Genomic DNA, 53,711 nt, shown 5'->3' with positions numbered 1-53,711 from the left:
CAAAACGGTGCTTTACTCACCTGTTCTGGCTCTGGCCCAACCCATCGGTTTGTAGGACCTATCAGATGGTCTAGAATGGATTTCCATTCTAGAATTCATCGGGGGGTTACTCAGATCCAGATTCATTGCGGAGAAAAAACTAGCGTCAGTGGGCGTGGTGTAGCGTTTGGCTGGAGCAAGGAGTTTGGGTAGCCAGGCAAGTAACCTGTAAGGTGTACGGGGATTATTTAGACCTGCAGACAGGTCTCAGGTCTCATGGCATCCACTTTGTTCATCTTTTTTTTAACGCAAAACCAAAAGGAACACAACAAGAGCTGATAATGATAGTGAACAGACATGAACTATATGCCTGTAGTGTTAGAGTCCTGATACATATTGAGCCAAAGCGTCCCAGTTTCTGTGCCGAGAGCACCTTCTCGGCACAATCAGGTAGCACAATCAGGATTCCCCAGATTAGAAAATGACAGCACACAGTAGGGTGGTGGAGACGCTGGTGATGATGCTGACCATCATAGAGGGTAGCGGGAGATGGGCACGGCTTCTTGACGGTTGGATGAAAGGGGGTCAGCGTTACCGCTGTAGCTGGAGGACATGGAAGCTGTAGGGAGATATCAACGATGGGGAAACTCCGATCAGTGCGCTTTGGCACTCATACAAGATAACTATCGGACACACAATTGTACCAAAAATAACCACTAAAGAACAGTATTTCTTAACTGTTTTTTATCCAGGACCAGCAGGCTATGGTTGCTTATTTGAAACTCATGGAAAACAGAAAGGATAATGCCGGACACTGCTGCTCATGCTCCCAGGTGATGTTTATTTATAACAACGTTTCGACCCTTAGGTCTTCATCAGACATTCATATCCCAGGTGGGGGTGGAAGGTCCTATATATTAGGGGCATTACTTAGTGACATCACTTCCTGAAACAGGAGGTAAGAATGTATAACCTAGTTTCACAGTACTAACATTCAATGTATCAAAATTTATGATCATACACAATGAATGTGATCAATATTTACAGTAATATACATACACATACAGTAATCAATTAGAATTTTTTTTAAACACAATTTGGACATTTTGAAACTATAAAAACAGTATCAAGTCAAACTGCTCTTTAACTTAAGGCCAAGAGGAGACAGTGTGTTGGGCCTGGGGATCCAGAAAGATTCCCTTTGAAGAAGTTTCGCCTTAATGTCCCTTTCCCCTGCGGGACATCTTGATCATTTCTATTCCAATGTATCTCAGAGTACTAATGGGATGTCCAGCTTGTACAAAATGAACAGCAAGCAGATGTTTTGTCCCACCTGTCCTTATATTGCTCTGGTGCTCACTGATCCGTGTCTTAAGCCTTCTACGGGTTTTAAGGCTTCTACGGGCTTTCCCTATGTAGGACAGACCACAAGGACATTTCAACATGAAAATAACATTGGTGGACACGCAGGTAATCGGGCCTTTAATAATACATATTTGTCCAGTGTGGGGGGTGGGTTAATGAGTTGCATTTATACGTGAAGCTGCTGTCATGACGTTGCCCTCTTTGGGTTTTCTATGCCCCATCCCCCTACCTCTGTCTCCCACACCCAGGCTCTGTGAGAGCGGTCGTAAATGTAATTTCTTTGTAACGATACCTACTGTTTTGTATGCTTTCTGTGAATTACTTAGTTTAGTAAATAAATGATTTTAAGACAATTGATGTATGGATGACTTAGTGAAGACTGGGTTCGTGCAGATAACCAACAATTTACGACGTTTGGAATGAGACTGACGAGGTAAATAATAAGTCATTAAAATCAGAAGGCTCATAGATCAGATATTATGATATCTGGAAAGTTATATTAGGAAAATTATGAATATTTTCCTTGGTGCCCCGACCTTCTAGTTAATTACAGTTACATGATTAATCAGCTTAATCGCGTAATAATAATTACAGAGTTATTTGATAAACATGTCTTCAGTTTAATGATGCCAAAGACACTACATTATTGGAGCCCCCGTGCGAGGAATCTAAGATAGAATTGGACTTCGCTGTGGAATTCTATATATCAATTGTGCAAACAGAATTGTACAAACAGGCTGCTATCTACACAAAGTGGTTGTGTGTGTTCCCATTGGGAGAAGCTATTTTGAGAGCCCCCGGTCGTATGTCGATAGCAATGAGGGATAAATTCCAGATTTAGTCCGTTAGGCCAAACGGTACTATTTCTGTCGGTCAATATTAACTTCTAGAGTAAGGTTAGAAATTATCAGCCGAACTAGTCTATTCGCCTACCGCACTAAGACAGTGGGCAGACCATATGCGTATCTGTATTTAAGTACCGTGTCGCTCCGGTCAACATAAACGCTAGCAAAGTAGGCCGAATGGGTTAAGGTGAGACGTCACTAGAAAACCCACCCTTTCCATTGTGAGAGGACCCTATTTTGGGGCTTGGAAGTGATATTTCTGAACAAAATAGGATGACGCTTTCATTTTTATTCAGCCTATATAAAATTGAAAAGCAGATTACATAATATACCAAGTTTATTATATACATTATGGGAATTGTAGACAGGAATTATTGGTGTGTGTGTGCTCTGGAGAAATGCCTCCGTGTTGTGACCACGGCGCATTTCGTTGTTTGCCGCGAGTTCCGGTTAAAACATCGACAAATATCGCCGAAAAGGGTTTGAACATAATACGTTATGAGTAAAACATTTCCCTTGCCAAGGGAATCCTATGTTATGCCTGAAGAATGCAAAAAGTAGGATTAGCTTGCTCGAGACACAAAGCTAACAAAAGGGAAAACAGCCATTTTGTTTTGTGCCACATTGTAATTCCTCCGCCTTGCGGAACGGAAGTCCTGGCCTGAGTACTTATGTTTCATTTCAGCGTGGGCAATCAAGGACCTCTGAAGTGTCACCAGTACTTTCCTTCAAGAAGAATTAGTCAGGTGACACTCAAGTCGTTACTTATGGTATCCAGACGGATATCAATGTCTTATTCAATTGAACTAATAAGTGAAATTGCCAGATTTACATTCTCAAGTGAATCTTTTAAATAATATCCAAATTGATGAGTTTTCTAAATGAGACATTGTAATCTTTTTTCCACATTAACCTAGATTAATAAACCTCTCAGGTTAATTAAAGTTCAAATCCCAAATAGCCTATACAGGTTTGATGTATCATTGAAATTGATCAATCAGTAAAATTTGGTTTTTGCAAAACCATTCAGTAATCCAGTACTGACAGAAGTCCCGCCCCAGCGGGAATCCCATGTGGCTTTGGCCCAAGGGAGAAGTGTACCCTAGTGGTGAAAGTTCCCAACATTTGACCTACGGTTTACACTTATGATATCCAATCAATGGAGATTGTATGGATTATCGTCTCAATCAATTTAATAAGTTAAATTGTCGAACGTACCTTTCTAGGTTCTTCCAATTAAATGAGACAACTTAAACTTTGTATATTAACCTGGATGAAGCAACCTCTCAGGTAATTCAAGTTTAATACCCAGATAGCCTACCCAGGTAGGACTAATCATTGGCATTGATTAGTTAATTCAATTTGCTTTTGCAAATTCATTCATGTCCATCTTCCACATTACTGGTACAGTACTGATGGTTCGTCAACATCTATAAGTAGATTGAACTTGTCTTTGCAGCCTCCAATGAATTCCAAACCCAAACTTTGGAAAATTAGGAAAAACATTTTTCCTCTAAATTTTTCTAATAATGTGCAAGCTATCAAAGGAGGTGGTCACCACTCCTCCGCTAATTAGTGAACCTCCACCCATAAAAGGATTGATCTCTGACCTTAGCAGCGATACCAACCCTAATAATGCCATTAGTGGGAAAGCAGACAAAGCTTTCCAAAATCAACCATCGGGCGCAGGCCTCGTAAAGGTTCTCTCCAGACTAGCTCTGATGTCTTGCCATCCGAGATTGGCATCTGTCCAATACCACAGTGCACAGCTGAAGCACGAGCAGGTAACGGTAGACATAAAGGGACAGGTGGAGAGAACCGGGAAACCAATGACAAATGCAGAAAAGGGAAAAATTCTGCTAGCTATGGAACTGCGCTTGAAAACGGAACAATTAAATGTAATTGCAAAAACGTATGACGATGAACAAGCACAAGCTCGTCAACAAAATCATCTTCTACAGGAACAAAATCATATGCTACAGGAACAACTCGATTTAGCCAAAACTAAATACGATGATGTCCACGCCAAACTAGATAAATCTGAAGAGTTATCTACAAACAGGAGCGCTCAACTTGATAACCTGCATGCAGTTTTGTTGAACGTTACTCAAAGTAACACGGTTCTACTCGAAGCGCTGCAGACCAAAGACGATCAGTTAATGAACACAATGACAAAGTTAGATGACAAATCAGCAGAACTCATTGAAGTCGCTGACCAAATGAATGATGAGAGAACTCAGGTGATGAAGACGGAAATATTGATTTCTAAGCAAGCGGAGGAAATCTCATCACTGAATCTCTCGCTCCGTACTCAAGACCTCTATCTGCAAACCATGACAGATAAGTTTGAGACCGAAAGGAGCAGGTGTGACACTCACGTGTCCAAAATCGGTACTCTAAGCGCTCAAGTGGACTCTGCAATGCAGCAGAATACCACCCTTAGGTACCATCTGGAGGAAATCCAGAATGGTCACGCTCTACAGCGCGACTACCCATCCAAGCAACCGGAGCCCTGTACTCACAGGAGTGAAGACAATAGGTTTCAGACCTTGCCTCCCTCATGTGTCCCTCAGTCTTCTGCTCTTGGCCCTTCGGCACTGAGTAATATGGCGCCTCTTGGCCAACAACAACAAGCCTTGGCTTCTCCTCTTGGCCTTTCGGCCCCAATTTCTCCACAGGAGGAAGTCAACCCTCTCTGCCCGCTTGGCGCGGAATACCTTGACAAACTCGTCAAGAATTTACCCACCTTTGACCCCGTTCCAGGTCAGCCAAACGATACTGAGACGTTCCTAGCTGACATAGAGGACGCGTTGGATGGCTACCCGAACGCTACGGGTTCTGACAGGGTTTACCTGTTGAAGCGAACGTCGAATAGACACGTGACAAGGTTAATTCGTCTACAACAGCAACACGTGCTAAATGACTACGCTAAACTTGCCACAGCTTTGAAATTAGAATTCAGTGGTTCTGCGACTCGCAAACACGATAGCTCACTGGCTAACACCGTCAAACAAGCTCGGAACGAACACCCACAAGCTTATAACATAGGCTTCGTTCAGCTTACTTTGGCCTACTCTCTGAAACAGGAATGGAAAAGCTGTTACCATTCAAACAAATGTTTCTGTCGAACATGTATCCCACCTTCATTACCTACTTGGGCCCTGCCGCCCACGTTGGCTTGCTTATCTTACAACTCAGAGAGCTTGCAAGCACAGCTTTTGAGGCATCAAAAGTTCACAACGCTAAGAGCCCTGACCACTCGGTATTGAAGTTTGACCAGGAGCACTCACTCCAGTTAGAGGGTGCATTATCAGGTATTGGAGCGTTGAGAGATGATGCACAACAACAGTTTCTACCACGAAACCATGATTCCAATAACCTCCGCGTTCGAAATAACTGTAAAGTACGTAGCCATCAACATGACTACCGCTACAATCGACCTGTTCGCTACGTTCCTGCACCCAACCCACAAAAAGTGTCAGAGTACAAGGGTAACAAAGGGTTGAAGGATGATCAAAACGTAGACCAATGTTCTCCAGAAGTTCCACTACGGGAAGAACTTAAGCGAGAACAATTTGAGAAAAGGGTAAAAGATAAATCACAAGGACTAGACGGGGAATTACCGGACACCAGGTCCGCAGAAATTAACACCCATAACAAGGACGTTAAAGTTCAAATTTCTCCCGCTTTCATTCAAGACCCTATCCAGGGCCCGCTTGATCAAGAAACAAGCCCCCGGGCTTTGTCTATAGACTCTGATACAAAAGTTGCGAAGAAAAAGGTAAAACGCTTCGTTAAAGCCAAGCCCACTCAAAATCCGAAAACTCAATCTGCTTCCACCTTGAACAGAAATGGCACATTACGTCGTTGCAAACGGCCACTCCACTTTGTGGGGAATATGTCCACTAACCACGAATCTAAACGGCCATACCTGGAAACAGGCCTGGAGGACTGCTTAACTTGTCATGCGCTAATGGGTTCGGGTGCGACAATATCACTCATCTCTCAAACATTGTTTGATGATCTCAAAAGGGCTTTGAAGCCAACTAAACGTTGGTTAAAAGTGGAAAGATGCGACACTACACTTCGAGGGGTCACTCAGACTACCTTGCCCCTCACATTGAGAGTCATGCTGAAACTACACTTCCAGGACGTATCGCCCGTTCAGCCTGTGTATGTTACCAGCCTCGAAACTGTACCCCTGCTACTTGGAGCAGACTTGATGGATCGGTTACCGTAATTTCCGGACTATTAAGCGCACCTGAATATAAGCCGCACCCACTAAATTAAAAAAATATATATTATTTTGAACATAAATAAGCCGCACATGTCTATAAGCCGCAGGTGCCTACCGGTACATTGAAACAAATTAACTTTACTCAGGTTTTAACGAAACACGGCTTGTAACAAAAATAAATAGGCTTTAACGAAACACGGCTTGTAAAAAAAAAAAAGGCTTTAACATCTGCCTAAATTACTGCTCAGATCTTTCAGTCTGGACGACGGGTCCGGAACGGCGACCCCAAATCCGGACACCCACGGCCTATCCTTGTGGCGGCATGTCCCCTGTCAGAGAGCCTACCAAGGTAAACCACCAGAGGGGGGGACCGCAATGGCGATCACCAACCAGGACATCCCCTGGCCCTTCCTGGGGTACATAGCCTCTTCCAGGGAACCTACCAAGGTACACCACTAGAGGGGACCGCAACGGCGATCACCAACTGGACATCAACTGCCCATCCTTGTGGTGGACTGCTCCGCTTTCAGAGAGCCTACCAAGTTCAACCACCAGAGGGGACTGCAACGATGATCTACAAACGGGACATCACGTGGTCATGATTTTATGTTGATTTGTAACTTCCAGGATAAACAAGATCCAAACCACCAGGGGGGTATGTCATGACGTTGCCCTCTTTGAGTACAGCGAGCACAGTTGACCCCCTCCCCCTCTACCATCCCCCTACTTCTGCACCATCTCCCTCTATCTCCTACACCCAGGCTGCTGTGGTCAGAAGGTGGTCGTAAATTCCAAAGGGAATGTCCTGCCTCATGGCCCCAGTTTTGAGACAGAGTGAGGTTTCATAGAGAGACAAAGGAATTCTTCCACCTCACAGGACGGGGGAACCGAACGACATTTATGTTCTGGAGAAGGTATAAAAGATCGGTGAAGAATCCAGCTACGAACTGGTCCGTTTGGTATAATTTTATGAAACTCATGAGAGACAATACAGCCATATTACCATAATAATGTTTATATAATAGCCTCAGCTATGGGACTTACATCTAAATGGTTGTATCAACTGAATGAATAAGGATAAAGCTATTTGGAATATGTTGAGATGCTATGTACTGATGTTAATGTGAGAGAATTGTATTTCTGTTCAAAGTCTTAACTAAGTCATCGGCACGCCCCCAGGGACACAGACAGGACCTGGCGTCATGTGACAGACTTTTCTACGTTCAGTATATAAAACCCCACCCAGGTTTTCTTTCTTAAGAGCAGCTTACCTAGAGAAGAGAGGGCCAAGGTTTGACCATGCATTCCTCTACTGAACTTTAACCTGTTGAGGACAGACGTTTCGCTAGCAGAACCCCGTTCCGCCTGCGGAACCCCTAGCCAACAGCCAATGGCATCGCACGGCGCGAAATACAAAAGCAACTAAAATACCACAATTCAATTTTCTCAAACAATCAACTATTTTACACCATTTTAAAGATAAGAGGTAGAGAATCCCAGTGGAGAGAGGGGAACCGGCCAGGCAGAGACAGCAAGGGCGGTTCGTTGCTCCAGTGCCTTTCCGTTCACCTTCACACTCCTGGGCCAGACTACACTCCATCATAGGACCTACTGAAGAGATGAGTCTTCAATAAAGACTTAAAGGTTGAGACCGAGTCTGCATCTCTCACATGGGTAGGCAGACCATCCCATAAAAATTGAGCTCTATAGGAGAAAGCCCTGCCTCCAGCTGTTTGCTTAGAAATTCTAGGGACAGTAAGGAAGCCTGCATCTTGTGACCGTAGCGTACGTGTAGGTATGTACGGCAGGGCCAACTTGGAAAGATAGGTAGGAGCAAGCCCATGTAATGCGTTGTAGGTTAGCAGTAAAACCTTGAAATCAGCCCTTGCCTTAACAGGAAGCCAGTGTAGAGAGGCTAGCACTGGAGTAATATGATAATTTTTGGGGGTTCTAGTCAAGATTCTAGCAGCCATGTTTAGCACTAACTGAAGTTTATTTAGTGCTTTATCCAGGTAGCCAGAAAGTAGAGCATTGCAGTAGTCTAACCTAGAAGTGACAAAATCATGGATTAATTTTTCTCCATTATTTTTGGACAGAAAGTTTCAGATTTTTGCAATGTTACGTAGATGGAAAAAAGCTGTCCTTGAAACAGTCTTGATATGTTCGTCAAAAGAGGGATCAGGCTCCAGAGTAACGCCGAGGTCCTTCACAGTTTTATTTGAGACGACTGTACAACCATCAAGATTAATTGTCAGATTCAACAGAAGATCTCTTTGTTTCTTGGGACCTAGAACAAGCATCTCTGTTTTGTCCGAGTTTAAAATCTTGGGTGCAATGATCACGTTCCCGCACCGACTGACTGTGTGGAGGCTCATTGATTTAACGTTACGTTAGCCAACATGCTACACTGGCAAAGTTATGAATGATATAGCTGTCGGCTATATTAGCCACGACTTACTGTTCTTTGTGCAGCTTCAAATGTCAAACAAAGTTGGAAGTTGTTGCGCCTCCGTCTGTCATTTTCTTCCCGCATGTTTTGCAAGTTGCAATCCGTTTTTGTTGATACAGTGTAGTCTTTGTATCCGAAAATAATAATTTAGGGTATCATCTTTCCAAGGGCTCCATCTGAATTCACTCGCCGATGTTCCTCTGCACTGCCACACTCAATTTTTTCTCAGCTGGTACAATTTGATTGGCTGCTGTCCGATTCAAACTGTAATCCGTTAAATTAAGAGTTGATGCGCAGCACACTTTTTTTAATAGCATAATTTTTTATATTTGGGCTTGGGGAGGGTATCAAGTCATTTCGAGTCAAAAGGCGCAAGTCCAAGTTAAGTCACGAGTCATTGCTGTTAAAGTCAAAGTCGAGTTGCAAGTCATCATATTTGTGACTCAAGTCCACACCCCTGCAACATACACTAAGTGTTACTTTCTTAGCTACAGTATACATATCTCCCTGGCATATTACATAATTTATGCAGTAGCATACAATACATTTTTGGACTCACTGTTGCTGTGCTGTGTTGTGCTCTGCTCACGTGAACAGGAAGGTGGTGCGGCGGTCCTTCTTGTGGGCAAATTCTGTCATGAAACTTTGTCATCTAAGTCTGATATTATCTGGATTTATGGTGCTTTCTCTGAAAACTCTGAAAAAAAGATGGTTGAATCATGACGTCAGTGATCTTCAGGTCAGAGTTCTAGAAACTGGGGCGACAGGTAGCCTAGTGGTTAGAGCGTTGGACTATAGGTTGTTAACAAGACATTTGTGGAGTGGTAGAAAAACAAGTTTTAATGTCTCCAACCTAAGTGTATGTAAACTTCCGACTTCAACTGCATGTTTTGTTTTTTTGCTAAAAAGGTGGTGCTCACCGCTGTTGCATTCACATAACTAGAGGCATGTTAAAGCATATCAAAGTTATATCAAGTTGCGTTCATGTCAACCCTCTTTCAGATATTGTTTTTTCTCAATGTTAATAAAACTTAGCCCATATCTCTATCTCATATCTCTTCCCTCTAGTGCAAGGATCATCAACTAGATTCAGATTGAGTGGATGGTCGGGGGGCCGGAACATAATTACAAATCATTTGTAGACTGCAAATTGACCGCAAGAAGCCCAAACAGATATGTTTGACGAAAACATAATAATTTCAAACCTTGTTTACATATGTATATGATCACATCTCTCTATGTGTGGGAATACTTGGGAACATATTTACAAAATTAAAATCATTTGGTGCTGATTTCCTGGTGCTTTTACAGCCCTGGTATTTAATGTCCAACAATGAAAATAAAAAAAATAAAATAAAGTTTATATATATTTTTGGGCGGTCAGAAAACTTGGGGGGCAAAATAAAACCACCGGCCCGTGGGCCGCCAGTTGGGGAACCCTGTTCTAATGGACATGTTGTCTTCTGTTCAGTGTCGCATCTCTGACTTGGATTCAATCAAACCAGGGTTGTATTCACAAGGAACGAAATGATAGCAGATTGACCAAAATGTGGAGGGACCACCTGAACTTGTCCAATAAGACAATTTCAGGAGACTGAAAAGATTTGGCATGGGTCCCCAGATCCTCAAAAAGTTCTTCAGCTGCACCATCGAGAGCATCCTGACCGGTTGCATCACCGCCTGGTATGGCAACTGCTCGGCATCTGACCGTAAGGCACTACAGAGGGTAGTGTGAACGGTCCAGTACATCACTGGGGCCAAGCTTTCTGCCATCCAGGACCTATATAATAGGCGGTGTCAGAGGAAAGCCCATAACATTGTCAGAGACTCCAGTCACTCAAGTTATAGACTGTTTTCTCTGCTACCGCACGGCAAGCAGTACCAGAGCACCAAAGCACCAAGTCTTGGACCAAAAGGCTCCTCAACAACGTCTACCCCCAAGCCATTAGACTGCTGAACAATTCATAAAATTTGCCACCGGACAATTTACATTGACTCCCCCCTCCCCCCTTTTGTACACTGCTGCTACTCAATGTTTGTTTGTTACCTATGCATAGTTACTTCGCCCCCACCTACATGTACAGATGACCTCAACTAGACTGTACCCTTACACACTGACACTGACACGGTACTGGTACCCCCTGTATATAGCCTCGTTATTCTTATTGTGTTACTTTTTATTTTAGCCTACTTGGTAAATATTTTCTTCTTCTTGAACTGCACAGTTAGTTAAGGGCTTGTAAGTAAGCGTTTCACGGTAAAGTCTGCACTTGTTGTATTCGGCGCATGTGGCAAATAAAGTTTGATTTGATATTTGTTTTCAGTTGAAAATAGTTTTGCTACTGTGTGCATTAATGAATGCAACCCTGTACTGTTCCTGGGCAAAAAGGAACAGTCTTCAGGTACTGTAACTACTTATATAATACATAATGATGGATAAAAAATATATATTTGTGCAGTAATTACATACATTTTCCTCACAAAGGGTTTACCGCTTTTGGTTCCTTAAAACTTATTTAAACAGTTTAGATCTTGGAACATAAAAAAAATTCAGATTAGCCACCCAATCAATTATGATTTGTATTTGTTTATAGATTGTAGTATTTAAAAACAACAATTAAAATCTTCATCCTATTTACAAAACCTGAACAGTGTCAAGGTGTGGGATTTGAAAAGGAATTTCACAGTGCAAAAAAACATCATACAAAAGATGATTCACATTTTTGGGGGGGACAAAGGAGAAAAGCTTTCATCTCAATTATCGCATTAATAACAAACAAAGTCACATATAAAAACATACAAAATGTAGCAACAAAAATGTCTGTTATACGGGTTAAAGTGCGGAGTAGGCCTCAAGCATGCAAGCATCTATGTGCAGAAAACAGGAAGTTGCCTTTTTTTCCAACAAATCACTTGATATACACTTCATACTGTCACGCCCTGACCTTAGAGTTCCTTTTTATGTCTCTATTGTGGTTTGGTCAGGGCGTGAGTTGGGGTGGGCATTCTATGTTCCCTATCTATGTTTTGTATTTCTGTGTTTTGGCCTGGTATGGCTCTCAATCAGGGACAGCTGTACATCGTTGTCGCTGATTGGGAGCCATACTTAGGTAGCCCTTTTTCCACCTGTCTGTGTGGGAAGTTGTTTTTGCATTGCTGTGAGTAGCCTGCGAAACTGTTCGTTCATTGTGTTGCTTCTTGTTTTTGTTTTTGCTGGTTCACTGTTTATATTAAAGTATGATGAACCCAACCCACGCTGCGCCTTGGTCTCATTCCAACAACGGACGTTACAGAACTTCCCACCACAAGTGGACCAAGCAGCGTGGAAAAGAGGACTGGACATGGGAGGACATCCTGGATGGCAAGGGATCCTACACTTGGGAAGAGATCCTGGCCGGAAGGGATCGCCTCCCATGGGAACAGGTGGAGGCACTCAGAAGAGTGGAGGCAGCAGGAGAAAAGGACCAACGGCAACGGTATAAGGGAACACGGCTGGCAAGGAAGCCCGAGAGGCAGCCCCCCCAAAAAAATTGGGCGGGGCACACGGGGAGTGTGGTAGAGTCAGGTTGGAGACCTGAGCCAGCTCCCCATGCTTACCGTGGCATGCGTTGTACTGGTCAGACACTGTGTTATGCGGTGGAGCGCACGGTGTCTCCAGTGCGCGGTCACAGCCCGGGACGTTACATCCCAGCTCCCCGCAAGTGCCGTGCTAGAGTGGGCATCCAGCCAGGAAGGAGTATGCCTGCGCAGCACATCTGGCCACCAGTGCGTCTCCTAGGCCCAGGCTACCCTGCGCCTGCTCTACGCACGGCAGCCATCAGTCCTCAGCACAGCCCAGTTCGCCCTGTGCCAGCACTACACCCGTGCAGGGCTACAGTTACAACCCAGCCACGACGGGTTGTGCAGGCTGTGCACTCCAGACCTCCAGTACATCTTCGAGATCCGGTCTATCCTGTGCTTGCTCCCAGAGCCAGGCCTCCTGCATGTCTCCCCAGTCTGGTGAGTCCTGTGCCTGCTCCCAGAGCCAGGCCTCCTGCATGTCTCCCCAGCCTGGTAAATCCTGTGCCTGCGCCCAGAGCCAGGCCTACTGCAAGTCCCGCCAGTCCGGAGCCACCAGAGCCGCCCGCCAGTCCGGAGCCGCCAGAGCCGCCCGCCAGTCCGGCGCAGCCAGAGCCGCCCGCCAGTCCGGCGCAGCCAGAGCCGCCCGCCAGTCCGGCGCAGCCAGAGCCGCCCGCCAGTCCGGCGCAGCCAGAGCCGCCCGCCTGTCCGGCGCAGCCAGAGCCGCCCGCCTGTCCGGCGCAGCCAGAGCCGCCCTCCAGTCCGGAGCTCCCAGAGTCGCCCTCCAGTCCGGAGCTCCCAGAGTCGCCCTCCAGTCTGGGATCCACAGCGAGGGTCCTCAGTCCGGGGTCGGCGGTGAGGGACCCCGATTTAGAGGCGCCACCAAAGTGGGGTGAGCCAGTGGTGGAGTGGGGTCTGCGTCTCGCCCCTGAGCCGCCACCGCGGATAGATGCCCACCCGAACCCTCCGCTATAGGTTTAGGTTTTGTGGCCGGAGTCCACACCTTTGTGGGTACTGTCACGCCCTGACCTTAGAGTTCCTTTTTATGTCTCTATTGTGGTTTGGTCAGGGCGTGAGTTGGGGTGGGCATTCTATGTTCCCTATCTATGTTTTGTATTTCTGTGTTTTGGCCTGGTATGGCTCTCAATCAGGGACAGCTATACATCGTTGTCGCTGATTGGGAGCCATACTTAAGTAGCCCTTTTTCCACCTGTCTGTGTGGGAAGTTGTTTTTGCATTGCTGTGAGTAGTCTGCGAAACTGTTCGTTCGTTGTGTTGCTTCTTGTTTTTGCTGGTTCACCATTTATATTAAAATATGATGAACCCAACCCACGCTGCGCCTTGGTCTCCTTCCAACAATGGACGGTACACATACAGAGAAGAAATAACACATTTCGTTGAACTGCGAATTTCTCAGTCTATATGACAGCAGTAAAACATCATGGGAACTGAAACAGTCATTATATAACTGCAACATTAAGACAATAGCAGCCTCTTTCATAACATAAAACAATTGTGGCATTTTCAAAAGTATCATAAACAACCACCAGGTAAACATTTCTATGTTCAACTTGAAACTGAAACCAATTCTCTCAGATGAACAATTGACTCTTGTTTTTCAGGTTTACAGTTGCGTTTCATTGCACTGCCTTCATGGAGGCGAACCCTGGGCAAGAAATAAATATAGATCTGAATTTTCCACCACCAGATAGCGCAAGACAAGAAGAAAGGAGAAAGAGGAAGACCAAAAACATAATCATCTGTGGTAGGAGCAACAGGCTTTTGGTTATCAGAGTGGGTGTTGTAGTCTTGCGAAACCCTCTTTCAGAAGGGAAACCAGTTTTACTACATGTTTTCAGAAAAGTGCTGTGTTCAAATTGAATGTTCGCACAACCTTAGTATAGAACAGTGTGTAAAGTTATAGTAATTAGATGGTATGGTGTTACAGTATAGTAATAACAACCACTATGGTAGAATCTACAGTATAGGAAACGTGGAATGTTAAACCATGCACCTTGTAGTATAGTGTGTACAGTGATTAGATTACCTGGTATTACAGTATACCAATGTTCTGCAGTGGTAGAATCTAGAGCATTGTGACACCATGGCAACCCTGTATAGAAACATTGATATATAGGGCAGTTACATATCATCTGTAATCAACCACAGACCTTAAAGGTTGCCATCATCAGTAGATTATGAAGAAACAAATGCCTCAATCAGAATGACCTGAATGCCAAAGTGACTGTCATCGGACACTTAACAGGAAACAGTCCATCAAAAGATAGTGACAAGCCCCTTATTGATCGTCAAGGAAACAATCCCTTCCAGAGACTGCCGGTTAACGAATCATTTACTAGAGACTGGAATGCTGGTCCTGTGGACTGTCACAGTTTAGACCTGGAGAGAGGGAGAGTGAGAGTGAGAAATAGAAAGAGAGGTTGAGAGAAAGAGAAAGTTAGAGAAAGAGAGAGAGAGAAAGAGCATAATGTCACACAATAATAGAAAGTAAAAACAGGAGAGACTCTTCACTAATCATTACAAGGAGCACAAGCAGCATGTAAACTACAAGATAACCACAAGGTTAACTACAGGACAATCAATCATTTAAAAAAACATGTCCCCTATGAAGCTATAATGCTGAATAGAAAGAGAGCCATCATAAATACAGTAGATGTAGATAATATTTTAGATATAGTCACTATAGATGTACAATAGAGATAGACATGTTAGATGTAGATACAACATACAGTGAGGATAACTTTTCCTTCTGCCTCATCATTGTGATGCCTGTCTGTTGGGTGGCCACTGTGATCTATAACCAACAAGGACAAGTCAGAAGCTGATCTGTGACATATTGTGGAGGAATGTCATCTAACATTTAAATCTCCAGAGGAACATTGCCTCCTTCAAAGTTCAGTGAAATTAACAGTCGGGCAGAAACAGAAAAGTTAGTCAAGATAGCAAATCTTCCCTCAGTGAAGACAGGCCCATATTTCACCCAGCATTATATAATAGTATGACCCAAATACATAATCTCCCTTCAACACAGCCATGCAGCTAAACTACCGAAATTACAACAAGGGTGAGTCAATTCTTAAGATTTCCCCATTGGAACAATGCAAAATTGTCACCAACTAGTAAACACCAACTAGTAAACAATTAGTAATCATCCGGTCTCCATTTTATACTCCACTTGTGACAGATGAAACACTTCCCTTTGACCTACATTCAATCACCCTAATAGTCATGTTTAATAGGAAAGCTAAGACAGATACTGTGTGTACTGCATATCAGACATATTTCCCTCTGAAGCTACACTAAAGAGGAACTGATAGAGGATGTGGTTAGTAAGGAGATTTGGAAGGGTGAGAACAGACAGACGTGTTCTGGGTGAGTGGCCCGTTTCACTGTCCAAAATGGCTAGTTTCACAAACCAAAAGCATGTGAATGCTAGCCTGGTAAAATATCTGTTTGTACTACTCTTACCAACTCCATAGCTCATTGTCAAGACAAAAATGTTAGTCATGACAATGAGTGACAAGGATTTGGCATGATAGCCCAAACAGACTGGCACTCAGGCTATATGAATGCATTATGGAGTGTTGTTGTAATCACTTGTTGAGTTATAATTTTGATCAAATATGATGCTGGTCATTATAAAGTATATGTATTGCTTGTACAGTGTATTCTGTGAACTGTCTAGGAAAAATGGGAAACCATAAACCCAAAGTGACAAATTCAAATCAAATGTTTTAATAAATACTGAATATTGATGTAACGGGCGTCGTAAGGATTAGACCAAGGTGCAGAGGGAACGTGTATACTCATCTTCTTTATTAAATCAAAAGAAGGAAAAACAAAAACACGTATACAAAACAACAAACAACACTAAACAGTTCTGTCAGGTGCACAGACACAAAACAGGAAACAACTACCCACAAATCCCATAGAAAAAACACCCCTCCTAAATAAGACCTTCAATTAGAAGCAACTAGGAGCAGCTGCTTCCAATTGAAGGTCAACCCCATTAACTAAACATAGAACTAGACATACTAGAAATAAACTAACAAGAACCTAGACCAACAAACCCCGAACCACATAAAACAAACACCCCCTGCCACGTCCTGACCAAAGTACAATAACAAATAACCCCTTTACTGGTCAGGACGTGGCAATTGAAGGACATACTCATTAATGGCAAGGTGGACTGCCTTCGAGCACCTGTGAAAAAAATTACACAAAACCTACTATTACAATAAATCCTAAAACAAACTATACTGAACAAAAATATGAATGCAACATGTAAAGTGTTGGTCCCATGTTTCATGAGCTGAAAAAAAAGATCCCAGAAATGTTCCATATGCACAAAAAGCTTATTTCTCTCAAATTTTGCACACAAATTTGTTTACAAGCCTGTTAGTGAGCATTTCTCCTTTGCAAAAATAATCCATCCACCTGAGAAGTGTGGCATATCAAGAAGCTGATTAAACAACATCATCAATACACAGGTGCATCTTGTGCTGGGGACAATAAAAGGCCAGTCTAAAATGCGCAGTTTTGTCACACATCACAATGCCATAGATGTCTCTAGTTTTGAGTGAGTGTGCATTTGGCATGTTGACTGCAGGAATTTCCGTTAGAGCTTGTTGCCAGAGAATTTAATGTTCACTTCTCTACCATAACCTGCCTCCAACGTCGTTTTAGAGAATTTGGCAGTACGTCCAACCGGCCTCACAACCGCAGACCACATGTAACCACACCAGCCCAGGACCTCCACCTCAGGCTTCTTCACCTGCAGGATCATCTGAGACCAACCAACCAGACAGCTGATGAAACTGAAGAGTATTTCTGTCTGTAATAAAAAAACGAATTCTGCTAAACTGGTCCTGGCTCCCCAGTGGGTGGTCCTATGCCCTCCCAGGCCCACCTATGGCTGCTCCCCTGCCCAGTCAAGTGAAATCCGTAGATTAGCGCCTAATTTATTTATTTCAGTTGACTGATTTCCTTATATGAACTGTAACTCAGTAAAATTGTTGAAATTGTTGCATGTTGCGTTTGTACTTTTGTACAGTATACATAAAAAATCTAATCAGTACATGAAATGCAATGTTGATGAACAATAAATAGCCTACTAGTGCATTTCATGCTTAATCCATTAATATTGACTTGGATTGAGCATCAAATACACTGTTTTTCATGGTTAGTATAAGCCTTTACCACAGATGGCTGAAAGCCACTGATCATATAGTAAAGATGTCTTCTGATGTTTATCTACCGTACTTGACAACTGGCTAAGTATTTTCACTAGGTTGTTTGACTACTGAGGTACTTGGCAGTGCAACTTTAAGGTAAACATCCCCATTCAGAGCCAAAATGGGTGGCTGCCAACTGCCAAAGCATCCATTCCCACTGCACAGGTTATTCAGCACAAACTAGCATGCCAAGCAGAGATCCATGGTACTCAACAAACCTTCATACAATGATATCTGTTCATGGAGGAGTTACACACACACACACAGAGAGAGATCACACATATCAGCCAGGCCCACGTAACACACAGTCTAAGAGAGCTGTCATCAGTCTGTAATGTATGAGTATGACAATTAATGTGCTTACATTGGACGGAGCGCCTCTTAAATAGCAGCACAATGACCAGAGATCCTATGACCCCAACTAGGGCAAGCCACTGGGAGGTGGAATCAGAAGCAAAATCATATTTTTGGGGGAAAATAAACAATTTACAAATGAAATAGGAAATGCACATGTTTTAAATACACGTAGTGCTACTCTATCTGTCACCAGATATAGATGCACAAAGTCCATAATGGAGAAAAAATAAAATCAGATTGATTATTTTTGCAAATCTAATCCAGTAGACCTGGATTCAGTCAACCAAAGATCAATGTTTTTTCAACTAAATAGAAGTTCCAATATTTTTCTAAAATATCAAATCCAGAGGAAAAGGTTAGCTATGACTGGTCAAAGTCAGTATCAGGTCATTTCACTTGTTCCAACTTAATTTCCAGCAGAGTAATTTTTTGGATTATTTTGATATCTTAAAAATAAACACACAGACTAGAGCTCTTTTCTAATCTAAATATAATCTTAATTTACTTCCCATTGCTAAGACTAATTCGTTTTCACATCAGATGGATCATTTTTATTTGGAAATTCCCAGCCAGGCAGGTCAGAAAAAAACATTCAAAATGGCTGCCAGAGGTAAGAAACAACTGCAGAGACAGAATGTTCTGGTAAGAAGGTATTATGACTGCACTGAATCGTGATAAGAGGGAGCATTAGAGACAGATTGGAGACTATGAGCTCTAATTTGCAACTAGCGCAGGTAGTTACAACTCCACTATCATTATTTCCCCCTCTATAGACCTATTGGATCAGATCAACCTAGTAATTTCCTATAGGCTCATCAGATGACAATCAGACTGGGTTAAGCAAACATTGAAGAGCTTCTGTCTTCATGTTGAAACATGCATGGAATGTTTCTTACCCAAACCAACACAAGCATTTTCCTTTTTTCCAGTTTCAAGGAAGATGTTCAGTCAGATTGAGGAGCATGTTACGGTCTGACCTACTCCACTCCTCAGTGACATGTTGTTCTCTCATTATAAGGCTGACTTTTATTGTGCTCACACATGATAAAGACGTCATGAAAAGGCCTATACTAATAAAAGAAGACTAGATTGAGGCTGAATTGTTTACAATGATCAGGATCAGGATGAGGGAATACGGGAGACTGGCAGGTTTTGGATTTTGCCCTGCTTTCAAAAAGGATGACATCACCAACATCATTCATGTATACCGACCACGATGGCAGAACGTACCTGCTGAACATACAAACGGGATCTCAAACGATGCCTTCCTCTCCTGGACTCCATTGGTGTTGTGCACTGTGCATGAGTAGTTTGTGGAACCACTGTATGTAGCCTTCAGAACTGTTAGTTTACTGGAGAGGCTAAACGGTTTGTCGTCTGTCTTTTTGGCCAGAAGTTCAGCATTGGCTGTGCAGTTTGTGCCAAACTGGTAAAACCACTGGATCAACCCTTTCTGTTGCCCGCCTGTAGAGTTGCAGAAAATGGTCACATCTGTGTTCTGTTTTGATGCAGTTCTCAGGAATGGGACTCATGGTTGGTGGTTTGTACATAGCTGGAAGAGAGAGAGAGGAAGATAAATTATATTACATACATGTGGGTGCAGTTCGCAAAAACGTCAATGAGTAAACATCGTTAAGACAGACTTTGCACCTTTTCAACATCCATCCGAGGGTTATAACTTGGAATGAGATTACTGGAGGAGTGATTTTTAATAAACTAGAATGACCTTTCTTCTACCTCTAACACTCGTTCTAATTTAGTCTGATTACACTAGGCCTATTGTGTAAACACTGATTGCATGACATGGGTAGAATAACATTATGGTGGCTAGTTGTGGACATTCCCACTGGTAATACTCTGTGTCATTCTGAAACAGAAAGTAACTCTGGCTCCTGCTGTGCTGTACTGTCCAATCCCACACACGAAAAAGATCTGAACTCCCCCTGAACATATTCCAGAATAAACATCCTTATCAACTTTGTATCAAAAATGTATGGAAGTGCATGTGTGTGTGTGTGACAATGGAAGTTGAATAGAACTTAATTTAAACACATTTCAGCATGTGGGCATCATAACACCCTGATGAAGGCTATGAGCTGAGACACATTGAAAAAGTTGTTGTATTCTATTCTTCTATTGTATTCTATTCTTCTATGAACCTGTGTTGAAAGGTGCTTATCTTTTTATTATCACACTTGGTTGAACTATAGACAGTACAGGACTCACCTGTGACACTGAGGCTGGTTGTAGCTTTATCATCACCACGGTCTGTTCCCACCATGCATTCATACACCCCCTTGTCGGCCATCTTGGTATTAGTCAACAACAAGGACACATTCATATTATTCTTGTTCCAGGATGGCTCAGCAAATTCAAACCCAGGGATTAGGTTAAATGTATCTTGATGGTATTCCAACAAAAGAGTATCAACTTCCACATTCTTCCAGGTCACGGTCGAGATGGTCACGTTCTGAACAGCTTTGACGTTACACTGCAGCAATGACTGCTGACCATAAACCCCATGGTATTCTTCTTTACACTCCACTTTGACAAATTCTGTGAGTAAAATATCATGACAGAGAAAAAGATGACATAAATACAGAAGATAATTACTTTTAGTAAAAATAATATACAGTTCTCCCAAAACACAAAGTTAACAATCTGCTGAAAACAATACATCTATTTTTGTATATAACATTTTATAACCATTATCATGGCACAACTTACTCTCAGAGGAATTTCCAGCTCTGATACAGGCAAAATGAATTGCAAAAAACAGGAAGCTGGTAGCTAAAGTCATCTTTGGATTCCTGAGTAGGAAGAGAGAAATGTATAATGACAACACTTGTCACAGCAGTATGAGGTAAGTCTATAGACTGCGTGAGGTAGGTCTATAGACTGCCTATCACTCATTAGGCCATAATCTATATCACATGACTGGGAATACAGATGCATCTGTTGGTCACAGACACCTTTAAAAATAAAAGAGCCTCACAGTATTTATGTGCATTCAAATTGCCATCGATAAAATGCAATTGTGTTCATTGTCCACAGCTTATACCATCCCAGCCCATACCATAACCCCACCGCCACCATTGGGAACTCTGATCACAACTTTGACTCAGCAAACCGCTTGCCCACACGAAGCAATACACTTGTCTGCGGTTGTGAGGCCGGTTGGACTTACTGCCAAATTCCCTAAAAGGACGTTGGAGGTGGCTTATGGTATAGAAATAAACATTACAATTTCTGATAACAGCTCTGGTGGACTTTCCTGCAGGTGTAGCGTGGTTCATTCTGCGTTGTGTACTTTTAATCAGGACACTGCCACAACTGGAATTATGATGGTTGAATCATGTTTATTGGTCCTGCACACGAAGAGACAACACACAATAGGTTAGCCCTCGGTGCAGTCACAGCTCTCGGGCACCTTGCTAGCTGAAGGTCCGGCAAAAGAGCGGGAACTGCATACATACATTCAGTGCCCATCAGCACACTATACAATACAGTTAAAATTATATACAACATATTCGGAACAAAATAAAGGACATACCTGCACACGAAGAGACAACACACAATAGGTTAGCCCTCGGTGCAGTCACAGCTCTCGGGCACCTGCGTGACCACATAGCAACTCACTCAAACACGGTCCCAAATACTCCCGAGTTACAATAGGTACCCTAATTAGCGAGCTGGTGAAAGTTAACATAAATCTTTATAATTGTTCACATTGTAACAAACCCTATAATTGCGTAACAGCACTTTATGTAACTTTACCACAGTTTTATATTGCCAAATTACGGCGCCAAGGACAACATACCTTGCTAGCTGAAGGTCCGGCAAAAGAGAACGATAACAGGGTCCGCAAGTACGGATAACCCGCGATGGACCAAACCAAAATATACAAACTTTTACAATTAGGTGTATTTACAATATAGATATCAAAAAATGGTTGTACACTGAAAAATAACATTAACTATGCTGCTGTAATTAAATAAAGAAAACACATTGAATTATTATTATTGTTATTAACTTATTAACATCCCCTCTTGCCCTGGCCTACTTGAACTGTCCTTGCGTGCAACTTGGTGCATAATCTAGGGGAACAACATCACTCTACTACACAGGCAGCACGCCAATTGCACTCTTCCTCAAAACTTGAGACATCTGTGACAAAACTGCACATTTTAGAGTGGCCTTTTATTCTCCCCAGCACAAGGTGCACTTGTGTAATGATCATGCTGTTTAATCAGCTTCTTGATATGCCACACCTGTCAGGTGGATGGATTATCTTGGCAAAGGAGAAATGCTCACTAATAGGGATGTAAACAAATTTGTTCACAACATTTTTCTGGGATATTTTATTTCAGCTCATGAGACATGGGACCAACACTTTACATGTTGCGTTTATATTTTTGTTCAGTGTAAGTGCATAGTGAATGAGGGCCTAACACAGGCCATCAGGCAACTGTCCCCTATTAAACAATCTATTTGTTACCTCCCATCTGGATTGTCAAAATGCCTGTTTCAACTATTTGTTTGGCAGGCAAATACAATCAAATGTGAACATTATACAAATAGACAAAAGAGCATAACATTTTACATTTTAGTCAGACACTCTTATTCAAAGCGACTTAAGTGTTCATCTTAAGATACACTATATATACCAAAGTATGTGGACACCCCTTCAAATTAGTGGATTCAGCTATTTCAGCCACATCCGTTAATGACAGGTGTATAATATTGAACACACATCTATGCAATCTCCATAGACAAACATTGGCAGTAGAATAGCCTTACTGAAGAACGCAGTGACTTTCAATGTGGCACCATCTTAGAATGTCATCTTTCCAACAAGTCAGTTCATCAAATTTCTGCCCTGCTAGAGCTGCCCCGGTCTACTATAAGTGTTGTTATTGTGAAGTGGAAACGTCTAGGAGCAACAACGGCTCAGCTGTGAGGTGGTAGGACACACAAGCTCACAGACTGGGACTGGCAAGTGCTGAAGCGCGTAAAAATCGTCTGTCCTCGGTTGCAACACTCACTACCAAGTTCTAAACTGCTTCTGGAAGCAATGTCAGCACAAGAACTGTTCGTCGGGAGCTTCATGAAATGGGTTTCCATGGCCGAGCAGCCGCACAGAGGCCCAAGATCACTGCGCAATGCCAAGTGTCGGCTGGAGTGGTGGAAAACTTGCCGCCATTGGACTCTGGAGCAGTAGAAATGCGTTCTCTGGAGTGATAAATCACGCTTCACCATCTGGCAGTCTGACGGACTAATCTGGGTTTGGCAGATGCCTGAATGCATAGAGCCCACTATAAAGTTTGGTGGAGGAGGAATAATGATCTGGGGCTGTTTTTCATGGTTCGGGCTAGGCCTCTTAGTTCCAGTGACGGGAAATCTTAATGCTACAGCATACAATGACTTTCTAGACGATTCTGTACTTTCAGCATGACAATGCCCCCGTGCACAAAGCGAGTTTCATACAGAAATGGTTTGTTGAGATCGGTGTGGAAGAACTTGACTGGCCTGCACAGAGCCCTGACTTCAACCCCATTGAACACCTTTGGGATGAATTGGAACGCCGACTGCAAGCCAGGCCTAATCACCCAACGTCAGTGCCCGACCTAACTAATGCTCTTGTGGCTGAATGGAAGCAAGTCCTCACAGCAATGTTCCAACATTGCTGGAAAGTCTTCCCAGAAGAGTGGAGGCTGTTATAGCAGCGAAGTGGGGACCAACTCCATATTAATGCCCATGATTTTGGAACGAGATGTTTGACGAGCAGGTGTCCACAAACGTTTGGTAATGTAGTCTAGCTAGATGGACCAACCACATATCACAGTCATAGTAAATACATTTTTCCTCAGTAAAGTAGCAATCAGCAAAGTCAGAGCTAGTAAGGGAGGGAAAGGTCAAGTACGGATAACCCGCGATGGTCCAAACCAAAATATACAAACTTTTACAATTAGGTGTATTTACAATATAGATATCAAAAAATGTTTGTACACTGAAAAATAACATTAACTATGCTGCTGTAATTAAATAAAGAAAACACATTGAATTATTATTATTGTTATTAACTTATTAACATCCCCTCTTGCCCTGGCCTACTTGAACTGTCCTTGCGTGCAACTTGGTGCATAATCTAGGGGAACAACATCACTCTACTACATTCACCCCCACTGTTTTACACTAGATTATAGGCACAAAACACATTACCTCGAAGGTAACAAAGCAAAGAAAGAAAAAAATACAAATAAATTCACACCCACAGAGCGACGGAGTAACCCAGTGTAGTCCCTTAAGTCTAGACCCACAAATGGTCGATCAGCTGGAAAGCTATCCCGCGAAGGATTAGGAAAAATAAGAGGTAGCTAATCCCTTATTCAACCGTATACAAAAAAATGCCAAATACATTTTATGCTGATGAACTACACACAAAGTTACATGAATTGTCAAAAATATTAGACCAACCCACCAATCACTCTAAGACCCAGTTAGGTTACCATATACACACAAAAAAATGAAAAGGTAGACAATATCCTACCGTCACTGAGAAACCAAGAACGGTTTCATTTCCTGTGTAAACATAGTTTGGATTAACCTATTCACTGGCTTAATAAATCTACCTAGTCTAGTCCGAACACCCTCACCCAAAAACCTAGCAGGAATGTCACGGACAGCACTAACCGTGCTCAGAGGTCTAACCTCAGGTTGGGGAATACTACAACTCGGCCTATCCGGAGCCAGCACACTTTCAGTTACAGACTCAACACTAGTAGTGTCAGACGACTGATCAGAATCCTGGTAGATTGCCACAGACCACACTGACAAAGCATCTTCAACCAAGTTAACAACATCTGTCACAGCACCATCCCCACTGAATGGAGTTTCGCCATCAGAACTCTTGTAGGCTTTGGGGATCTCTCTCTGGTCCACTTCTACTGAGCACACCTCACTCAAGGGGACGTCATATGGCCGTTCCACTTCACTTCCATCAACTGAGACTTCACCATCCTCTTGGAATATCCTCCCAGAAGACTCAGGAAGGCTTGCTACCCAGTGGACAGTCCTTGCGTCACTCCCATCCATTTTGCTGGACGCTGCAGACATCTCAGAGAACACGTCACCACTCGATAGATATCCGTGACTCTCAGGTTCCTCCCATGAAGGCAAAGGCAGAAAGTTGACTGGCATAATCAGGTTCCTATGCACCGTCTTGATGCGTCCAGTGGTAGGGTGCTGTATACGATATGTGTTCAGTGAGCTGTTCTTCGCAACAACTATGTACACCGCACTGTCCCAGCGATCAGCCAGTTTCTTCTTGCCCCTCTCTCCCTTGTTAGCAAGTAGAACTCTGTCTCCCTTCTCTACCGAATGACCCTTCGACCGTCTGTTGTAGACCTCGGCTTGTCTCTTTTGTTGCTTACTTGCATGCTGCTGAGCCAATGTCATGGCTTCTCTCAGATCCTCACCCAAAGACTGGACATACTTATCCACATCGACCGTGTCCCCATCCAACAGCACACTTTCAAACATAACATCTACTGGCAACCTAGGGGTGCGTCCAAACATCAAGAAGAAGGGCGGAAACCCAGTAGTCTCGTGAACAGTGCAGTTATAGGAGAATGTCAATGTGTTCAACATCTGAGGCCATTTAGCCTTGGACCTTGCTGGCAGAGCTCTAATCATCCCACCCAGCGTGCGATTTAGACGTTCTGCTTGACCGTTCCCCATGGGATGATAAGGTGTGGTGTGGGACTTTCCAACACCAGATAACTGAAGTAATTCTGCAATAAGTGAACTTTCAAAGTTAGCACCCCTGTCAGAATGGATACAATCAGCGAACCCATAAACGCAGAAGAAATTATTCCAGAGAACACGAGCCACAGTCTTAGCAGACTGGTTTGAACACGGATACGCACATGCCAGCTTAGTAAAGTGATCAGTCACTACTAACACATCAATAGACTTGTTGTTTGAATCTTCTGCAGTCCAGAAATCAATACACACAAGTTCCAAAGGTGCCGTTGTCACAATGGAGACAAGTGGAGCTCTTGCTTCAGGCTCAGGTGCTTTACTCAACACGCATCTCTTACAGTGGGCCACGTATTCCTTGACATCCTTTTCCATAGAGTTCTAGTAAAACCGCTGTCTCGTAAGCCACAATGTGCGCTGCTGACCCTGATGACCAGCATCATCATGAACTCCCTTCAACACAAGGCCCCTCAAAGACACAGGTACAACATACTGGAATATTTTCTTCTTACTCACTGGGTGTTTTGAGACACGATACAGAATCCCTAACCGCGTGGTGAGTTTTCCCCACTGTCTTAGAGTATAAACTGTTTCATTAGCTTCAAGGACTCGCTCTCTCCTAGATGGGCGCCGGCCTCTATCTACAAAGAACATGACTCTGCTGATGACAGGATCCAGTGACTGGTTATCATACAGCTCCTTGTGTGTAAAGACAGGTAAAGGGCTCTGACCCATGGACATCAACTTCTCAAGGTGCTGCGCATGTGAAATGGCCCTCACCGTGGCACCATCATCCCATCGGCGGTGAGCATGGAGGACAGCAGACACCTCTTCACAGGAAACCAACCCACTGACATCGTCTCCAGCTCTACTTAACTCACTCCCAGGAGCCATAGACGTTCCACAGCCAGCCTCGGGCTGTTCACAGGAGAGGCGGAACATGTCTTGAACATCATCCACTCGAAGACCTCTGGCTTCCTCCAGCAGGACATCATATGGAATTCTTGTCAGTCGGTGCAGAACTGTGGAGCGGACAAATGGCTCTCTGCTCAAAGCATCAGCAACGACATTCTAGGGACCTGGTATGTACTGGATATCAAAGTCAAAGGGTGCCAGCTTTGCAACCCATCTCTGCTCGCATGCATCAAGTCTCGGCTTTGTAAGAATATATTTGAGTGGATTGTTGTCGGTCCACACAGTAAACTTATGCCCTCGCAGCCAATGGCTGAATTTATCATGAATGGCCCATTTCATGGCTAGAAATTCCAGCCGGTGAGCAGGATACTTGGATTGTGCATGATTAAGAGATTTACTAGCAAAAGCTATTGGCCTGGCTATTGCCGTTCCATCTTGCACTTGGGATAGTACAGCTCCCAAACCACTAGTAGATGCATCCACAGAAAGTAAAAATGGCTGAGAAAAATCTGGATGAGCCAGCAGTGCCTGGTCAACTAGTGCTGATTTCAAAGCTTCAAAAGCGAGTTGACATTCGGCAGTCCAGTCTGCAGCAGTGAGCCTGCGAGAGGGACCAGGCCTCCTCCCACCCTTGCCTCTCCTAGGCTTCTTCTGACCTGTAGTTAGCTGAAACAATGGCCTAGCAACCATGGAACAATTCTCAATGTAGTGCTGATAGTATACTACCATACCAAGAAAAGAACGGATTTTGCTAGGAGACGGAGTGACACCATCAGCTTCCATCATCTCGCTCTCAGTCACGTTCAAAATAGTTTGAACTTTAGCAGGGTCAGTGGCTACACCCTCCTGAGAAATGATGTGACCCAAAAACTTAACAGACCTCCTCAAAAACTTGCACTTAGACGGAGACAGTTTAAGATTGTGCTCCTGCAACCGCTGAAAAAACATCTCAAGTCTCTGCAGACTCTCTTCCTCAGTCTTAGCAAAAACCATCAGATCATCCAAATAACAAAGGAGACTTAGAAAGTTTTGGTCACCAAAAATGGTCAGCATCATTCTCATAAATGTAGCCGGGCTGTTGCAGAGGCCCTGAGGCAACCGATTGTACTCGTGCAGGCCTAAAGGAGAGGAAAAGGCCGTGTATTTCCTGTCCTCTTCATGCAGTGGCACGTTATAATACCCTGACGTCAAGTCCATTGTGCTGAAGAAGGCATTACCTCCCAGCGCGGCCAGTACATCAGCCTGATGAGGCAGGGGATGAGCGTCCTTTACAGTGCGGGCATTTAACCACCTAAAGTCAGTACATAGGCGCAAGTCCCCATTCTTTTTCCATACCAGCACCAATGGTGAGGCATACTCACTGCTTGATTTTCTGACGATTTCCTTTTCCTCCATATCATCCAGTGTTTCCCTGAGTTTTTGGTAATGAGCTGGAGAAAGCCTACGATAAGGTAATCGAAATGGGCGGTCATCAGTCAGCCGTATGCGATGGCAGAACCCCTTTGCCTCACCACAATCTAGGCTATGTCTAGAGAACACTGTGTCATACTTCCCAATTAAATTGACAAGTTTATCCTTCCAGAACTGTGAAACTGGACACTCCTCAACAGACAGGCCTTGAAGTCCAAGATTGCTCAGTGTACTGTTGCCATGAACTACACTGCCACCAACTGAACTCTTAGATGTCAGACTGCCGTGCGAGCTGTCACATTGAACTTTAGCCACGTTCTGGTAAGCTGCTTGCTGCTTGACATCATCAAAATCCTCTAATGCAATGCAAGGATACACATCCGCCACTTTAGCATTTCGTCTCAGGGTAACTGGTGATGTTGTTGGATTCATTATCTTCACAGGTAGCCATCCATCCCCCCATAGAGGCGTAACTACTCTCCCCACTAGTATGTGTCGATTCACACAACGAGACGTGCTGGGCTCGACAACAACAGTACTGCCCACAGAGAGTTTTGTCTTGGGGGTAGGCGGCCCCACACTAGATGCTCACTCATGGGTTGGAGTGTTACTGCTCTCTTCAACTTAATGGTGCCTACTTTATCTGGGATAGAGTCTCCTCTCCATCTCTCCAGATTTGACAGGAGACGCAGGAAGTGGCTGTCATCGCACTGGCTAGAGGAACCTGGTGTACCCACCACCCGCCAGTAGCTGTCATTTGATTTGAACTGTCTAATCAAAGACTTCAACACATTAGTGCCCACAATGAGTTCATCAACCTGCCCATCTACAATAAGCACTGGGACTACATAGCTGAAACCATAAAGCTGAATTTTTAAATCACACATGCCCACTGGGCTAGTTTGCTTCCCACCACAACCCACCAGGATAATATCTGAAGGAGCTAGAAAGTTCCCCTCTACCACTCCTGCCTCCCTCAACCGAGGTACAATATCTGCGGTCAGAGTAGTAGCCATGGACCCACTATCTAACATCCCCTTCAGCTCAACTTTATCCTGTACTAGCACGGAGGTGTAAAACAAACTGTCATTCTGCGTAATTCTCATTGTGTTCTGAAAAATGACTGTGTTGTTCTTGGGTACTGACTCACAAAAGTAAGAATAAACAGATTGGATATCATCATCAGTGGAGGAAAAATAAGACTGCCCCACATTGCCCTCCTCAGAATGGAGGCATTCTAGTTTTCCTGAGATCTGCCAGTCTGTCCACATCCAGGGTTCTGTCGCTGCCCAGCCTCACTACAGTCAAAGCTAATGTGGCCCGGAGAGAAGCACTTGAAGCACAGCTGGTGCATCTGACAGTGAGCTTTGGTCCAGTGATTAGTGCTTCCACAGACGGCGCACTCACGCTGACGTTTGTGGAACTGTTTACGGGGCCCTCTGTTCACAGACTGAGTATTGCTGACCAGAGCCTTCTCTAACAAAGTCAAAACCTTCTCTAATGTCTCACCCTCAGATATAGATGGTGCCTGGTCTGGTTCACGGCCACATTGAGAAAAGGATGACACCTTAGGTCTGTTCACAGGACCCACTCCCTCCTGTGGGGAGTCAAAGACGGCAGCCACCTGCTGTGAAAGTTGTGTTCTACATGCTCTACGTTCCCTTAACAGTTCATCCAACTGATCCTGTACCTCACTGGCTGTCCAGTCACGAAGGGGTTTGCTCTTGAACACTTGGGCCAACTCTCTATCAGGACAGTTGCGTACAAACATGACTGCCAACTCTGAGCACTCATTGGGTAAGGTCCTGCCCTCACTCACAAGGTACTGTTTGGCTGCCTCTGCAGCTTTGTTAAGCCTAATCCAGAAATCTATTGGACCCTCATTAGCATATGGTTTGATTGAATAGAAATCAGCTAATGGCATACCTGAGCAGACAGTATCCCCAAAGTGTTGCTTGAGAACACTGAACACCGCCTTAACATCTGTGACAACAGGGTTGTTACGCATCCAGACTTTGGTCACATCCCGTGCCCTCCCCATGAGCCTAGACATCACCTCCCCAACATTCTCAGACCCAGTGTAACCCCTCTTCTCTAAGTAGACTCCCATTAACTCCTCCCACTCCAGGACAGAGTACTTATCTGAGCCATCACCCCTAAAGAAAGGTGGAGGACTAACATCGGACTTCACAACCAGATTCAGCTTGGACGCATCAATAAAGGTTGACCCACACTGCTCAGGCAGGGGAACCTGCTGGGGTTGGTGAGGGGGACAGGCAGGAGAAAGACTTGAAACCCCAGACTGCAGTAAACTTGCTCTGATAGATTCACCTATCTCTGAACCAATCTGCTTAATAATGTCACTAAGCTGACTCGGAGGCGTCCCATTATCACTGAGGATTGTGGATGATGGTACATCAAAAGACAGAGGTGGGATACCCTGGTCAGGTGGAACAAACAGCCTACCCCTCCCAGCGCTTGAAAACTCAGGACTAGCAAACGCTCTACTCCCAGGAGCTGACTGTACACTTGGCGTAAATGCAAGGACACCCCTCCCTCGACCCACACTAAAATCCCCAGCATAACTCAATCTATGGACTTGAGAATCTACCATGGCTCAACAGGGCACTAAAATACAAGGTAATTTACTGCAATCAAATACAAAAAAAAAATGCAATATACAAATTCATCAAAAACATACAAATAAGCACGAATACCTGTATCTAATGAATATGCTACACTCACATTCACTGTTTACAGTATATCTTAGCTTACAGCAAACCATCAACAAATGCGCATGCGCAGGTCGAGCGCCTCAGCCACATGCACAGCTCCCGGGGGTCGGCTCGAGCTGACCAGTCGGCAGGTCACGGCACCAGTTTGTAGCGTGGTTCGTTCTGCGTTGTGTACTTTTAATCAGGACACTGCCACAACTGGAATTATGATGGTTGAATCATGTTTATTGGTCCTGCACACGAAGAGACAACACACAATAGGTTAGCCCTCGGTGCAGTCACAGCTCTCGGGCACCTTGCTAGCTGAAGGTCCGGCAAAAGAGCGGGAACTGCATACATACATTCAGTGCCCATCAGCACACTATACAATACAGTTAAAATTATATACAACATATTCGGAACAAAATAAAAGACATACCTGCACACGAAGAGACAACACACAATAGGTTAGCCCTCGGTGCAGTCACAGCTCTCGGGCACCTGCGTGACCACATAGCAACTCACTCAAACACGGTCCCAAATACTCCCGAGTTACAATAGGTACCCTAATTAGCGAGCTGGTGAAAGTTAACATAAATCTTTATAATTGTTCACATTGTAACAAACCCTATAATTGCGTAACAGCACTTTATGTAACTTTACCACAGTTTTATATTGCCAAATTACGGCGCCAAGGACAACATACCTTGCTAGCTGAAGGTCCGGCAAAAGAGAACGATAACAGGGTCCGCAAGTACGGATAACCCGCGATGGACCAAACCAAAATATACAAACTTTTACAATTAGGTGTATTTACAATATAGATATCAAAAAATGTTTGTACACTGAAAAATAACATTAACTATGCTGCTGTAATTAAATAAAGAAAACACATTGAATTATTATTATTGTTATTAACTTATTAACATCCCCTCTTGCCCTGGCCTACTTGAACTGTCCTTGCGTGCAACTTGGTGCATAATCTAGGGGAACAACATCACTCTACTACACAGGCAGCACGCCAATTGCACTCTTCCTCAAAACTTGAGACATCTGTGACAAAACTGCACATTTTAGAGTGGCCTTTTATTCTCCCCAGCACAAGGTGCACTTGTGTAATGATCATGCTGTTTAATCAGCTTCTTGATATGCCACACCTGTCAGGTGGATGGATTATCTTGGCAAAGGAGAAATGCTCACTAATAGGGATGTAAACAAATTTGTTCACAACATTTTTCTGGGATATTTTATTTCAGCTCATGAGACATGGGACCAACACTTTACATGTTGCGTTTATATTTTTGTTCAGTGTAAGTGCATAGTGAATGAGGGCCTAACACAGGCCATCAGGCAACTGTCCCCTATTAAACAATCTATTTGTTACCTCCCATCTGGATTGTCAAAATGCCTGTTTCAACTATTTGTTTGGCAGGCAAATACAATCAAATGTGAACATTATACAAATAGACAAAAGAGCATAACATTTTACATTTTAGTCAGACACTCTTATTCAAAGCGACTTAAGTGTTCATCTTAAGATACACTATATATACCAAAGTATGTGGACACCCCTTCAAATTAGTGGATTCAGCTATTTCAGCCACATCCGTTAATGACAGGTGTATAATATTGAACACACATCTATGCAATCTCCATAGACAAACATTGGCAGTAGAATAGCCTTACTGAAGAACGCAGTGACTTTCAATGTGGCACCATCTTAGAATGTCATCTTTCCAACAAGTCAGTTCATCAAATTTCTGCCCTGCTAGAGCTGCCCCGGTCTACTATAAGTGTTGTTATTGTGAAGTGGAAACGTCTAGGAGCAACAACGGCTCAGCTGTGAGGTGGTAGGACACACAAGCTCACAGACTGGGACTGGCAAGTGCTGAAGCGCGTAAAAATCGTCTGTCCTCGGTTGCAACACTCACTACCAAGTTCTAAACTGCTTCTGGAAGCAATGTCAGCACAAGAACTGTTCGTCGGGAGCTTCATGAAATGGGTTTCCATGGCCGAGCAGCCGCACAGAGGCCCAAGATCACTGCGCAATGCCAAGTGTCGGCTGGAGTGGTGGAAAACTTGCCGCCATTGGACTCTGGAGCAGTAGAAATGCGTTCTCTGGAGTGATAAATCACGCTTCACCATCTGGCAGTCTGACGGACTAATCTGGGTTTGGCAGATGCCTGAATGCATAGAGCCCACTATAAAGTTTGGTGGAGGAGGAATAATGATCTGGGGCTGTTTTTCATGGTTCGGGCTAGGCCTCTTAGTTCCAGTGACGGGAAATCTTAATGCTACAGCATACAATGACTTTCTAGACGATTCTGTACTTTCAGCATGACAATGCCCCCGTGCACAAAGCGAGTTTCATACAGAAATGGTTTGTTGAGATCGGTGTGGAAGAACTTGACTGGCCTGCACAGAGCCCTGACTTCAACCCCATTGAACACCTTTGGGATGAATTGGAACGCCGACTGCAAGCCAGGCCTAATCACCCAACGTCAGTGCCCGACCTAACTAATGCTCTTGTGGCTGAATGGAAGCAAGTCCTCACAGCAATGTTCCAACATTGCTGGAAAGTCTTCCCAGAAGAGTGGAGGCTGTTATAGCAGCGAAGTGGGGACCAACTCCATATTAATGCCCATGATTTTGGAACGAGATGTTTGACGAGCAGGTGTCCACAAACGTTTGGTAATGTAGTCTAGCTAGATGGACCAACCACATATCACAGTCATAGTAAATACATTTTTCCTCAGTAAAGTAGCAATCAGCAAAGTCAGAGCTAGTAAGGGAGGGAAAGGTCAATTGCGAAAGGCTTTTTTTTCACATTGAAGGAAACACATTCCATTATTAAGGAAACACTTGTGTGGGAGATGACAGTACTGTTAAATTAATTCAAGTGACCACTAAAGCTGTTGAAGTTATTCTCCCCCATAATATCCTCATTGCTTCTAGAGCCAATGCAGCTGAACAATGCCCAAAGGAATAAACAGCTGCAATGAGAGAAAAATTGATTTTTTCCTCCCTTGTGAGGGCTACTGGAAGGACATTTTACAGAATGATGCATGAGATAGGCCTACGGATGCAAAAATGCAGGCAATGATCAAGGGATTAAAAGGACGTAGGACCCCACTAACATGGTTGTTGTTTGAGAGAGAAAAAATCCATATAGTTTACTTGACATATGGAGAAAGTTCCAATATGTTGGATACACAAAATTAAACATTTGCAAGACTCAGAACCTTCACTTCGATGATTTAAGATGATTTAACACAGAATCAACCTTGATTGGTGGGAAGAAACAGCTTGCCTTACCTGCTGCTGTGGTCAACTCATTGAATGAGAAGTAGAACAACAGCAAACACTTCAGCAGTGACATCACCATCACCACAGCTGTCTGTATACTGTTGTCTGTCTCTGTCTGACATCTACTTATAAATACACAGGAAATAGGATACATCTGACATAACAGTCCCTCACAGTCAACCACACCTTCATGTATTACTGCAGTCTAATTTAGAATTCTTAATTGAATCAAATTCTATATATATATATATATATATATATATATGTTATAATTTCAATGGTTTATTGTGTTAGTCAAAAAATATGGTGAGTGGAGAGTTCAGATGGATTGCATTGTTATAAAAACACAACAGACCTATCTGTAAATTCACATATCTACAGGCATGTTAAAGCATATCAAAGTTACATCATGTTATGTTCATGTTATTTATCTGTCAGATGCTGATTTTTCTCAATGTTAATCAAACTCAGCTCATATCTCTTCTCACGCTTTTGCATCATCATTTTAATGTGAGGAGAGAAATTCCTCTAGTGGACATGTTGCTTCTGTTCAGTGTCACATCTCAATCAAACCATATTCACAAGGGACGAAATGAAAGCTGATGTAGAGGGACCACCTGAACATAAGATACGTTTTCCGTTGCGAATTGGTTTTGCTACTGTGTACTAATGTACTGTCGCTGGGCTAAAAAAATACAGTCTTCAGGTACTGTAACTACTTACAGTGCCTTGCGAAAGTATTCACCCCCTTGGCATTTTTCCTATTTTGTTGCCTTTTGTTGCCTCATTTGATTTACACAACATGCCTACCACTTTGAAGATGCAACATATTTTTTCATTGTGAAACAAACAAGATATGCGTTTTTAAAAAACTGAAAACTTGAGCGTGCATAACTATTCACCCCCCCAAAGTCAATACTTTGTAGAGCCACCTTTGGCAGCAATTACAGCTGCAAGTCTCTTGGGATATGTCTCTATAAGCTTGGCACATCTGGCCACTTGGATTTTTGACCATTCTTCAAGGCAAAACTGCTCCAGCTCCTTCAAGTTGGATGGGTTCCTGCTGGTATACAGCAATCTTTAAGTCATATCACAGATTCTCAATTGGATTGAGGTCTGGGATTTGACTAGGCCATTCCAAGACATTTAAATGTTTCCCCTTAAACCACTCGAGTGTTGCTTTAGCAGTATGCTTAGGGTCATTGTCCTGCTGGAAGGTGAACCTCCGTCCCAGTCTCAAATCTCTGGAAGACAAACAGGTTTCCCTCAAGAAATTCCTTGTATTTAGCTACATCCATCATTCCTTCAATTCTGACCAGTTTCCCGGTCCCTGCCGATGAAAAACATCCCCACAGCATGATGCTGCCACCACCATGCTTCACTGTGAGTATGGTGTTCTCAGGGTGATGAGAGGTGTTGGGTTTGTGTCAGGCATAGCATTTTCCTTGATGGCCAAAAGCTACATTTTAGTCTCATCTGACCAGAGTACCTTCTTCCATATGTTTGGGGAGTCTCCCACATGCCTTTTGGCGAACACCAAACGTGTTTGCTTATTTTTTTCTTTAAGCAATGGCTTTTTTCTGGCCACTTCCGTAAAGCCCAGCTCTGTGGAGTGTAAGGCTTTAAGTGGTCCTATGGACATATACTCCAATCTCTGCTGTGGAGCTGCAGCTGCTTCAGGGTTATCTTTGGTCTCTTTGTTGCCTCTGATTAATGCCCTCCTTGACTGGTCCGTGAGTTTTGGTGGGCAGCACTCTCTTGGTAGGTTTGTAGTGGTGCCATAGTCTTTCCATTTTTTAATAATGGATTTAATGGTGCTCTGTGGGATGTTCAAAGTTTCTGATATTTTTTTATAACCCAACCCTAATCTGTACTTCTCCACAACTTTGTCCCTGACCTGTTTGGAGAGCTCCTTGGTCTTCATGGTGCCGCATGCTTGGTGGTGCCCATTGCTTAGTGGTGTTGCAGACTCTGGGGCCTTTCAGAACAAGTGTATATATACTGAGATCATGTGACAGATCATGTGATGCTTAGATTGCACACAGGTGGACTTCATTTAATTAATTATGTGACTTATGTAATTAATTATTCTGAAGGTAATTGGTTGCACCAGATCTTATTTAGGGGCTTCATAGCAACGGGGTTGAATACATATGCACGCACCACTTTTCCGTTTTTGTATTTTTTTCATTTCACTTTACCAATTTGGACTATTTTGTGTATGTCCATTATATGAAATCCAAATAAAAATCCCTTTAAATTACAGGTTGTAATGGGGGGGGACACTTTTCCAAGGCACTGTATATAATACATAATTCTGAAGAAAAAAAATGATTTCCTTTGTGCAGTAATTATATACATTTTCCTCACAATGGGTTTACTGCTTTTGGTTCCTTAAAACAGTTTAGATCTTAGAACATGAAAGAATGCAGATTAGCCACCCCATCAATTATGATTTTTATTTGTTTAAAGATTATAGTATTTAAAAACAATTGAAAATATTTACAAAACGTTCAGTGTAACAACTTTCTCACTGCCCTATATTTAATGAACAGTATAGTGCAGGATCTGAACAGGAAATTCACAGTGCAAAATATACCAGGACATATTATACAAAAGATTATTTACATGTTATATCTGGACAAAGTAAAAAAGCTTTAATCTCAATTATACAATTAATAACAAAGTCACATATAAAAACATACAAAATGTAGCAATAACAAAGTATGTTGTATGGGGTAAGGTGCAGAGCAGGCATATCTATGTGCTGAAAACAGAAAGTTGTCTTAATTTTTTTTAAATCACTTGATAATCACTTCATATATAGACAGGATTCCTCTCTCATCCTGACCTCTTACACTACGAAATAACATGTCTTATTTTTGTTTGAATTGGGAAATAATCATAACTTCACACACAAACATCTCAAGGCACCATGGTAGATCTGAGCAAAAATCGACAACAACAAAAAAGATCAAAGTCCAGCCTTCTTCGGAAGAGCCAGCATTTCTTCACATACACATTGTAGCAGAATCAAAGTCCAGGGAGAATAGTGGCAGGCATAGTAGTATCTATCGGAATCGTCTTTCAGAGGTGAAACCAGTTTACTTCATATTTTTAGAAAAGTGCTATGTACACGCATAAACAAACAACACAACATTGTCAGTCACCTCCTTGTCTGAAGGACAAGTGGAGAAACAGGCTAATGTCAAGCCTCGCATGTTTTCTTCAAAAGTCTCATTGAATGCAGGTCTACATTGAACACCACACATTGCTGCTACTGTAGGCTGAACAATAGAACAGCTATTTCCATGTTAAAATGATATGGAATGCATTTGTTCCATTGGTTTTTATGGTAAGCCACTCTGTTAGGCTTACATTATGATCAAATAGACACACTAGCCTACTTGACCACTGTTAAAACTAACTTAAAGTGGGTACAGCCTCAGTGTTCACAGTAAACACGCGTCCGGAAGTGGGACAGAATTTTCACAACGTTCAAGTTTGCGCTCAGCAGACCTGAAGTTTGCTCAGTGATGAAAAAAATCAGAGGGAACATTGCTCATGAACCTTCTAGTATAGTGTGAAACGGTACAATGATTAGATGGCTTGGTGTTAAGAGTACCCATTTAACAATCATGCTGGTAGAATCTACAGTATACTGACACTATGGCAACCCTATATAGCAGGGATCATCAACTAGATTCAGCCGCGGGAAGATTTTTTTCTTGAGTCGGGGGGCCGGAACATAATTACAAAAAATGTGTAGACTGCAAATTAAACGCAAGAAGCCCAAAAATATATAATGTTTGACTAAAACGTAATAATTTCAAACCTTGCTTACATTTCTATATGATCACGTGTCTCTCTATTATGCGTGGGAATACTTGGGAACAGACTTCTTAAATTAAAATAACTTGGAGCTGATTTCCTGGTGTTTTTATAGTCCATTTATGAAAACTTGGGGGGCAAATAAATCCAATTTGGCCCGTGGACCGCCAGTTGGGGAACCCTGCTGTACAGAACTAATCATATTAGTCTTTTAAACATCATCAACAGTCATCAAACACAGTGTTTAAAGGCTGGTGTTTATATAAATATAGATCTGAATTTTCCACCAGCAGATAGCGAAAGACAAGAAGAAAGGAGAAAGAGGAAGACCAAAAACATAATCATCTGTGGTAGGAGCAACAGGCTTTTGGTTATCAGAGTGGGTGTTGTACAGTCTTGCGAAACCCTTTTTCAGAAGGGAAACCAGTTTTGCTACATGTTTTTCAGAAAAGTGCTGTGTTCAAATTGAATGTTCGCACAACCTTAGTATAGAACAGTGTGTAAAGTTATAGTAATTAGATGGTATGGTGTTACAGTATAGTAATAACAACCACTATGGTAGAATCTACAGTATAGGAAACGTGGAATGTTAAACCATGCACCTTGTAGTATAGTGTGTACAGTGATTAGATTACCTGGTATTACAGTATACAAATGTTCTGCAGTGGTAGAATCTAGAGCATTGTGACACCATGGCAACCCTGTATAGAAACATTGATATATAGGGCAGTTACATATCATCTGTAATCAACCACAAACCTTAAAGGCTGCCATCATCAGTAGATTATGAAGAAACAAATGCCTCAATCAGAATGACCTGAATGCCAAAGTGACTGTCATCGGACACTTAACAGGAAACAGTCCATCAAAAAATAGTGACAAGCCCCTTATTGATCGTCAAGGAAACAATCCCTTCCAGAGACTGCCGGTTAACGAATCATTTACTAGAGACTGTTATGCTGGTCCTGTGGACTGTCACAGTTTAGACCTGGAGAGAGGGAGAGGGAGGGAGGGAGACAGAGAGTGAGAGTGAAAGAGAGTGAAAGAGTGAAAGAAAAAGAGACCGACAGACAGACAGAGAAGGTGAGAGAGAGAGAACGAGAGAGAGAAAGAGAAAGAGAGAGAGAAAGAGCATAATGTTACACAATAATAGAAAGTAAAAACAGGAGAGACTCTTCACTAATCATTACAAGGAGCACGAGCAGCATGTAAACTACAAGAACCACAAGGTTAACTACAGGACAATCAATCATTTAAAAAAACATGTCCCCTATGAAGCTATGATGCTGAATAGAAAAAAGCTTTTATTAATACAATATATTTTAGACCGATATTTTCATTATAGATGTACAATATAAATCTAGCTATATTAATTGTAGATTGAACACATGGACACAGTACCTTCTGCCTCAACATCTCGATCATGCCTGGTATCTGTTTGGTGGTCACCTAAAAAAGAAAAAGACTAAGTCAGAAGCTGATCTGTGACATATTGTGGAGGAATGTCATCTAACATTTAAATCTCCAGAGGAACATTGCCTCCTTCAAAGTTCAGTGAAATTAACAGTCGGGCAGAAACAGAAAAGTTAGTCAAGATAGCAAATCTTCCCTCAGTGCAGATAGGCCCATATTTCACCCAGCATTACATAATAGTATGACCCAAATACATAATCTCCCTTCAACACAGCCATGCAGCTAAACTACCGAAATTAGTACAGGGGTGAGTCAATTCTTAAGATTTCCCCATGAGAACAATGCAAAAGCGGGGCCATCATCATTGCCAACTGGTTTGGTAAACAATTAGTAATCATCAGGCCTCCATTTTATACTCCACTTGTGACAGATGAAACACTTCCCTTTGACCTACATTCAATTCCCCTAATAGTCATGTTTAATAGGAAAGCTAAGACAGATACTGTGTGTACTGCATATCAGATATTACACAGGGACAGATACAGGGACGGACTGGGACAAGAAACCAGGCAAATTTTTGCCACTGGAGGCCCCCATACCTGCCCTGGCCTGATAGGACAGATACTGTGTGTACTGCATATCAGACATATTTCCCTCTGAAGCTACACTAAAGAGGAACTGATAGAGGATGTGGTTAGTGACGAGATTTGGAAGGGTGAGAACAGACAGACGTGTTCTGGGTGAGTGGCCACAGTTTCACAGTTTTACTGTCCAAGGCTGAGTGGCTAGTTTCTCAAACCAAAAGCATGTGAAAAGCATGGCCTGGTCAAATATCTGTTTGTACTACCCTTGCCAACTCCATAGCTCATTGTCAAGACAAAAATGTTAGGCATGACATTGAGTGACAAGGATTTGACATGATAGCCCAAACAGACTGGCACTCAGGCTATATGAATGCATTATGGAGTGTTGTTGTACTTTATAACAGTTATAAAAGTATAAAACATCATTCCAAATATGATGCTGGTCATTATAAAGTATATGTATTGCTTTTACAGGGAATTCTGTGAACTGTCTAGGAAAGATGGAAAACCATAAATCCAAAGTGACAAATAAATATAAAATATTCAATATTTCAATAAATACTGAATATCGAAGGACATACTCATTAACGGGAAGGTGGACTGCCTTCGAGCTCCTGTCAAAAATGACACAAAATCTAAATGAAATCAAAAAGATTATCATTAAACCAAAAGTAATGTTGATGAACAATAAATAGCCTACTAGTGCAGTTAATGCTTAATCCATTAATAGATAATAGTATTATTATAATATTATACACTGAGTATACAAAACATTAAGGACACCTGCTCTTTCCATGACACAGATTGACCAGGTGAATCCAGGTGAAGGCTATGATCCCTTATTGACGTCACCTGTTAAATCCACTTCAATCAGTGTAGATGAAGGGGAGGAGACTAGTTTTAAGAAGGGTTTAAGCCTTGATACAATTGAGACATGTATTGTGTATGTGTGCCATTCAGAGGGTGAATGGGCAAGACAAAAGATTTACGTGCCTTTCAACGGGGGTATGGTAGTAGGTACCAGGCGCAATTGTAGTACTGCAACACTACTGGGTTTTTCACGCTCAACAGTTTCCCGTGTGTATCAAGAATAGTCCACCACCCAAAGAACAACCAGCCAACTTGACACAACTGTGGGAAGCATTGGAGTCAACATGGGCCAGCATCCCTGTGGAACGCTTTTGACACCTTGTAGAGTCCATGCCCTGACAAACTGAGGCTGTTCTGAAGGCAAAAGGGGTTTGCAACTCAATAATAGGAAGGTGCTCCTAATGTTAGGTACACTCAGTGTATATTATAATAGTAATATGGATTGGATTAAGTATTAACTATACTGCTATTCATGGTTAATAGCATGCCACAACATGCCACTGATTTGACTACTCTAAATGATTGGCTGAGTTACCAGACAACATTACAGGTTGTGTAATCCCCCATGCAAAGAAAAAAATGGATGGCTGCCAGAGCATGCAGGCTTGGCAGAGGCAGGGCCACTGTACAGGTTAATCTAGCACTCAGCTAGCATGACAAACATATACATGATCAGATACATGATCAAAGCTCCATGTAATGATATTTGTTCATGGAGTTATACACAGACGACAGTCTCTACTATACGAGTATGACAATTCATGTACTTACGTTGGGCGGAGCGCTTCCTAAATAACAGCAGCGCAACAAGGAGTCCAATGATCAGAGATCCTATGACTACAACCGGGGCTAGCCAATTGGTGGGGGACACAGAATCCAATCTGGCAGCTTCACTACCTGGACATACAAAATGGACATAAATTGGGAGTTACAAAATAAATAGGCAATTCATATGAAGTCAAGAGAAAAAGGTTAGTTAGGTCAAAGTCAGTATCAGGGCATTTCACACACACAGACTTGAGCTCTGTTCAAATCTGCATGCATCTTAATAACCTTTTACTGCAGTGGGATAAATAAAGGTCACACAGAGAGATTGTTAGTCTTAAACAAATCTTGAAGACTGAAAAACAACAGAACCTTTTGACATAGAAACACCGTATTTGTTAAAAAAAAATAATAATACTTTATTGATTGTGAAATTCTGAAAAATATTCATAACATTTCCCCCATGAGGCCAAAGAGGGAACTTTCAGTCATTGACAGCAGGAAAGGGCTACTTTACTTCCCATTGCTAAGAACAATTCGTTTTGGCATTAGATGGATCCTTTGTATTGGAAAATTCCCAGCCAGGCTAAAAAACAACAGCTGGATGACCGCAGACAAGAAAGAATATTCAAAATGGCTGCCAGAGATGAGAAACACAACTGCAGAGACAGAATGTTCTGGTAAGAAGGTATTATGACTGCACTGAATCGTGATAAGAGGGAGCATTAGAGACAGATTGGAGACAATGAGTTCTAATTTGCAACTAGCGCAGGTAGTTACAACTCCACTATCATTATTTCCCCCTCTATAGACCTATTGGATCAGGTCAACCTAGTAATTTCCTATAGGCTCATCAGATGACAAGCAGACTGGGTTAAGCAAACATTGAAGAGCTTCTGGATTCCTGTTGAAACACGCATGAATAGAGCTTGCCGACTTGTAGCCCTAAAACCCGCAAATGAGTAACTATTGGTTCGTTCAGCCATTTCTATGGCGAAAATTAACGGGGAAAGAATAGGGTTATGAGATAAACGCCGAAAATAAGGTCAGAGGTTAACACAGGTTTAAGAGATCTTATACGTTTTGTTCTATGAGATAATATCAGTCAGTTAACATGACCTTTATGAATTATGAAGCCTTTATGTACTTTATTAAATTACATAAAGGCTTCAAAATTCACAAAAAAGTTATGTTAACTGATGAAGATTATCTCGTAGAACTAAACGTATAAGATCTCCTAAGCCTATGTTTACCACAGACCTTATTTTTGGCGTTTATCCAAAAACCCTACAGAAACTCATTTTCCCCATAGGCTTTGTTCAACAAACCATTGGGGGGAGTTAGTGCCTACAAAAATATGCCATTACTATTGATATCTGTTGTTTCTTACCCAAACCAACACAAGCATTTTCCTTTTTTCCAGTTTCAAGGAAGATGTTCAGTCAGATTGAGGAGCATGTTACGGTCTGACCTACTCCACTCCTCAGTGACATGTTGTTCTCTCATTATAAGGCTGACTTTTATTGTGCTCGCACATGATAAAGACGTCATGAAAAGGCTTATACTAATAAAAGTAGACTAAATTGAGGCTGAAATGTTTTACAATTATCAGGGTCAGGATGAGGGAATACGGGAGACTGGCAGGTTTTGGACTTGACCCTGCTTTTACAAAGGATGACATCACCAACATATTCATACCCATAGGTAGCAGGCAGGGCAGCACGTACCTATCTCTGGCACCGCAAACTGGATCACAAATGATGCCATCCCCTCCTCGACACCATTGACATTGAGCACTTTGCACGTGTAGTTTGTGGAACTGGAAGTAGCCTTCAGCACTTTGAATCTACTGGAGAGGTTGAACAGTCCATCGCCAGTCTCTTTGGCCACCAGTTCAGCACTGCGCGTCCTATTGCTGCCAAACTGGTCAAACCACCAGATCAACCCTTTCTGTTGCCCGCCTGTAGAGTTGCAGAAAATGGTCACATCTGTGTTCTCTTTGATGTTGGTCTCAGGGATGGAGCTCATGGTTGGAGTTAGGTACATAGCTGGAAGAGAGAGAGAGAAATCTATCATACATGTGGGTCATATGTGGTATATCAGTAGTTATACAACGTCAATGAGTAAACATCGTTAAGACAGACTTTGCACCTTTTCAACATCCATCCGAGGGTTATAACTTGGAATGAGATTACTGGAGGAGTGATTTTTAATAAACTAGAATGACCTTTCTTCTACCTCTAACACTCGTTCTAATTTAGTCTGATTACACTAGGCCTATTGTGTAAACACTGATTGCATGACATGGGTAGAATAACATTATGGTGGCTAGTTGTGGACATTCCCACTGGTAATACTCTGTGTCATTCTGAAACAGAAAGTAACTCTGGCTCCTGCTGTGCTGTACTGTACTGTCCAATCCCACACACGAAAAAGATCTGAACTCCCCCTGAACATATTCCAGAATAAACATCCTTATCAACTTTGTATCAAAAATGTATGGAAGTGTGTGTGTGTGTGTGTGACAATGGAAGTTGAATAGAACTTAATTTCAACACATTTCAGCATGTGGGCATCATAACACCCTGATGAAGGCTATGAGCTGAGACACATTGAAAAAGTTGTTGTATTCTATTCTTCTATTGTATTCTATTCTTCTATGAACCTGTGTTGAAAGGTGCTTATCTTTTTATTATCACACTTGGTTGAACTGTAGACAGTACAGGACTCACCTGTGACACTGAGGCTGGTTGTAGCTTTATCATAACCACGGTCTGTTCCCACCATGCATTCATACACCCCCTTGTCGGCCATCTTGGTATTAGTCAACAACAAGGACACATTCATATTATTCTTGTTCCAGGATGGCTCAGCAAATTCAAACCCAGGGATTAGGTTAAATGTATCTTGATGGTATTCCAACAAAAGAGTATCAACTTCCACCCTCTTCCAGGTCACGGTCGAGATGGTCACGTTCTGAACAGCTTTGACGTTACACTGCAGCAATGACTGCTGACCATAAACCCCATGGTATTCTTCTTTACACTCCACTTTGACAAATTCTGTGAGTAAAATATCATGACAGAGACAAAGATGACATAAATACAGAAGATAATTACTTTTAGTAAAAATAATATACAGTTCTCCCAAAACACAAAGTTAACAATCTGCTGAAAACAATACATCAATTTTTGTATATAACATTTTATAACCATTATTATGGCATTCATGGCACAACTTACTCTCAGAGGAATTTCCAGCACCGATAGAGGCAAAATGAATTGCAAAAAACAGGAAGCTGGTAGCTAAAGTCATCTTTGAATTCCTGAGTAGGAAGAGAGAAATGTACAATGACAACACTTGTCACAGCAGTATGAGGTGTTAGGTTTTAATTATCAGAGTAAGAACTCGCTTAAACCAAGTTTATTCTTCCAAAAGGATCGAACAGCTGAACAGACAAAGACATGGTTACAATAGTAGAGGTATGTATATGTACCCCACTCTGGTTGGAGTCTCCTCCTTCTCGCTAAACATTGCATCTCTATTGCTAGGCAGGAAACTAAGTGATACGGGCAATAAACTTTCCCCTCTCCCTTAACGTGACCTGAACTCAACCCCCTTCATCACTAATCCACGACTCTCCCCCCTTATTAATGCCTGCCACATATGATCGTTTTCCCTACACTCAGTACATTCCAAGCTTCATTATACCTTCCTCCTACAGATTACCATTAACTACTGGTGTAGACCCTCTAAACCTAAGCCTCAATATTTCAATAGGATACCTGATAATTAACCCTATCCCAAGTTTAGGAGTTAGAACCCAGAATCCATCAGAGGTAAGTCTATAGACTGCCTGTCACTCAAAGTGCCTCTGAACTGTTCTCCGAAAATAAAAATAAAATAGTTGCTAACAGAAACAAATCCAATTGGACTAAAGTAAAGTGCTGAATAGGTCTTAACTAAGTACAGGGTGAATGAGGGCCTAACATAAGCAACACCGTCAACTGTCCCCTATTTAGCTATCTACTGGTCACCTCCCATCTGGATTGTCAACATGTCTGTTTCAACTATTTCTATGGCAGACAAATGCAACAAAATGTGAACATGATACAAATAGACAAAAGAGCATAACACTCACTGAAGGAAACACATTCCATTATTAAGGAAACACTTGTGTGGGAGATGACAGTACTGTTAAATTAATTCAAGTGACCACCTAAGCTGTTGAAGTTATTCTCCCCCATAATATCCTCATTGCTTCTAGAGCCAATGCAGCTGAACAATGCCCAAAGGAATAAACAGCTGCAATGAGAGAAAAATTGATTTTTTCCTCCCTTGTGAGGGCTACTGGAAGGACCTTTTATTGAAAGATGCATGAAATAGGCCTACAGATGCAAAAATGTATGCAATAATCAAGGGACAAATGTGCAACACCCCACTCTGTCGTAGAATTCCATTACACTTCACTTTAAGGGGAAGTAAATGAGAAGGAAGTTCTGTCAGTACAATTTAGCCCATGAACTTAGCACTTAACTTGATTGTGGTTTGAATCCAAAAACAAACAAACAATTCCACATAGTATACATGTAGATAAAGCTCCAAAATGTTTCATATACAAAATAAAACATAACCTACTTGGAAATGCAGCACTCAGACCTTTCACTGTGCAAATATACAAAATTTTACTATGCAAATAGACACCCACTGGCAGTGGGCACACACTGGTTGAATCAACGTTGTTTCCACGTCATTTAAATGAAATTATGTTGAACCAACATGGAATTGACGTTGAATTGACGTCTGTACTATAATGGGCATTCTGAGTCTTTTCGGGGTGACGGCTCATTTGGCTCTGTTCACTTAAAAGAGAAGGCTCATTGGGTTCCCAAACGGTTCTTCTCTCAAAATGTTTAAAAATGTACATAGAACCATGAAAGAAAATGCTAATCTTCAACGTAAAGCCCAAATGAAGGCTATCATTGTGTCAGATCGTGAAATGCGCGTTCAAATAAAATGTTACCTGGCCAAATATGGAATATGACGTGTTTTTTTTACACACAGCAAACATGACCATGGACCAGATTCACACGCTCTCCCCATTATGTATTGTTTCTGCAGTGAGGATTCACCCATTTCGATAATTATTTTGTAACTTATCTGCATCAAAACGTTGTTTTGAGCTCAAAAATCAATAATAGCAATATGCAAATCAGGGAGCCAAATGGACGGCTCTTTTTTGAATCGGTAAACGCACACTTGTAATGCAATATGAATGGTCAACAATTAATAAACTTGAATCAATATTAAGAAAAGCTAGGCTAGAGACATGAAAAACGTTAAAATCTTACCGCACAAATGCTTCAGGTTGTTACAGTGTGGAAGGTTAGAGTGAATCTGATTCAAGATTACACTGATGGGCTGTCTAAACTTTCGGTTTCGATTTGGCGCATTGATCGTTTCATGGTCATTGCGCTACGCAAGCCTCTCAACAGCGGCAAGGTGACGGTTCAGGAGAGGGTTGCTCCTTATACCTTAGTGAATTTATTTAACATATCCAAAATAACAAATTATTAAACATTCAAACAAGGGTCTGTTTCAGACCTTGTACTAATTATGTAAAATGTATAGGACCACTTAGGGTTAAGTGCCTCGCTCAAGGGAACATCAACAGATGTTTCAACTAGCTGGCTCGGGATTTCGAAACAGCGACCTTTCGGTTACTAGCCCAACGCGCTTAACCACTTGGCTACCTGCCTATACCCAGTTAATTTGCTTTTCTCATGTGAAAATAAATGTCCCCCACAAGTTATCGTTTGTTTGTGCACATATGCCTCCGCACATGCAGGACTTCTTCTTTGACACGAAGAAAGCAGAGAGCAGGTGGGTCTATCAGGCAAGGGGTTAGCATCGTCACGTCGGGACTAGGGGACCTCATGGACTAGCAGACCTCATGGACGGGGGGCCTAATCCTAGATATGCACTCCTACTCTGAGGCTTGATACATATAGGACACATGGCCCCTGATCTCTGACTTGACTAAATTCGAGACCATAGAAGTTATCTGTACGGGTACAAATGTGCCTGAGACGAGACCAAGACACTCAAAATCAGTGGTGGAAAAAGTATCAAATTGTCATACTTGAGTTAAAGTAAAGATACCTTATTAATAGAAAATGACTCAAGTAAAAGTGAAAGTCACCCAGTAAAATACTACTTGAGTAAAAGTCTAAAAGTATTTGGTTTTAAATATACTTAAGTATCTAAAGTAAATGTAAGCGCTAACATATACTTAAGTATCAAAAGTAAAAGTACAATTATAATTTATTTTAAATTACTTATATTAAGCAAACCAGATGGCATCATTTTCTTGTTTTTTTTATTTACTGATAGCCAGGGGCACAATCCAACACTCTGACATCATTTACAAATTAAACATTTGTGTTTAGTGAGTTGCCACATAAGAGGCAGTAGGGATGACCAGGGATGTTCTCTTGAGTGTGTGAATTGGACCATTTTCCTGTCCTGCTAAGCATTCAAAATGTAACAAGTACTTTTGGGTGTCAGGGAAAATGTATGGAGTAAAATGTACATCATTTTCTTAAGGAATGTAGTGAAGTAAAAGTAAAAGTAGTCAAAAATATAAATAGAAAAGTAAATTACAGATACCCCAAAAACAACTTAAGTAATACTTTCAAGAATTTTTACTTAAGTACTTTACACCACTGCTCAAAATGCAGACTCGAATTTGGCCCGAGACCTGTTTCAATACTGCAACACTAGTATGTGTCATGATATTTATGCCTGCTGCATGCACTAAACTGTACATTCAAGAACATGTAGCCTATAATTCAGCCATTTCTAGATGGGTGGTTTGAATATGTTCTTATTGAAATATTTATCATTTGATGTTACCAGAATGTGTTGTGAGGAAATGGAGGATACAGCATCTAATACAGATGCAGTAGTGCACCAGGGCTATATGAAATTAAATGATTTAATTGAACAAAGGGCAGATGGACAGCATTAAATTAACTTTGTCATCATTGGACAGATGGGTGCTTGTGTAGGCCTACAGTTGGAGCATACTGTTCTAGAGCCAATTCATCCAAACACTGGTTGACTTTTGAATTTTCTGTAAAGATCAGAAATGTAGTGTGTTAATGTATGTGTTTCAAGTGCAGGAGTTGCATGAACTTGGTTATAAACCCATCCTCCTCATTGGGAAGGAGACCAGGAAGGGTATTGAGCAGCCTTGGGTCCAGATCAAGTGGGCCTACAAAAATATGTTTTTATGCAATTATTGGTAAAGGACTAGAGGTTGATGATTTACTGGTATGTGGATAAGTCATTTAGATTACATTTTATTCAACAACAAAAATGTAAGTGGTTGTCTTAGTCACTCAGTCATGTATTGTAACTAATGTATCTGTTTCTGTGATGAAATGAACATTTCTTCAACATTGAATATCACTGTCACAGCTTGTCACCTGTCTGAGAGACTTACATGGTTATCAAAACGTCACGCCAGGGTAAACCTACACGAAACACAGCCCTTATTTTAAGTGTTTCTAAAATCCACTGTGGGAAAAATGATTTGTGGAAACCGATTGGAACCATTTCCCTTCTTGACCGCTAGGTTTTATGGGTATTAAGACACCTCCACTGTTGGGCTCTATGGGGCTGAATGGCACAACAAAATAGCTAAGAATGATGGTGAAAGTAGCTGTAACTTGCAAAGGATCATGGTCGATGTAGTCGTTTTCATCCTTCCTGAGAGAGCGCGCATCGGGGTGTGAGCCTCCTCATAGCCTGCTGGCCTGTGATTGATCTGTGTCAGCACGTGGTCATGAGCCTCCTCGTAGCCTGCTGGCCTGTGATTGGTCTGTGTCAGCACATGGTCCCGTGTGACGACAAATGTAGTGATCAGAATGAATCACCATTTAAAGCTTTGGAAGTGGAGAGGAGGAAATGGCAACTGCGCTTGAATCTGAAAGTGCGGCAAGTGAAGGGAAGTCAAATCAAATCGTATTTGTCACATGCGCCGAATACAACAGGTGTAGACCTTACCGTGAAATGCTTATTTACAAGCCCTTAACCAACATTGCAGTTCAAGAAATAGAGTTAATAAAATATTTACTAAATAAACTAAATGTAATTAATAATTAATAAAAAATGTAATTAATAATCAAAAGGTAACACAAGAAATGTACATAGCAATAACGAGGCTATCTACAGGGGGTACCGGTACCAAGTCAATGTGCGGGGGTACAGGTTAGTCAAGGTCATTTGTAAAGTGACTATGCATAGATAATAAGCAGCGAGTAGCATTTGATTAGTTGTTCAGCAGTCTTATGGCTTGGGGGAAGAAGCTTTTTGGTCCTAGACTTGGCGCTCTAGTACCGCTTGCCGTGCGGTAGCAGAGAGAACAGTCTATGACTTGGGTGACTGGAGTCTTTGATACTTTTTTGGGCCTTTCTCTGACACTGCCTGGTATAGAGGTCCTGGATGGCAGGAAGCTTGGCCCCAGTAATGTACTGTACGCACTACCCTCTGTAGTGCCTTACAGTTAGATGCCAAGCAGTTGCCATACCAGGCGGTGATGCAACCGGTCAGGATGCTCTCGATGGTGCAGTTGTAGAACTTTTGAGGATCTGGGGACTCATGCCAAATCTTTTCAGTCTCCTGGGGGGGAAAAGGTGTTGTTGTGCCCTCTTCACAACTGTCTTGGTGTGTTTGGACCACGATAGTTTATAGGTGATGTGGACACCAAGGAACTTGAAACTCTCGACCCACTCCACTTTAGTGTCGTTGATGTTAATGGGGGCCTGTTTGGCCCTCCTTTTCCTATAATTTACGATCAGCTCCTTTGTCTTGCTGACAATGAGAGAGAGGTTGTTGTCCTGGCACCACACTGCCAGGTCTCTGACCTCCTCCCTATAGGCTGTCTCATCGTTGTCAGTGATGAGGCCTACCACTGTTGTGTCGTCAGGAAACTTAATGATGGTGTTGGAGTCGTACTTGGCCACACAGTCGTGGGTGAACAGGGAGTACAGGAGGGGACTAAGCACGCACCCCTGAGATGTGTGATAATGAATGGAAATTAGTGAAATAAAGACTAGAATAAAACGAGCAAAAGTTTTAGTAGAAGGACTGGTCCAATAATGCCTTTGTTATTGGACTGCGCTTTTTGGACAAGGAAATCAATTTGGGAAATCAAGAACTGTGAAGAAAACAGTGGGAAAGATGGATTCAGTCAAGGTGATTAGAAGCGGCCTTAATTTGGTTAATTGTTTTGATGAAGAACAGAACAAGCATGCACTGGATATGGCAACATTTTCCACGTCAGAAGTAACCTGTACTGATCTTCAGAGCAGGGCTCCTGCCAAAGGAGTTATAGCTGGGGTCTTGTTGGATATAGATGATGAGTACCACTCCCAGGAGTGGTCAGTGCACGTCGCCTGACCTGTATGGTAAATGGAAGGAAGGAGAAAAGCCTGTCGATATTGTTGTTTGAGGAGACTCTACCTGAATATGTGAAGCTTGCATATTTGAGGTATGCGGTGAAAGCATTTGTGTCCAAACCATTACACTGTGAGAATTGTAAAGGATATGGTCACGTGTCAAAGGTTTACAGACGGGAGAAGTATGATATCGAAGAATCTGTGAATGGAAAACGTTGTAACTGTGATGGGGATCATACTCCGGACTTCCTTGAGTGCCATGTAAAGGTGAAGGAGGTTGAGGTGTCAAGGATCAGGGCTGTACAGCAGATCTTCTATGTGGAGGCGGTGAAGAGAGTCGAAGGGGCAAGAGGCAACAGTGTTGAAGATATGGCAGTGGATGCATTGCAACCAGGCCTACCTACAGGCCTAGTGTTTTAAGTCAATCGAGTGATCTGGATACACTCATTGTGAAGAAAGTGGATTTTGTGACATTTATAGCCACAGTGATTAATTGTACTGCACTAGTGTCTAAGAAGTCCAAGAAGCTGGATATCATTATATCTGCAGCTGAGAAGTGTTTGGGGCTCCAAGACTTCATGGCAGAAGCACTAGAAGGACTATTGTTGTTAGGAAATGTCCTGCCATCACAGGAGGCTTCTGAGCCTGTGTTGGGACCTGATTAGAATTTGTTTTTTTTACAGAACAGCAGGTTGATTTTGTTTAGTTCATTTCTTTGTTTTGATAGTTTGTATGATATTTTATTTATTTATACCCAAATAGTTTTTTCCTTATAATCCGCCCACACAGTAGGTGGCGGAATGCACATTTAACCGTTTCGAACGCCATTAAACTATAGAAGAAGAACATCACCATTTAATTTGCTCGAGGCAGAAGATGGAGGAAACTGAGGTTTTGTATGAAACTGCTAGTGAGTCGGGTGAAGCTACTAGTACAGAAAGTGAGAATGAGTGGGTTACCATGGCGAAGAAAAAGGGAAACAAGATAAGTAAAGTTGTGGTGGGAAAACCCCTAGACTCGTTTTTAGTCGGGAGTGAGAGTTTTGGATCAACGCTACTTGGGAAGTCCATTTAACATCACAAGGAAAATGGTCTATATTTAGATTTTGTTGTGTGTCTGCAGAGCAGAAGAAGCGTGTTTTAAGACTCAAAAATATATCTGAGTGGAATGTTTCCTGTATGGATTTTCGTAGCAGGGCGTCTATCAAGGGGGTTATTTCTGGTGTGGCGGAAGAAATAAAAGGCAGATATTACTGAAGACATCGATGGAGTGGTTGGTGCACGTCGACTGACCTGTATGGTGGATGGAGAAAATAAATCACAGAATGTTGGTGGCACCTTAATTGGGGAGGACTGGCTTGTGGTAATGGCTGGAGGGGAATTAGTGGAATGGTATCAACTAAATGGCTTCCAGGTGTTTGATGCCATTCTATTCGCTTCATTCCAGCCATTATGAGGTAGCCTCCACTGAAATAAATTCACTTCATCCATGCTACTGTTTTTAATGAGTCTCTCCCTTCTCATATAAAGATAGGATTCATGAAATGCCCTGTAAGAGCTTTTGTGCACAAGCCCCTTCAGTGTCATCAATGTAAAAGACATGGTCATGTGTCAAGTGTGGGCAGAAGGGAAGAGTATCATATGCCAGATGAAGTGAAATGCTGCAACTGTCGAGGTGAAAATGCGCCTGAATTCCTGGAGTGCTCTGTTTTGGGTGGAGGAGACTGAGGTGGCAAGAAGATTGGAAGGAACGAGTGGCGGGGAAGAAACTATGGTATTTGGAGCCACCACGACTAGTGGAGATTTCTCATCAACCGAAGGATAGTGAAATGCTAAAAAAGGTGGACTTTGAGGTGTTAAAAAGGTGGACTTTGTATTATTTATTGCAATGGTCATAAACTGTACAGCACAAGCTGAGAAGTCTAAAAGAAAATTGGAATCATTGTGAATGCCGTTGAAAGTTTTTGGGGTCTTTGTGATTTCACAGCCGAGGCCATGCAGGAAATACTGTTGGGGAATGTACCGCCATCGCAGTAGCCGAGCAGCAGAGCTTGGGACTTCACGCCCCAGACCAGACACTGGGGGCCTGCTTGGAAGAAACCAGGAGTGCATGCAGTTTTTGCCAAACAATGAACACGGTGAAAAAGCAACAACTTCATACGTGAAAGCCATGACATTTGGTTGTAACGTTCCTTTCCAATTACTGTCGGGCTGTGCGTCAAAGTTTTGAATACCACCCATTCATCTGTGAGTCACATATTGATGAGGGACAACTTAAACCTAATGCCCTTTAGCCAACAGGCCTGTGACTACAGCACTACAGATGCCAGGGGCTTGGATCATGTACATAAAGTGCTTTTTTCAAAGAATTCTTACAAATATTAAAAAAGAGGGGGTATCAAAACAATGGAAAACAATGGACTCGGAGAGGGAGGAAAGGAAGAGGAGGGTGGGACGAAATTCCTGGACTCACATGAACGGTTGGGGATTCTTCTTTTTTAATACATTTTTTTGAGAATAGGATGGCAGAGTTCGGAGAAAGAGAGCGATAGGGAAGGAACTAGAGGGACCTCAACCCAGGATGAGGCTGGACTTTCCCTCTGGGTAGTTCCTGTGGCCCGACAGCATCCCTGC

At 42.4% G+C, this 53,711-nt stretch overlaps 1 protein-coding gene across 5 annotated transcripts; it reads right to left on the bottom strand.

Moving 5' to 3' along the window:
* Positions 1-14,047: 14,047 nt before the first annotated feature.
* LOC115178330 (butyrophilin subfamily 2 member A2) lies at positions 14,048-47,068 on the bottom strand. 5 transcript variants are annotated; one of them, XM_029739464.1, is made up of 8 exons: positions 46,966-47,068; positions 44,857-44,939; positions 44,347-44,676; positions 43,342-43,662; positions 41,621-41,746; positions 40,561-40,614; positions 39,384-39,431; positions 14,048-14,833 (listed from the first exon to the last, which is right to left on the bottom strand). In XM_029739464.1, exons 2-8 carry the CDS (start codon positions 44,927-44,929, stop codon positions 14,790-14,792), a joined length of 996 nt encoding a protein of 331 aa, XP_029595324.1. In that variant the 5' UTR covers positions 44,930-44,939; positions 46,966-47,068; the 3' UTR covers positions 14,048-14,789. The 5 variants fall into 5 exon arrangements, with proteins under 5 accessions (XP_029595324.1, XP_029595327.1, XP_029595323.1 ...); XM_029739463.1 differs by lacking the exon at positions 14,048-14,833 and adding an exon at positions 38,087-38,970; XM_029739465.1 differs by lacking the exon at positions 14,048-14,833 and adding an exon at positions 38,087-38,970 and having other exon boundaries at positions 40,561-40,593.
* Positions 47,069-53,711: the final 6,643 nt, after the last annotated feature.

Source organism: Salmo trutta, chromosome 38, assembly GCF_901001165.1.
Source record: "Salmo trutta chromosome 38, fSalTru1.1, whole genome shotgun sequence".
Classification (NCBI taxonomy): domain Eukaryota; kingdom Metazoa; phylum Chordata; class Actinopteri; order Salmoniformes; family Salmonidae; genus Salmo; species Salmo trutta.
Note: the sequence above shows the minus strand (reverse complement) of the source record. Positions and strands in the feature narration are given on the sequence as shown.

Bases quoted from the DNA above. Each gene is read 5' to 3' on its own strand.
- LOC115178330 (XM_029739464.1), bottom strand. From the start codon at position 44,929: ATGACTTTAGCTACCAGCTTCCTGTTTTTTGCAATTCATTTTGCCTCT. The intron at 44,677-44,856 runs GTAAGTTGTGCC...TTTTACTCACAG, and splicing joins TGCTGGAAATTCCTCTGAGA to AATTTGTCAAAGTGGAGTGT. The intron at 40,615-41,620 runs GTAAGTACATGA...GATTTCATTTAG, and splicing joins TAGGAAGCGCTCCGCCCAAC to ATTTTGTGTCATTTTTGACA.